Raw genomic sequence first — 72089 nt, forward strand, 5'->3', positions numbered from 1 at the left:
ATATGTAGCACTGTATGTAGAAACATCATTCAGATGTAGCACTGCTTGTAGAAATATCATTCAAATGTGGTATTGTATGTAGAAATATCATTCCAATGTAGCATTGTATGCAGAAACATCATTTAAATGTAGCATTGCTTTGTAGAAATATCATTCAGATGTAGCATTGTATGCAGAAACATCATTCAAATGTAGCATTTATGTAGAAATATCATTCAGATGTAGCATTGCTTGTAGAAACATCATTCAAATGTAGCATTGCTTATAGATACATCATTCATATGTAGCATTGCTTGTAGAAACATCATTCAAATGTAGCATTGCTTATAGATACATCATTCATATGTAGCACTGCTTGTAGAAACATCATTCAAATGTAGCACTGCTTGTAGAAGCATCGAAAACAAAGACACTATGGAAATATTGTAAAGTTGAACCCTCCTTGAAATGCCCATCCAGATGGTTCAAAATTAGGAAATTTTAACACATGTTAAAGTTAATATGCTCAGACACTCTTGTGGTCAGGTGACCTGAAAATGAATATTTATTTATGTGATCACAAATTATGCACAAGCTGTACCTGGGAACTGTTACCTTTATCTAATAGATGACAATGCCTAATTAGTAATTTTATTGTTACAAATCCTTTGATGTCCACATAATGTCAAAATATTGATTTCCTCCTTTCATTGAATTAAACCAGGAACTGTTCCCAGACAATACTGAGTCCCTTTGCTACTGCAGGGGAAGTTTGTCTTCTCCTTGAGGGAAGTAGATCAATCAGAGGGCAGCTTTTTAAAAGAAGGTCTCACTACACCTGTCCAAACACAGGAAGTATTATACCTTCTTAAAACCCCTCTGGGTCTTATTTAACTGTTTGATAGATTTGTCATGTATAGTTAATTGGCATTGATTTCAAACCTCTATAAAGAAGAGATTCTTTTTCTCAGGATAGGACTAATATATCTGCACATTTTGCATGCTTGATGCACATTTCCTTTTCATCATATTTCATTCATTTTGAGCTGAAGATGAATGAGTAAGGTTGCAATCTTCAATAGGACAGTTTTACATGTAGCTATTTTGAAGAGATCCCACATTTGATTGAAGTAAACATTTTGTCTTTCAAAGTAAATTCTGGCATTCAAGGTTGCTATATGTGCCACAGAGATGGGAATATAATGTAATTTTTGTGTTTATCGGTCTGTTCATCCTTCACTAGTCCCCCTGTTTCAAATGGATTGGCATGTAACTTGGTAAATATTATGGTCTTCATTGAAAGATACACTGTACTGTAAAATCACTTTGCTCCTACAGTTATTGTTAGAGTTATTGCGTTTTATATAGTGTAGCAGTGTATGACACAATCTTAGTGAGGTAGTGTCCTTATGTCTTGTAGCAGTATATAACACAATCTCATCGAGTTATTGTCCATATGTCTTGTAATAATTAAGATGTACTCTCACTGTGTTATTACCCTCTATGTCTTATAGCAGTGTATGACAAAATCTCATTAAGTTATTGCCCATTATGTCTTGTAGCAGTGTATCACAAAATCTCACTGAGTTATTGCCCTTTGTGTCTTGCAGCAGTGTATGACACAATCTCAGTGAGATAGTGTCCTTATGTCTTGTGGCAGTTAAGACATAATCTCAGTGAGTTATTGCCCTTCATTTCTTGTAGCAATGAATGACACAGTCTCACTGAGTCATTGTCCTTATGTCTTGTAGCAGTGTATGTCAAAATCTCATTAGTGCTACTATGCTTGCAGTTTTCAAAAAGTCAGTAATATTATGGTCATGAACCTGAAAAATGCACATCCCCACAATACACTTTACTCTTGCAATATCTTTAGAGTTATTGCCCTTTTTTTCTTGTAGCATTTTTTGACCCAATCTCATTAGAACTAGTCCCCAGTTTTTTATGGATTTCCATAAATTTTGCCAACCAATTAATGGACTTCTGAGTTGGAAAGGTTGGAAATTCAAGGCTGCTCTCTCCTAACTGCTAGTCATTTGTAATCAGATTTGACAGATGTAATAAATAAAGAGAACTATATCAAATACATACATAGATGCAGTACATTCTATCAAGTAAGCACCTGAATAAAGTGAATTCTATCAACTTAGTACATAAATAAAGTGAATTCTATTGACTGAGTACATAAATAAAGTAAATTCTGTTTAGTACATATATAAAGTGAACTCTATCAACTGATCACATGAATAAAGTGAATTATGTTGACTAAGTACATAGATAAAATGAATTCTATTGACTGAGTACATAAAGCTAATTCTATTGAGTACATAAATAAAGTTCTATTGAGTACATAAAGTGAATTCTATTGATTGAGTACACAGATGCAGTAAATTCTCTCAAATGAAACATGAAGTGAAGTCTGTTGATATAAGTACATGAAGTAAATTCTATAAAGTACATAATTAAAGTGAATTCTGTTGATAAAATACATAAAGTAAATTCTATTAAATATATAAAGTGAATTCTATTGATTGAGTACATAAAGTGAATTCTATTGATTGAGTACACAGATGCAGTAAATTCTGTCAAATGAAACATGAAGTGAAGTCTGTTGATTAAGTTCATGAAGTGAATTCAATTAAGCAATTAAGTACATAATTAAAGTGAATTCTGTTGATAAAGTACATAAAGTGAATTCTATTGTTTGAGTACATAATACAGTGATTTCTTTAAAATATATTAATAAATTGAATTCTATTGATCAAGTATGTAATAAAGTGAATTCTATTGATTGAGTACATAATAAAGTGAATTATCTTGATTGAGTACATAATAAAGTGAAATCTATTGATTGAGTACATAATAAAGGGGTTTCTTTAAAATATATTAATAAAGTTAATTCTACTGAGTACATTTTAAAGTGAATTTTTTTGATTGAGTACATAATAAAGTAACTTCATACATATTGTACCTTGAATGTCTCTTTAAGGAATGTTCTTAACATAGTATAAAAGGGTTTCTTTGCTATAAAAAATGAAATGAACTTAAGTGGACTATTTAAGTCCACAGACTTAAATTTTATTTTAAAACTCAAGTTGCCCCTTTGGAAAAGACCTGCATTTTATCCCATAAATGTAGTGATTATTATAAAGGAGACAAACAAACAATGGTTCATTACATAACAAAAACTTACCTAATACATGTATATTCTTGATTAATGTCTACAAAGACATTGTGTTGCCTACCCTGCTGTATGCTTGCAAAACCTGGATGATGTACAGTAGAGGTGACTGTTATTACCAGGTTTATTGTGGTATTTTTTCCCATGGTACTTTTCACCATACTGGTACTAAAGCCATTTTTATAAGTATGGACATTCCTGACTAATCTTGTTATGATAATATTTGTATGAACAGCATTGTACAATAATTGAATTATTATTATTATTATTATTATCTTTTTACAAATATAATTATATTTATGATGCTTTAATATTTGATACATGTCAGACATGGCAATGCTAAATGGGATGTTGCCAAAGATATATGGATCAAATCCAACTTTGGGAAAATTTTCAGATTAACACAAACAAAGCAAAATACAGTCTTTCTTTAGTTATTTACTGTTAATGTTTTATGTACATGTATTCATTTCTAAAAATGCCAGTCATAAGATTTTTAGGTGAGCAGTTGCCTTTTTGTTTGAATTTGACCTGATTTTTTAAATCCACTAAATATTTCCCCTTTTGTTTGGTAAGTGTGTTTTATGTTTACTGGCCCTCTCAGATAAAGAGCTTGCCCAGGTGTTGTCATCCCACTCAAAGTTTCCCTGTCTATTATATTAATAGAGTGGCTAATAAATTGAAGGCTTTGTTGTCAACTTTTCCTATAGAAATCAGAGTGAGGTATTTTTGGAAGCAATTGACAGACAGAAATTTTTAAAATAGACAAAGTGTCGGGTCCCTGCCAAAGAACATCAAATTGTTGGTCTCTAGTATACTGGTAATTGCATCAAATTGTTGGTCCCTAATATACTGGTAATTGCAATATGCCATGGTATAAAATGTGGTATGCTCAGAAATACTGTAGTACAAAATTATTTGTGGTACCTAGCTCTGGTATACTGATGCCTTGCTGAGATGCTGAACCATTTTCTCATGGTCTGCCTAAGGAAAACTTAGGAGGATAATATGGCAGGACAGGGTTCCAGAGACTGAGGGTCTCACATGAGCAGGCATTCCAAGCATGCACATGCTGCTAATGAAATGATAGTTGAGATGGGCAGACCATGTCACCAGGATGTCAGAAGAGTGCCTCCCAAAGAAAATCTTCTACAGGGAACTCAAGGATCTCAGTGTGGTCAGAAGACATGCTTCAAAGATTCCCTCATATCATCCTTGAAACACTTCAATATTGATGCTGATTGTTGAAATATTGGTGGAGTCTCATTCATACTGGAGTTACAAACTGTGAACTGAAGAGAATTGCAGAGGCAGTACAGAAGCACAAGTAGCAGAAATGCAATCAACCATGAACTACAGTATTCTTCTGATCAAGTACACCCAAGTGGCATCTTCTGTCAAGTGTACTACGGAGAGTTCAGAGCACAAATCAGTTTGAACAGACACTAATATACTCACATAAACCAAATATGTTAACGATGTCATGGTCATCTTTAAATTCAAAGGATGAACAACATAATCCTGCTGATAGAAAAACATCATTCAGTTGCCAGCCACATTTGTTGCCTGTCTAATATTTTCACTTCAGCTTTCACCATTTGTGACTACTCTAATGTTTTCACTTCAGCTTGCATTGTTTGTGACTGGTCTAATATTGTCAGTCTAATTTGCATTGTCTGTGACTGGTCTAATATTGTCAGTCTAATTTGCATTGTCTGTGACTGGTCTAATATTGTCAGTCTAATTTGCATTGTCTGTGACTGGTCTAATATTGTCAGTCTAATTTGCATCATTTGCCAAAGAATAGGTTTATATTAGAATATAATTCCTGGATTGCAAAAATGGTGACTAAAGATTTTCAGATCACAATGCATCAACTTAGTGAAAAAAAGACAGAGAGACAAACAATCAGATGGATAGACAAATATAGTTCATATAAGTTTTTTTATTCTCTGATCCTTTCTGAAATCATTACTGGGACATTGTGATACCCTGCATCTGTATATGTGTCCTTTCATCATGTACCACATCTTGTAAACAGCTCGATGGAAATTTAGAAATATTTTATTTTAAGTTGCCTTGGTGATAACCATCTGCAAGAGGGGCATCATTCTTGAATCCTGCCCCTGAGGTCAGTGGGGATGAGTTGAAGGTCAGTGGTGATTGATTTGGGGGTCAGTGAGGATCAATTGGAGGTCAGTGGTGTTGGGATGGGGTTCAGTGGGGTAGGTTAGAGATCAGTGGCAGTGGGTTGGAGAGCAATGGTGGAAGGATAGAGGACAGTGGGAATGAGTTGGGGTCATTGGGGGTAATTTCAAGGTCAAATGTACACCAATTTTGTAGAGTCTCATATTGTCAAATGTTTTCTAACCAGACTTCATACATTCATAGCAGGTAGATGCATGTGAATTCTCCATTTTGAACAGGAGTTGGGGTGGGGATCTGGTCGGATGGAGTAGGTTTTAAAATGTTTGAGTATGCTGTAAGAAGACAGTGGAATTTGCATGCATGAATCATTGCAGTCGCTTTAGTTGCATATAATGAAATAACCAGTGCATTGTTTAATTACTGTAGGTTGGTTTGTAATCTGGAAGCAATAATAACTGATGAATGAAACATAATTTTATTACTGTAGGTGTTTAAGGAGATTAAAGATCATATTCTGCTTTTTAATTCAAACACAATTGCCCTAGGTATGTTTTACATATGTGTATCTTGATCAGTAGATATTTCTTCTTATCACGGCATTAATGATAATTTAAAACAGTGCAAATCTTTGACACTTAAACAGTGTACAATCTCTGACACTTAAACAGTATACAGTCTCTACGAGACAGCCTGGCTATCAACGATATAGACTTCTTGTGAATTTGTGAGTAATCATCCCTGTTCAATTTGTAATGAAATTTTTATTTTTAATTTTCTTTACCTGTAAAATAAATAAAAACGAAAAGACATTAAATGTCTTTAGTTGGACAGCCCCCTTCCTTTAAACTGCTTAATTTTTTATCATTGGTGGTTATTTTCAGATTGATAGAAAGAAAAGGATTCCAGGGATAACTTAAGCAAAAAATGTTATTCTTGTAGATGAAAGTTCTCAGTTTGTTGTTGCTTGTTAAACCTGTATACAAAACATAGCCTAAATTGAACTTACGGCCTTAGTCACACACACCATGTGGTGAGAATGTGAAATCTTCACCACAGGACATGCTTGATACTGGATTAACCCGAGGTAGGTAGGCATGTTGTTTTCACTTTTTATTCAAATACCCCTAGCACTGTGGCGTTAAGGAGGTCAAACAAAGTATAATGTCCATTTACAGGCAATCAACAATGGCTAAGCTTTTTATTCTTTCCCAAATCCGAGTTGTCTGATACAAGGGCAGCTTCTGATTTAAATTTTAGATGAATTATTTGAAAGTAAAGAGGTCAATTTTGACTTGTCCATTTTTGACTTGTCCAATTTAGAGCATGACATGCTTCATCTTAGTCACCATGGGTTTTTTTGTCATGTCAAACATACATACTTGTTGAACTGCTTGGTGGCTTAATGAACATTTCAATTCAAATAATTAAATTGGAAGATTATTCCATTCAAGCCTTGATGGTATGAAATAAAGTACATCAGTAAACACTATTCTCTGGACATATTTGACGAAAATTTTAATTAAAGAGTTAAATTAGAATGTAATTCCATCACCAGTTTTGATTACTTTAATAACGGTTAAAGTAAATACTGAGTGTCATTTCTGTGTTTGGGGAACACTTTAATTTGAAAATTGCATGGGAAGATGATACTGTATTAAGTTGAATGGCTACAAAAAAAGGGTTTTCATAGCAAGAGTTCATTATCATAGTATTGGATTGTCTTATGCGTGCTTGACAAATTCCCCTCCCAGCTACACCTGGGCAGGTGGGACTTCAGTTGAAATGAACTCTCCTTATCATGCAGGTAAACAGTCACCAGCTATAACTGACCAGGTATGACTATCACTGAATACTCAGGACTCACCTTACCACTACAAACCCTGCAGCATTTTATCTGTTTCCAATGCACCGACAGTAAACAGAGATTCACAGATTTAAAGTTATGAACAGAACTTCACTGATACTACTACTGCTATTTTATTGGAGGGCGGAGCTTAAAACTGCAAGGTGTTGATTGGATGACAGAGCCACAAGAGGACCTTGATGTACTACTATAGATTGAATGTATAGATGATACAACAGGTCATTCTAACTGTTTAACACATTTGGTTCATTAGATTATAAGTAAAGGACATTTAATTCATTCACCTGGATGCGGTGCTCTGACAGGTAATGATTTTTATATTAATTAGTGTCATTCTGGTTACAACTCAAATTCATTAATTAGCAATGTAATTAGAGTTAATGTGTAAAAGATTTATTCCCATGTATGCTTTATGTATTCTGGTTATAAATATATATCTTGAAAATCAAGGTAAGACGTTAGAGAGACATTTTAAAACAGGTATCAGAGTCTTGTTCAAAATGTCAATATACCAACAACTTCAAGAATTCTTGGAAGGGTAGAAACTAAGAAATTTACTATATTTCTAATTTTTCCATTGATTTTAACAATTCAGAAATAAATATATCTTCCAAAAGAAAAGTGTTGGTTTTCATATTGACCCAGATGTTAAAGAAATAGTCTTTACTTGATGATTGAATTTGACTTGTAATATTCTGTTTTCTTGTATGTACATTTATGTAGGAATTTTGGAACATTAATAACTGTTTTCACTTTTGTTTTACTGTGTTAGCAAAATTAGCTTTGCAATGATCAAATCTACTTCTGTATTTTGATTATTTCTTCCACAATATATCCATATCACAATTATAAAATGTCATGCCAATAAATAAATAAAAGAAAACATTGATAAGAAATATACAAATCTGAGCTGCCATTATGAAATGTGCATGATCTATCCTTCAGTTCGGAGCCTTTTATGCACTTTGAAATTCATAGTAATTCAAACAGTAGTACTGTTATTACATTCATGGTAATTCAAATGGAAGTACTGTTATTACATTCATGGTAATTCAAATGGTATAACTGTCATTACATTCATAGTAATTCTAATGGACAGAGAGACAAACAAGCAATTCATAGCAATTCTAATGGAAGCACTGTTATTACATTCATAGTAAGTCTGATGGAAGTACTGTTATTTCAGTCTTGTAATCATTATAAGATTCGTGTGTGTAATTACAGGGCATTGGAGACCTGTAAGGTTAATGTGTGTAATTACAGGGCATTGGAGACCTGTAAGGTTAATGTGTGTAGTTACAGGGCATTGGAGACCCTGTAAGACTAATGTGTGTAATTACAGGGCAATGGAGACCCTGTAAGATTAATGTCTGTTATTACAGAGCAATGGAGACCCTGTAAGGTTAATGTGTGTTATTACAGGGCAATGGAGACCCTGTAAGATCAATGTGTCAGTAAAGTGTCTTGCTTGTGGACACACCACAGCAGTGTACCCAGGCAGATCCAAAGGTAGGATTTCAACTCACAGCATTTCAGCTGCTAGTCAACACTTTCCAGTAAAAATAGTTCACTTTTCAAATAAAACAGAAACTTGGTATTTTAGCAAAATAAACTAACTTTTCACAAAATCAAACCCGCATTGAAAACAATCCTAAAATAACTACAATTAATTGTAATTGACTGACCTATTTATATGCCATAATTAATTGTAATTGACTGACCTGTTTCTATGCCATAATTAATTGTAATTGACTGACCTATTTCTATGCCATTCTTCAGATTATGTCCCTTGGCATTTTACGATGAATCATTTTTGTTTTGTGTATTGGTACATGTTTTATTTACAACTTTGAAAGATTGTCCATAAGGATGGAAAATATAGAGAACAATCCTGTTAGTGTGTTTTGGATCAGCATGGTGTGTTGATGGTTCAGGGTATACAATGTAAATAGAGTGGCTCCTTTGTGAGCTTAGAATGAATCAGTGCCTGCAAAGTAGTATTATCAGTGTGTTAAATCTCATAATCCGCTATCATACCCCTCATAAAACTGTACCTTGGAACTTAGGCTTAATGTCCTTTTAAGAAAACAAAGTAACTGGGATTTAACTCTGTTAGAGAGCTTGACATCATTAGGACACAACCAGGACCATTTTATGATAGAAATACCATATATATTATCTCATAAGTGGAGTTCAAACTGCATACACCCATATAGGTTATCATATAATGTACCAGCAGATCTGGGTCTGTGCAGTTTGCTACATCTAATCATTATAACAAATTACATTGACTCTGATCTGCTAGCTCATTACAATATTGCATATCAGGGTCTAGGTCATTTGCAGTTGGTAGTTTTGCAGGTGTTTAGCTGCCTATACACAGAAATGCAGCTGCATACAAAACATTTGACATGGAAAATAATGCATTTGAAACAAATTATTTTAATAATTTGTTCATACTGCAATCAAGAGGTAACTCACCATTTGTTTTTTCTTCAGGTTACTGTAAATTATTTTAGGATCAAGTTGTTTTACATTTTATTTTTTCTATATATTATATATATGTCATTGGTATAAATATAAATAATCAGATGGTATATACATGTAGATAAATGCATTTATGACAGCACCAATAATTAGACTGTATATAGATTAAATACATCTATGACAGCATCAATAATCAGACTGTATAGAGATTAAATGCATTTATGACAGCATCAATAATTAGACTGTATTTAAATTAAATGCATCTATGACAGCATCAATAATTAGGCTGTATAAAGATTAAACGCATCTATGACAGCATCAATAATCAGACTGTATAAAGATTAAACGCATCTATGACAGCATCAATAATCAGATTGTATAAAGATTAAATGCATCTATGACAGCATCAATAATCAGACTGTATAGAGATTAAATGCATTTATGACAGCATCAATAATTAGACTGTATATAAATTAAATCATCTATGACAGCATCAATAATTAGACTATAGAGATTACTCAAAACTCAATGGCACAAGCAGTTTTTGATGTTAAGAGTCAAAATTGAGTATTTTGCCATGAGACAGATGTCATAAAATAGCCTATAATGACAGATCAAAATAGGGACTTTGATCTTGATGTTTGTAGTAATCCAATATTAAATTTTAATTATTTGATCAATGACTTTTTTACCTGTAACATTGAAGATTTTTAATTATTTGATTAATGAAATTTTTACCTGTAACATTGAAAATTTTAATTATTTGATCAATGACTTTTTTACCTGTAACATTGAAGATTTTGAATTCAACACCCAACTGTTTTTTATGGCAACCAGATTTATCAATCTTGTGTGGTGGGCAGTCGTGCTTTTTAAATGTTTCTACACCTGGTGTGATACTATTGGTTCTCATAATAGTGGAAGATATCTGATCACCTCATATCTCTGACCCTTAGGGGACACACACATGGTTCATATCCAATGTATTCCTTTGAACTGGGCCCTGGGGAATACATTCTGTAAAAATCTTTTCTTTTCAGATAGGATTTGATCATATCAGTAGAACTATAATTTCACCATTAGTGGTTACCTATCGCAAAATGTCCAACTAATTATTCTGAGTCATTGGATATAAAGACCAACACCTTTATAGTGGTCAACACCTTTAGAGTGGTCAAGTCAATTTGTTTCTTGTAGTATGATCAAAAATTCTGGAGAGCAATTTATAAACAAACCCACATATTGCCTGCATTACATACAAATTCTTTCTTTACACATAATATGTGTCATTGCATTACTTAATAAAATGAAACATATTACACATCACACTCCATCTCTTTATTATACATGTTGTATTTGTTTTGGACTTGATAATATTAAAAATATTACATAATGTCATTAGTCCGCCTCTCCTTTCTACTTACGTACAATAAAATCATTTTTATGTTGTCTTTTTGTGAAAACTCACAATTTTATTGTTACTTAAAATTGATGGATTGTGGCTGAAGTCCTGTTGTTTAAATGTGAGGATGAAAAATTGATGGGTTGTGGCTGAAGTCCTGTTGTTTTACATGAGGATCATTATTTGTCTGGTCATAAAACTAATGGATTTTAGCAACTATGACATCCATGAAATTCAAACCACATGAAAAAATGGGATTTGTCAACACTATAATCTGTCCTAACAAACCTTTCTTTAAAATATCTATCATGGTTTTATTTTTAGCATGTATAAATATGCTGATTTAACATACAAATCGTGTTTCTGTGTGATTTTAAAAAAATCTTTCTATTAAAGTACAGTATTAATTGCCTAAAAATTAATGTACAGAAATGACTCTTCCATTTAATATTTTACAAGACATTTGTATGCATCCTGTAAGTCCCAACTCTGTCCCCACCATCCCCTCCCCCAACATTTAATATTTTACAAGACATTTGTATGTATCCTGTAAGTCCCAACTCTGTCCCCACCTTCCCCTCCCCCCAAAACCCCAAGCAGGTAGAAACAAAAAAAAATAATTAAGAATCTAAAACACCAAATTATAATCCTCAATAATTTATTAACTTGCAATACATAATTTATACTTTTTCCAAAACTTTTATTGGGTTTCTCTCCAGCTTAAGATATGTTTAGACCATGGTTTTTGGAGCCTGGTTTTATTGTTATCATACAGTCTGTGTAATCCCCCCCCCCCAAAAAAAAAGCCAGATACTAGCAACTTGACTTTTGTGAGAACAAGAAAAGACCTTAAATGAATTTCCATAGACTGCATTTATTGCCATCTATCTCACAAGTGTGACAGTCTGATAAATAGAAGTATGGGCAGAACCAGGATAATTTTCTATGGCTCAGGGTGAATTTTTTTTCCCTAAAAATTGCAACTTTTTTTAATAAAAGTGTATATATGTACTTATATTGAAGAAAAGGGGGGTTTTGGTTTAATTCCCAGTCTCACCACCATTCCTTTGTGAAAACCCTTTAAATCTTCTATTAGAAAGTTTGTTGAAACTATACTGTGATTGACTAAGTGTAGTTTAGGTGAATTGCTGACCACCCTTCAAGCTTCAGGCTAAAAAAATTCTTTAGGGAATGAGGAAGTCCCATGGGGAGAGGATGTAAATCTGTTAAAAATATGGTCAGTCTGAAAATTGTATGCATTGTATCAAGTAATTTTATTGAAAATTGTATGCATTGTATCAAGTAATTTTATTGCAGTCTGTTGGAAACTTCTGTTTGCTTTGTTCTATTCTTTATTTTCTTTTTGTCAAGTAAAATGTTAACTTTAATTAGTATACTAAGTGAATAATGAAAATTGATTTATATTTTGGTATTGAAGAAAGAAATGAAATTAGTGTAAAAGTGTTTTTAAGTATTATTAGGGATTTGTCTCCTGTTGGGAATGTCCATGCAGGAAATATTGAGCTGTTAATTTTCCCAACCAAATTAAAAAAGAGACATCTACAGTGGACATTCACATATAAAGGACATTCACATATAAAGGACATCTGGTAAATAAATATAAAATGAACTAAGCAAAGACTAAATACAAAAACAAACACAAAACCCAGACTACAGTATTTAGAATGATACAGATTATCTTCAAGCAAGAGTCAAGTGATGAAAACAGAAACATAAAATTGAAAACAGGTCTTAAAATGACATGCCTATTTGGTGTTGTTGTCAGATTAACAATATTATATAAGAATATTCAGTGATGAGGTGATCGGTGTAATTACGTGTCTATATATAGAGTGTACATTTCTTGGTAATTTGTTTCCAGTATAGACAGGTTTGGATGCAGATGGTATTGTTGATCCAATTACTCGTGTGTTCTATATAGACAGGTTTGACTAGACATTATCTGTGGGGGCCCCGAGTGGCCGAGTGGTCTAAAGCGCTCTTTGTTATGGATCACTGCCATCTCACCTCTGTCTGCGGCGGTTCGAGTCTAGGATTTAGCCAATGTGGGTATGTGAGAAAGCTTGCCAGTAGCTTCTCGTGGGTCGGTGGTTCTTTCCTGGGTTTTCCCGGGTTCTTCCTCCACCATTAATACTGGCTGCCATGTATAGCCTATTGTGTGCTGAAAAATGGCGTTAAACCCCATAACAACAATAACAACAACAACAACATTATCTGTGATATCAATTGTGTGTCCTAGTTACACAGGTTCAGCTGTAGATAACATCCTTGATAGCAATTAATGGTGTGCCCTAAATAAACAGGTTCTACTATAGATAATTTTCTTTATAGCAATTAGTTGCATGTCCTGTATAGACAGGTTATGCTGTAGATGATATTCTTTATACCAGTTATTTGTGATTCTTATATAGACAGGTTCAGCATTAGATGATATCTTTAATACAAATTACATGTGTCCTATATAGACAGGTTCAGCATTAGATGATATCCTTGATACCAGTTACATGTGTCCTATATAGACAGATTCAGCATTAGATGATATCCTTGATACCAGTTACATGTGTCTTATATAGACAGGTTATGCTGTAGATGATATCCTTGATAATAATAACTGCTTCGCTCTTAAAAGGGCACATGACACATGTAGTATTTTATAATGTGAGGACAAAATTTGGGCTGAACGAACATCTAATGTAAGGACAATTACATCATACATCAAAGGAAATCTGTCCATTTTATTTCTGTATTTAGACCACAGCAACATGATTATACAATATGACTTTTCCTGCTTCATGTCTGCTTTGAAATATTTTGAATTAATATATTTTTACTATCCCTTGTTTTACTCATTACACTTCCATAAAAAAGCATGTTTTACTGCTCTTATATGTAATCAGTATTTTTGGCACTGTTACTCAGTTTTTATGCCTATTTTATGAAGAGAAAATAATCTTTTAATAAAATGTATTTAATAAGTATTTAGTTGAAACAAGTGTAAGCAATGCAATAATAATAATAATAATAATAATAATAATAATAATAATAATAATAATAACAATAATAACAATAATAACAATAATAATAGTATTAATAGTATTAATAATAACATTGTTGTTGGTGCTGATGCCCCCCCCCATCAAATCTAATAAATTATATCATAAAGGCAAGGTACTAAATGTATCTAAAAATTTACTATTTATATGCTGCTTTGAATTTTGACTAAATCCAAAAACCTTTTATTTTTTTGATAATTTCCAAATTTAATATTGACACCTTGACAGTATCCTCTTTGTTCATTTTCTCAATCCATTTCCATATAGACTAGTTTAATGGGAATAAATCTCAGCATGTTTCCACAAAGGCAGGTCTAATGGGAATTATCTCATTATGTTTTCACAGTGACATATAATAGGAACCTGTCTCATTATGTTTCCACAGAGACAGGTCTAATAGGAATGTATCTCATTATGTTTCCACAGAGATAGGTCTATTAGGAATATATTTCATTATGTTTCCACAGAGACAGGTCTAATAGGAATCTACCTCATTATGTTTCCACAGAGACAGGTCTAATAGAAATGTATCTCATTATGTTAGCAAAGAGACAGGTCTAATAGAAATATATTTCAATATGTTTCCACAGAGACAAGTCTAATAGGAATATATTTCAGTATTGTCCACAGAGACAGGTATAACAGGAATATATCTCATTATGTTTCCACAGAGACAGGTCTAATGGAAATGCATCTCAGATAGAGAAAGGTCAGTAAGTTTCCATAGAATCAGGTCTAATGAAAACATATCTGTGCTTAAATTAAGGATAAAATGGCAATAAGTGAAATAAAATATGTAACGTAATAAAAATCAGAAGAAAGGAAACAAACAAAAAAACACAACGAAAAATATAGCAATTGTCCACAAGGTTTTATCATTATCAATTATTAAATTTCTCCTTGTCCTATTTTTTTTCAAATACAATGGTCCACACTGTCAAGCCACTTAGTGTGCCACTGCCTTTTTTATAAAATGGATAGTCATGTGGTCCCTCACTGTTAAGTCCCTTAGTATGTTACTACACTTGTTATAAAATGAATACAGCCATGTATTTGGGGTTATAGAGTTTTCAGCTTGGCCTTGCTTCAGATGTTTACCTATCAAACAACAGCTACCTCTGCATGGACGTTTTCACTCCATGGACTTCAGAGGTAAATTGTGAAAAAAAGAGATGATAAAGTTTTTTTTTTTTACATTTTATGTATTTAATAAGTTGTTCATTGCACTTTCATTAATTAGTACCATCTAGACTGGCAAAATTCATTTTCCCGATTTTGTTAACAGTAATGGAAGAAATTTATACAGAAAGAATTCTGCTAACTTGGAAGACATTTCTACAGAAAGCATTGGGGCCCCAAGTGGCTGATTGGTCTAAAGCACTCACCATTACAGATCACTGCCATCTCATCTCTGTCTGCGTGGGTTCAAGTCTTATGTTTGGCCAATATGGATATGTGAGAAAGCTTTCCAGTAGCTTCTCATGGGTCGGGATTCTTTCTGGGGGGTTGTCCCTGGTTCTTCCTTGACTATTTATACTGGCCACCATGTATAGCCTATCTTGTGCTGAAAAAAGGTGTTAAACCCTACAACAACAACAACAACAACAACAGAAAGCATTCTACTGACCTAGATTTCTTTGCCAACTGCTCCTACATTTGGCTTTTTGCCAGATGTCAGCCTGGTGTGTGATCTTGGGTTCTTTTACTTTTATGCAGGAAACTAAGATTTTTCTAATTTGAAGATACATTTGAATTGAAAAGTCCTAAAATTCGAGACATCTGTGAAATTAATCCTACATGTGACTGTCTGACATGATCTGGAAGGTAAACATTTTTTTGTCTTCACTGGATATGAAACTCTGTGACATGAAAGAAACTGAAACTCTGCCTGTCCCTTTTAACGATGTGTCTACACCTGTAGGACAGGGCAACAAAGGAAGATATCAGCATATTAGCATTAATTTCACTAGTGACACTTTGTTACATTTTGGCAGGGGGTTCCAATGTCATCTTTCATCCTCCATTTAAAATGTATAAACCATAACCATGTTGATTATCAAATAAAGTGATGAAGACTTTGTGATCTACTTTTATGTACCTTGTCAGTATTTCTGTTTGGTACACAGCTGGTTTATTAATATGTCAGTGTTATATATTTAAACTGATCATTTATATTTTTATTTTCTGTGCACTATATTCATCCTGGTATTATTGATTTAATATATGTCTGTTTGCCTGTATATAGGTAGATAGGTGGGTAGGAGTGTGTGTGTGTGTGTGTGTGTGTGTGCGTGCGTGCGTGCGTGCATGCGTGCATGCGTGTGTGTGTGTTGGTATTTTTTTATTGATGGTTTTATTTTCCATGTTGATGTTATTTTCCAAATTTACCTTTAACTCATCACAACCTTAAAGTTCATTCCTTTAGTGGTTAAGATGGATGGTAATGAAGAGGAGGAACTTGATTAATTGATCATTTTAATGCAGGGTTTATCCCATATATCTCTCTGATAAGTGATTTGTTCACAGTCAAAATCATTTACAGATGTAATCAATTATTTTAATTTGGATGCATTGATTGCAGCTTCCAGAATTCAGCATATATGCCAGACATGTCTGATGGGACTAACTATTTGACTGATTATAAAATGTCCAAGTCAGACCTTGAATGGGACTATTTGACTGATTATAAAATACCAAAGTCAGACATTGGATGGGACTATCTGACTGATTATAACATACCAAAGTCAGACCTTGGATGGGACTATTTGACTGATTATAAAATACCAAAATCAGACATTGGATGGGACTATTTGACTGATTATAAAATACCAAAGTCAGACTTTGGATGGGACTATTTGACTGATTATAAAATACCAAAGTCAGACCTTGGATGGGACTATTTGACTGATTATAAAATGTCCAAGTCAGACATTGGATGGGACTATTTGAATGATTATAACATACCAGTCAGACACTGGATGGGACTATTTGACTGATTATAAAATACCAAAATCAGATATTGGATGGGACTATTTGACTGATTATAAAATACCCAAGTCAGATATTGGACAGGACTATTTGACTGAGTATAAAATACCCTAGTCAGACATTGGATGGGACTATCTGATTGATTAGAAAATGCCCAAATCAGACCTTGGATGTGACTATATGATAAAAAATACCCATGTCAGGCCTTGGATGTGACTATTTGATAAAAAAAATACCCATGTCAGACCTTGGATGGGACTGACTATTTGACTGAATATAGAATGCACAAGTCAGACTTTGGATGGGACTATTTGACTGATTATAAAATGACCCAGTCAGACCTTGGATGGGACTATTTTCCTGATAATAAAATGCCCAAATCAGACCTTGGATGGGACTACTTACTGATCATAAGATGCCCATGTCAGACTATGGATGGGACTGACTATTTGACTGATTATAAAATGCCCAGGTCAGACCTTGGATGGGACTATTTGACTGATGATAAAATGCCCATGTCAGACCTTGGATGGGACTGACTATTTGACTGATTATAAAATGCACAAGTCAGACCTTGGATGGGACTATTTGACTGATTATAAAATGACCCAGTCAAACCATGGATAGGACTATTTACTGATTATAAAATACCCAAGTCAGACCATGGGTGGGACTGACCCAAGTCAGACATTGGATGGGACTAACTATTTGACTGATTATTTAATGACCTAGTCAGACCATGGATGGGACTATTTGACTGAGTATAAAATGACCAAGTCAGCATTTGGATATGAATATTTGACTGATTATAAAATGACCAAGACAGACTATGGATGGGACTATTTGACTGATTACAAAATGATCAAGTCAAACCTTGGGAATTTCTTCTTGCTCATATGAAACTCACATTAAAATTTGATAAATAATTGTTTTATCTGAAACCCATGCACAGAAAGTGGCCTCATCTTATGGACTTACATTACAAAAGTTTAAAGTGGCCATGTGAATTCTGTAGACCGTGTATAGCTTACATGTCAGGGAATTTGTTCCCTACCACAAACAAGTTTGGGAATGGATTGATCATTTTGGTATGAAACCAACAATAATTAATTTTCAAAAAGGTACATGATAGAAAACATGAAAAAAATTCAAATCAAAATATACATTCTGATAGCTATGCTTTGAAAAAAAGAAATAGTAGCAAGCTTGATTTTAATAGTCAACTCCTCAAACTCAACAACTTCATTGTAACAGCCAACTCTTCAACCTCAACAACTTAATTGTAACAGCCAACTCCTCAGCCCCAACAACTTATGTGTAACAGCCATTTCCTCAACCCCAACAACCTATTTGTAACAGCCATCTCCTCAATCCCAACAACTTATGTGTAACAGCCATCTCCTCAACCCCAACAACCAATTTGTAACAGCAACTCCTCAACCCCAATAATTTAAATGTAACAGCCAACTCTTCAACCCAACAACTTACATGTAACAGCCAACTCCTCAACCCCAACAACTTAATTGTAACAGCCAACTCCTCAACGGCAGCGACTTAATTGTAACAACCAACTCCTCAACCCCAAAAACTTAATTGTAACAACCAACTCCTCAACCCCAACAACTTAATTGTAACAGCAACTCCTCATCCCCAACAACTTAATTGTAACAGCTGACTCCTCAACCCCAACAACTTAATTGTAACAGCTGACTCCTCATCCCCAACAACTTAATTGTAACAGCTGACTCCTCAACCCCAACAACTTAATTGTAACAACCAACTCCTCAGCCCCAACAACTTAATTGTAACAGTCAGCTCCTCAACCACAACAACTTACCATCTATACTTGTGACCAACTGCAAACTGGACAGACCCAGATCTGCGGTTGCATAATGCCCCAGCAGATTTGGGTCTGTGCAGTTTGTTAGGAGTAGTCAGTAAAACAAACAATAGACCCTAATCTGCAGGCACTTTATGCTATGGCACATCAGGATCTTTGTTGTTTGGACTTTACCTCAACTTATAAATGAGTACATACAGAAAGGTGGTTCTGTTCCAAAATTCTGTCAGCTGGCCTTTGTACATCTTAGTGAGAGGAAACATACATCTCTATTACAGACTTTTAAGAAAATAACAAAAAGGTAGTTTCAGATTTTAAGCTTTTTGGTAATTCTGTAGCTATGTAATGACAGCAAAATTTGAATTAAAAAAACAATCTGGAAAAATATTAGAGATAACTTTCTGATGTAGGATAATTTGGGCATGGGGATTCTAATGAAGTGTGGGATTGACAGTAACTGCACCTCACAGAACAAATGTCTGATAAAAATTCACGAATTGTTTGGATCTCTGGAACAAGACTGATATGTAAAAGTATTGTTGATTTTAATCCATTTTATGCCAATTATTTTATTAACTTACCATATTACCATATTACTTCTTAGCATTACAAGAATGACAGAATAACCATAGAAGGAGATGGTGATGATTTGAGCAGTGTGAATATTTCTTGAGAGTTTGAATTTCAGGTGATTTAGCAGGTTTTGAATTTCAGGTGATTTAGCAGGTTTTGAATTTCAGGTGATTTAGCAGGTTTTGAAGCTGTGTGTTCCCTTGTAAACTAACTCACTGTTGCTTTGGATTTCACTTTGTTTATGCTATAAAATAGTGCCAAACTCACTGGTTACAAAATCAGTATTTGAACACCAATTAAAATACTTCCATACTCACTTCCTAGAAACATTCAGTACCAGTACTTGAATATCAATGAAAAATACACCCACATTCAATAATTACAAAACTGAATAATTGAATACTGTTATGTATATTAATTTGCACTGTATTTTAGTTTTTATATTTTGTTTTTAATTTAATTAAATGCCATTGTATTGTAACATTGTATGTTGGACTTTACCTTGTCCAAATTCAAGTTTATTTTCTACTTGACCTGAATCATTAATGTTTGTTTTAAAATTTTTTATCTACGTCTTAACAAATAATACGGTGCAAAAATATTCTCTATGTGTATGGGTTTAATATCAGGATCATTATTAATTTAAGTAAGCATGTTTATTTGGGTCTGAGTCTAGGTTATTGGGATTCCTGTACAATTTACCTGGTGTGTCTGACATTGTCCAAGTTATATTTTATAACTTTACTAACAGACCGCTAATTATAGCTAACACTTTTTTGGTAAACATTAAGAAGATTCTAGAAGTTCTTCTACCACTAGGTAATATTTTATTTTAGTTTGAAAATGTTAATTGTGTTCTGAGGTTAAGTAGAGGACTATATAATGTTGTTACTGGAAAAAAATAGTCATTCATACATAAGATCTAGCAGAATCAATTTGTATTATTGTTGTGACCAGTAGATCATTTGGGCTGGAATTTATTTCTTCAAATTATTCAATTTAAGTTATTTTTATCTGGAAATAAAAAGTTTTTCTCATAACATTCTTGGACAGAGACATTCACTGGGATTTATAGTTAGTTCAAATCTGGAATTAAAATACTGTGTTTAAACAAAAGAATTTTGGCACCATTTCCAGCTTTGGCCTATTGAACCAATTGGGCCCCTCCTTCACAGGGACTCCATGCATTAGTCAATTTTAAAAAATATATCTATAGAAAGTAATTTTAAAGTGATGGAAGAAACGTTTCAGTTTAATATCTTTAAAACTTGTTTAAAAGTTTATTTCCAATGCCATGCTCACGGGGGGGCCTGCACATAAATCCAGGGGTCCCCACCAAAATGATTCAAATTGGGCCTTGCTTTTGCTAAGGTCGTTACTGGTTGGTACATCATCATATATACAGGTTATCACAGACACAGCAACACTTTAGCATTGGACTTACTTTGGATTTCTACTAAAATTTATTCAGAACATTGTTATTAGGAACTGTGTCTGTAATTCTAGGATTGTTTGGGGATTTAAGTTTTTCTTTCATTTTCACTTTATATTTTTGAGAAATAAATTATTTGTTGAATTTTACAAAGCTTGTTGATTTTCACTCTTTTCTGTTGCTTATTTTCATAGCATAGACTTGTAACAATATCAATTTAAATACTGCCATACTTACTAGTTAAAAATGAATATTTGAATACCAATTAAATACTGCCACACTTACTAATTACAAAAAGTAATAATTGAATATCAATTAAAATACTGCCAGTCACTAGTTAAAAATGAATATTCAAATACAAAATTTCTATAGGAGTATTTGCAAAAATTCCAGTTTGAATATTCAGTTATTCCTTATACCCTAGAATGTGTTCATGTTTGAATATTCATTTTTCCTTATAGCCCTAGAATGCATACATGTTAGCACTGATTGATTTGTGCAGCCCTATTGTTGTCTTGTTTTATCTGTCTATTTATTTATTTATTTATTTATTTATTTATTTATTTATGTACTTGATCATTCATTCATTAATTCTATTTTATTTATTTTAATTTTTTTCAGAAATAGGAGGGAAAGACAATGAATGTGACATTTCCAAGAGTGGCTTGACTGAAATACCAAAGATTATTTAGAAGTGAAAAAAATTAGATTTTTTTCGAAATCACCAGCAGTTGAAAATGGAGACTGCTGAAGGTCTGTCTTGCCTTCTTTGCTTATTTTCCTACATTGTGAACTACTCACGTGGATTACAGTACACAGTTCTGGAAGAAACACCAAACAACACTTTTGTTGGAAATGTGGCTGTTGATTACAACATCCGTATCGCAGTGGGTGTGGAGGAATTAAAAAATTTAGAATATAGTTTTTTGAATAATGAGGACAAATACGTGTCATTGTTCAGTATTGGTCCAATATCAAGCAATATTACGACTAATGGGCCCATTGATAGAGAAGCAATGTGTGAATTTCTGTCCGATTTGAACTGCAAAGTTGATATACAGGTGGCAGCCAAATCAACAAGAGGAACATTTTTTCGTAAAATTGATGTAACCGTATTAATTGCAGATGTAAATGATAACACACCTATATTTCCTTCCCCAACAGTCTCAATTTCTATTCCCGAATCAAACTTGGTTGGTACTGAGGTGCGATTAGATGGTGCTACTGACAGGGATAGTGTAAATAATTCCATCAAAAGTTATGAGCTCCTACCTGCAGGAATGCCCTTTTCCATAAATTTTACAATAAATCCCGACAGAAGCTCAACACTGAAAATTATTGTTGATAAACCATTAGACCGTGAGGTACAAGATAACTACAAAATACAGATTGTTGCAAAAGATGGTGGCACACCCTCTAGGAATGCAAGTGTACTGGTAAATATAACAATTACAGATGTCAATGACAACATTCCAATGTTCAGTAACTCTGTGTATGAGGTTCATGTAAAAGAAGACATTACTCTGAATTCCATCATCTTAGTTCTTACTGCAACTGATCTTGACCTTGGAGACAATGGCAAAGTGTCCTTCAGATTAAGTCCATACCAGCCTTTGACCATCCAAAGTTTATTTTCTGTTGATAGCAAAACTGGGGAACTCCGAGTGATAGGGAATTTGGAGTATATTCCAGGAGAACACTACAGTGTCCTGGTACAAGCTGTTGATGCAGGTGAGATATCACAGAGCAGTCAGGTTACCATTAGTGTCTACGTCGAGGATGTCGGTAATAATCCTCCGAAAATCAAGCTCAGTCTCTTGTCTTCATCCGGGGCAGCGGAGGTCTCAGAATATGCAACGCTTGGTGCAGTTGTGGCCTATGTGGAAGTAATTGATACTGACAGTGGAAGGAATGGAATGGTATTTTGCTCAATCATCAGCGATCATTTTGAGCTGCAGCGTTTGGAGGAGAAGGAATATAAGGTTATCGTGTATGCACCACTTGACAGAGAACTTCAAGAAAAGTATAATGTAACCATTATTTGTGAAGATGTTGGGACACCTCCACTTTCATCATCCACACATTTTATGGTTAATATTCTGGATGCCAATGACAATGCTCCAGTCTTTTCTTCATACAGATACACAGCAAAAGTTGCCGAAAATAACAAACTCGGAGACGTGCTGATTCAGGTTTTTGCATCTGATGATGACTTAGGCTTAAATGGAAAGGTCCAGTATCTGATTCCATCTGAATATCAAGACCGTTTTGTGGTTGAAGTGGAGACAGGTAGAGTACTTGCAAATACTGTTTTTGATCGCGAAACAACGGCATTTTACACAATTCGTGTTATTGCTCATGATCAGGGTTCTCCCCCATTGTCAGCAACAGCAATCATTGAATTGACCATTCTCGATGTGAATGATAATGCACCTGTATTTGATCGGAGTCAGTATGAGTTTTCAGTAGAGGAGAATAGAACAAAAGAAATGGATGTTGGTCAAGTCATTGCAACTGACAAGGACCTGGACATAAATGGAGTTGTTACTTACAGTATTTTAGATAACGATATTGTGCCTTTCAAAATTCTGCCTGATGGTTCCATCAAATCTACAAGCATTCTTGACCGGGAAAAGCAGAGTAGATATGATTTCATTGTTTTAGCTCGAGACAAAGGAACCAACATCAAACTGAATAGTACTGTTAGAGTGTCAGTTAGAGTTAGTGATATCAACGACTGCAATCCTGTAATTTTAGAACCCAAAGACTCCAGAACAGTCATACATGTTAGCTCCAATTTGGCACCCAGCACATTGATTTTCCAGATTATGGCATTCGACTGTGATGAAGGACAGAATGCAAATCTATCCTTTGTTATTGAAAAAAGAAATGACAGTGATATGTTTTGGCTTGAGGAATTTTCTGGGAAAATAACAAGTGTAAACAGCTTGCTAAATTCTGAATATGAATGGTATAGTTTAGAAGTGTTCGTATTTGACCATGGAATGCCACAACGTTCAGTTTGGACAGTGGTCAACATAGCAGTATTATCCAGTAATGTTACTGCTGTAGCATCAGTATCAAGTCCCCAGCCACCAAACTGGCTGATAGTGGTCATAGTTATCGTGGCAACAGTTGTTGTCGCAGCCTCCATCTTGGTAACCATCTTGGTCATCAGATGGCTTGATAAAAGGTCACAGAAGTATGCTGAGGAAGAACAGAATGATCCCAGGAGTGCTGACCTTGACCCCAAATACCATGAGGAAAATAAAAAGAACTTTGTAGCAACTGTCAGTGCAGAGTTACCTCCCCCAACTTCCAACAGGATGGAGAAATTAAATGTTATATCAGATTCTGATAATAACAACACTAAAATTCAGGTAAGGTTATTGCTTATTGGTTGATTTATTGATTTATTGATTGACTGATCAATGATTTAGTTACTTATTGTTTGATATATACTACTGTTTATTTGCAGTGTAGTTTAGTTATGACTGTAATGAATATATTGTATTGAGGTGTTTCGTTCAAACATCATTTGTTAATATATAGCTACTTTTAATCAACCTATTAGCTTTCTTGAAATATGTACTTCCAGCCTGATGCTGTTCATATTTTGTTTTTCACAATTTGTTCATATATTATATTGATAATTGGAAAGAAAGAGACTTAGGCTATGAATTTTAAAAAATGTTTTGCTTATTCCTTGAAATAGTTATCAAAGTAGATTTTAGTAATTTTCAACCCAGTTAGTATGATTGGTGCAACTGAGTATGATGACCCCTATAATGAACATAATTTAATATGATGACCATGATTCAATATGATGACCATGATTCAGTATGATGACCATAATTCAATATGATGACCATGATTAAGCATGATGACCATAATTCAATATGATGACCATAATTCAATATGATGACCATGATTCATTATGATGACCGTAATTCATTATAATGACCATGATTCAGTATGATAACCGTAATTTAATACGATAACCATAATTCAATATAATGACCATAATTCAATATGATAACCATAATTCAGTATGATGACCATGATTCAGTATGATGACCATAATTCAATATGATGACCATGATTCAATATGATGATCATGATTCAAAATGAGATAACATGAAATCTCTTTATTTGTACAGTTAGCCAACATTGTACATGTTATTTTGAAGCAGAAGTGAAAGTTTAGCAAACAGGCATGAATTGGGTTATTAAACAAGGTCGATTTTTTTAAACTGAATGGAAGTTTTGCACTTAAATTTCTTGCTATGGACACTTGTTTTAATTAAAAAGGGTTCTGGTATTAATTATAAAGGGCACTTGTTTTAATTATTGTGGGTACTAGTTTTAACTAAAGAGGGCACTTTTATTAATTACAAAGGGCACTGGTTTTGATGAAAAAGGGTTTTGTAATAATTAAAGAGGTTACTGGTATTAATTACAAAGGGTGCTTGTTTTAATTTCAAAGAAGACCTAAGGGAAGAGGAAACTTTCCTAAACTGGACTCTAGTTGGACAAAAATATAGATTTTTTTTATTGCCTGTAAGAAAAGATTTATTTGTGTCAAAAAATTAGACTGAAACATGTTGCCAGACTGCAGAGAAAGATCGCCTGGTTACAGTGATATAAGTCTGCAAAGTATGCTGGTTAAGTTACATCAGGGGCCAGACTGCATAGGAATATAGCCCAGTTACATTAGGGGCCAGACCACATAGGAATATAGCCCAGTTACATCAGGGGCCAGACTGCATAGGAATATAGCTCAGTTACATGAGGGACCAGTGTGCCAAGAAAGCAGGCCAAGTTATGTTAGGGGCCAGTCTGAAGAGAAAGCTGGCCCAGTTACATGAGGGGCCATTATGGAGAGGAAACCAGTCAGTTAAATGAAGGTCCAGACAGCAAACAAATCTGACCCCATTACATGAGGGGCCATTCTGCAGGGGAAGCTGGTCATTTACATGATGAAAGACAGCACAGGAAGCTGGCAAAACACATTTTGAACCAATCTTCAAAGGAGACTGGGCTGGCTACACATGATTGTCCAGTTTATGGAGGATTCACTGTGTATGATTATAAATATTTTATCAAATGGTAAACTAATAAACTCATAGACAGAATTAGCACACAAGCCAGATTTCCAAACCATCCTGCTGTGTTACTGAACATGTCTCAGAAAACTGCCCAGCTATAGTAGAACACTTTCACATTTTTAATACAAAATTGTCATGATTTATGTTGAAAGTATCAGTCATATTATTCAGAAAATCTCCAGGCAGCAAAATTGCTGTCTACTCAGTGTGAGCTGATTAAGTTTTTCTTTTCTTTGTGAATATAAATTTCACTGGGCTACAGTAAGTGCTTGACAAATTCTTGCACTCCAGTGTTACATGAGTGAGAAAAAAAAATTAAAGTTCTTGACTGACACAAGGTCAAGCTTGTTTGAATAAATAATTTTTATCAGATGAAAGAAAATTGTTAGGTTTTGATACAGTTTTCCAGGATTGACTCTTTATGTCATTTCACCTTGAAATGTACCTCAGTGTAGCTAGTAGTTGTCACATTAAAATTGGAAAAATAATTATCTCAGTGTTATGAAATGACTTAAAAGTGTTCTTGAAAGTTTGAAAGTGGTGTCAGAACTTTATCTTGCTTTAACAGCAAAGAAATTTCACTTAATTAAAATGCTGAATTGGTTTGATAGAATGTCAGGGACCCAGAGATAACATGTTTTTCTTAGTGCTTTGATCAGGTCAAGAGGTTTGCTCTTTGAAAACTTTAGATGTTGCTATGTGAAAGAGGTGTTACATACTAGGTATCCCCCCCCATGTCAGAATACCATATATACTCACTTGTAAGTCCAACTGCAAACTGCACAGACCCAGATCTGCCATCACATGATGCAATGATGGATCTGGCACCAGTTTATTAGGAGTAATCAGTAAAACAAGGAACATAGATCATTATCTGCTGGTGCATCATGTGATGGCAGATTATGGTCTGTGTTTGTTTTACTGAGTTATCCTGCCAACCTGCTGCCAGATCTGTCAGTGCATCATGTGATGGCAGATTAGGGTCTGTGTTTGTTTTACTGAGTTATCCTGCCAACCTGCTGCCAGATCTGTCAGTGCATCATTTATGGCAGATTAGGGTCTGTGTTTGTTTTAATGAATTATCCTGCCGACCTGCTGCCAGATCTGTCAGTGCATCAATGTGATGGCAGATCAGGGTCTGTGTTTGTTTTACTGAGTAATCCTGCCAACCTGCTGCCAGATCTGCCAGTGCATCATGTGATGGCAGATCAGGGTCTGTGTTATTTACAGTTACATTTACAAGCAAGCATATAGGACCCATTACATAAGAGGATTGAAGTTTGTAAAGAAGAATTATCCATGTTTTAATTAGATGAAATCTTCTTCAGTGCAGCTGTGGACAATTTTAATTGGGTCAAAATTTAATGATTTCTCTGTATGAAATTTAAAATAAGGAAATATTCAATCTTAGCCACATGAACATCATGGAAGATTAATTTTTTTAAATATTTGCAAAACTTAACAGTGAAAGTCAGTTTATTTTGAATAAGTAATGCTTTACATAATTGTAATAAGATAAGACTCAGATGACTGACAGTCATTCACAGCACTTAAAACACTTATTCTCTCAAATTCAAATAACTGTCATTCACAGCACTTAAAACACTTAGTCTCTCAAATGACTGACTGTCAGTCACAGCACTTAAAACACAGTCTCTCAAATGACTGACTGTCAGTCACAGCACTTAAAACACAGTCTCTCAAATGACTGACTGTCAGTCACAGCACTTAAAACACAGTCTCTCAAATGACTGTCAGTCACAGCACTTAAAACACAGTCTCTCAAATGACTGTCAGTCACAGCACTTAAAACACTTAGTCTCTCAAATGACTGTCAGTCACAGCACTTAAAAACACTTAGTCTTTTTGACAATATACCCATGACTACCATATGTACTTGCTTATATGATGAATCCAACTGCAAACTGCACAGACCCAAATCTTTCAGCACATAATGCTCTGGCAGATCTGGGTCTATGCAGTGTGTTACAAGTAGTCAGTAGAAAAAAAAACATGGAACCTGATCTGCAGGTGGATTATGCTAAAGCATATCACTGTCTTTAAATCTGACAGTGCATTATGCAACAGTAGATCTGGATCTATGCAGTTTGCAGTTGGACTCATCTTATTAGCAAGCATATGACAGACAGTTGGTTCAAGTTATTGTTTAAAACAAGCCATACTGGTGCAACAGTGTGGATCCCAGTCAAATGTCGAGTTTCTAAATAAGTCGATTGCATACAAATAGTACATTTCTTGTTTTCCAGTAAATCTCCATTTATTTTAAATACATCATTGCTTGGAGTTATATAACTGCCAGTTTACAATGGAAGATATCAAATATTCAAAAAAGAAATGAAGTGCAACAAAGAAATGTACATCTTTCTTTTACACATATGATGGCTGTTCACATTTATTTGATTCATTGTGTTTTTCCTGTATACATTCATTTCCAATATATTTGATTCATTGTGTTTTTCCTGTATACATTAATTTCAAATATATTTGATTCATTGTGTTTTTCCTGTATACATTAATTTCAAATATATTTGATTCATTGTGTTTTTCCTGTATACATTCATTCCAAATATATTTTTCAATCCATGGCTGAAGGCCTTGTGCAGAGAGGTTAAATGGTCACATTGGTTGATCAGTTCCAAGTTTAATTACCCCCTGATGGGGGCTTAAATTTGGAATGTTTACCATCACTCTTTTGAATTCAGTTTTCTAGTGTCTGTCAGAGAGCTGAGCTTGCTGAAGATGCTCCTGAGAGAGCTATCCCACTATTTCACATAAGACTTGGAGAGGGATTAAGGGATCTGAAATGTGTTGACAGAATGCAATAGAAAGATGACAAAAGGGATTTAATCTCACCTTTCCCAATTTCTTTTTGCATTGGCCATTTTTGGAAGTTCAAATGAAGTCTTTGTATTTAAACATTCTCAGATATTAGTCATGGGAAAAGTACTGGTGAAATTGAGAAGGGTGTACACTAAACATCAGAGTAAAAATAATGTATCTAATATGGCTGTCAAGATTCCTAATTGAAGATCTTTTTTATGTAAATGTACAGAGTTTATTTTGATTCAAGCTGTTCTTTTATTAGGTCTTTTATAATTTCCACTGAAATTTAAAGTTCAAAATAAAAAGTTAAAAACATGTTTGTAAGGCATGGAAGCTAAACTGGTAATGTAGGACTCTTCATTTCTGTCTGATACAGTCATCACGTGTTGCATAATTAATAGATGACTAACTCTTTTACTTCAGTCATGATATAATTAAACACTGAAATATTTAAGTTAATGAAATAGTTCATTTGATAGCCTTTACTTTGTCTCATTTAGATTTGGTAAGAATGGTAGGGTTAGGGTTAGGGATAGACCCGAATTGGCCCCTATGCATGCCATCTTCCAAGTTGTTTAAATGCATTTCTTATGGCAGAATGTATTATTTTATAATGTTGTCCATCAGTCTAAGCATTATTTAGTTTCAGCACAATAACTCTAGTTTTGCACAATCTGTCATTACCAGACATTACCAGTAGCTTGTATTTGAAGCAATGAGGGAATCTGCTGATTACAGGCTCAAAAGGTCAAAGTTGAAGGTGACAGGGACTGTAAAACAGAACCATTTTCATACAGTAACTTGACATGTATTCCAAATACCTTGATCAAACTTTGTAAATGACTTGCATTTGAAAAAAGAGACACCTTTTGATGTTGGGGTAAAAAGGTCATAGGTTAATGTCAAGTTGACACTAGAATAAAAATGTTTTCAGCATGATATCTTATCACCTACTTTAGCAAAACTTGTAAATGACATACATTTGAGAAAGTTAGACATATTTACATTTTGATGTTAAAAGGTGAAAGTTCAAGGTCCCGGGTACTGAAAGAAGGTAAAAGAGTTTTCACAAAACGACAAGTTCTATGCCACATACCTTGATTAAACTTCGTATGGGGATCAAATCTGAGACAAGGAAGGATATGGGGGTTAAAAGGTCAAATGTCAATATCAGAGGTACTCCAAGAAGGAAAATGGTTTCCACAAAATAGCTCAAGTCACATGCCACAAAACTACAACCAAACTTTGTAGGTGGCTTGCATTTAAGACACAAATGGAATCTGTTAGTTTTGTCAGCAATAAATCAAAAGTCAAAATCACTGAGGCTAAAAAAGAAACATATGTTCTGCAAAAATAACTTTACTTCTCTGTCTTTGACCATGACCATATTCTGTGGATGGCACGAATTTGTGTCAAGGAAGACACCTACTGAGTTCAGGGTCAAAAGGTCAAAATTAAGGTCATAATGACTCCAAGAAGATTCACTTCTCTGTCATATACCTTGTCCAACATTTAACTGTAGCTTGCATTTTTAGCAACCTTTTTAAATGACTAGCATATGGGGAAAGGAAGAAACCATTTTGAGTTTGGTCTCTTTTGGTACTTTATGATCCCACAATATCCATCGGTTATACAGTGCCAAGGCAAATGGAATCAATGCCTTGTTCATGAACTTGCCACGGCAGCCTATCCAGGCTGATTTATATTGATTTTGGTGTAAAGGGATCAAAGGTAAAGGTCTCAATGAAACTTTAACTTTGTCTTTTAATGCCTGAGTGCCTGACCAGTAATAGAGGGCTTTAACTTTCTAAGTTCTTGTGATCATATGAAGGGTCTTTCCTAGGGTACATGATGTGGGATTCACACTTATTTTTCAAAAACCAAACAAAGTATTCAACCACGTTATGCCTTTGTGTACTTCCATGTTGCTGATGTACTTATTCTCAAAGGCAAGATTGCCATAAATGAATTATTGAACAAGAGAGCAAGTTTGTGCCTTTATACATTGTGTACAGTGTTGATGTGTCCGACTTTGTCTTATCAAGCTCTCATAAATCAGTTTTAGAAATATTACACCAGCGTTTCTTGAATACTTGATTGTTTATTTGTTAGTTTGATTTATATTGTTGGGATATTAAAGTATAAATAAAATAGATAAGCTTAATTCCTCAATAAATCAATCTGTATCAGTACTTGCAATCAGCCTCAACTTATGGTGAATGGAATATTGGTTTCATTTAGTCAACAGTCCATGCTGAAAGTTTGCCTTCCACTTCAAGAAAGTGTCAACAGATTTGATTTTAAGTTTACAAAATTTCATGAGGGTTTTATTTTTTTACTACTGATTGGTCAATGGCTGTGAACAGGTCATCATTGCCCTTTTGCCCCATGATAGAGGAACACTGATAGTTTTGCTCAGTTCAGAAGGTATTCTATAAGGATAAATCTGTATAAAAAAATCACCATTAGAAATGACTACTTAAATTTTGCACTCTACATGGCAACATAGCTACAATTTGTCTGTCAGCATTTCATGTTGCCTGGATGTCCATCTGTCTGTATCTAAGGTTGACTTCTCTTTCATACATATCTTACTGTCAGCCTGAGTGTTTGTCTGTCTCTCTGCCAGCCTGTCTCTAAATGAACCATCCTGATTTCAGATTTCCATTATTCTGCCCAAGTCTCAATCTCATGACCATACAGTTTTCTAATGGAAAAATCATCTCAAAAGGGTTGTAATATTTTGTGACCAGAAAGTAAACACCACCCAGTAAATTATCTTTCATGAAATTTGTACATGTTCTGCTAAATAATTTTCCCATTAATTTTGACAGCATATAATGGCAACAATAAGACAAGAAAAATATAAGTAATATTTTGTTCCACATGTAAGACAGCATCGCTGAGAACAAAGCGATAATAGATGAACATGAAAAGGTTTAATACAAGTCTTACATATACATAGATCGTTGACCATTGTGTATACACACTGCATACGTAGATCTTACATATATATAGATCATTGACCATTGTGTATACACACTGCATATATATATCTTACATATATATAGATCATGACATTGTGTATACACACTGTATACATATATCATACATATACATATATCATACATATACATAAATCATGACCATTGTGTATACACACTGTATATATATATATATATATATATATATATATATATATATATATATATATCTTACATATACATAGATCATGACATTTGTGTACACACTGTAAACAAATACTTTCAATTTAAACATATTTTATACATTAAATTTCAGTTGGCCAGATATTATATTATATTATATTATATTATATTATATTATATTATATTATATTATATTATATTATATTATATTATATTATATTATATTATATAATATTATATTATATTTTTGGGGATCATTTAAAAAGATAGCTCTGATACATCAAGCTTAAAAATATAGAATCATTAAAAGACAACTCCATCAAGCTTAAAAGTATCATCTCTAGTCCATATAACTCCATTGTATCATCTCTTGTCCATACAACTCCATTGTATCATCTCTAGTCCATACTTTTTCCAAAAGTCCAAGACCTTGAAAATACTAAATACATGTTTTTATATCGGGTATTTTTCACTTAAGAATCAACATTTTTCTATATGCAAGGTTCAAAAGCTGCCATTGGATCATCCAGGTCTGTTACAGTTAGGGTGGCATGTCCTTGGGCAAGGCACTTTACTCCATTTGCTTGTATGCTAAATAATTTACTTGTGTTACTGTACCATAAAACACAAAACCAAACCAAGCTGAACCATTTGGCCTCTCCTACTCCTTTTTTCAAATTGAGTAAGGTTTACTTGATTTATCATTGAGTCTCAACAGTACAGTACTTGCCCACACAATGCATTATTTAGGAGTACCCTGTAGTCTGATGATGGGTGCACTTTGTATGGCTCATTCATCAACTTGTCTGGGCTTTTTCAAAACAAGTTGACAAGTTGATAATATCAAAGTATATTTTATTATATCAATTGAATTTATAAGATTTAGCTTGTTAAAGTTTGGTCATCTGTCTGACTCATTACAGGCAGATAATGAGATCTACTTACCATATTTATTCGTTGATAAGCCCATGCTTGATGATAAAACCACCCCAGTTTTACAAAAAACAAGGGGCCTAAAGTGTTCTCCTTTACCAATCACTGCCATCTCACTTCTGTCTGTGTGGATTTGAGTTTTGGGCATGGCCAATGTGGGAATGCTGGACAGTAGCTCCCATGGGTCAATTGTTCTAACCAGGGTTTTTCAGAGTTCTTCCTCCACCAGTTATACTGGCCACAGTAAATAGCCCATCTTGTGATGAAAAATGGCATTAAAGCCACAAAAACACCAACAATAACAACAAATAAAAACAAACTGACACATACTTTTTAATAATATCTTTGTTAAAGCCCACCCAAACATTTTGACAAATTTATTGGGCTGGTCACCTGCCATTGTATTCTCAAATGTTTTAACAGATTTATTAGGCTGTGCACCAGTGCCTTTATTTTCAAGCTTGTTAGGATGGCCACCAATGCCTCTATTCTAAAACATCCTGACAAATTTATTAGGATGGCCACCAATGCCTCTATTCTAAAACTTCCTGACAAATTTATTAGGATGGCCACCAGTGGCTCTATTCTCAAACTTCCTGACAAATTTATTAGGCTGGGCACCAGTGGCTCTATTCTTAAATGTCCTGACAAATTTATTAGGATGGCAACCAATGCCTCTATTCCCTGACAAATTTATTAGGGTGGCTACCAGTGGCTCTATTCTAAAACTTCCTATCAAATTTATTAGGATGGCCACGAGTGGCTCTATTCTAAAACTTCCTGAAAAATTTATTACCATGGCACACCAGTGGCTCTATTCTAAAACTTCTTGATATATTTACTATGCTGGCCACCAATCTCCATATTTTCCAAATGTTTAGAAGAGAAAACTTGAGCTGATGTTAAAATCCCACTTATTAGACATGGTACTGGTGTACAACTTTGTTGGAAATGGTGGCAGTCTTGTGTGATGTGCATGTTAAGACAAATCTGTATTGTATTAAATATAAAGTATTGTATTAAATATAAAGACTTTCAATGTGTAGGGACTTTGACCCTGACCTGGAGCTTGCAGTTTTGTGAATACAGGGTTATGTCCTATTAATGGGAGACAAATACTGTACACCTTACATCATTCCACTTACAAAGGCAACTTTGTGACTATCTGCTTCTGCATTTTGTATCCTAATGTTTGCCCTGTCCATTTTCTCTGATATCCCATATATAAGGATATTTGCACTGTTCATTTTTCCTAATCTCCCCTACCATAAGGATATTTTCCCTGTTCATTTTGTCTGATTTCCCCTACTATAAGGACATTATCCCTGTTTATTTTGTCTAATTTCCCCTACCTTAAGGATATTTTCCCTGTACATTTTGTCTAGTTTCCCCTATTCATAAGGATATTTTCCCTGTTCATTTTGTCTAATTTCCCCTACCATAAGGACATTATCCCTGTTCATATTGTCTAATTTCCCCTACCATAAGGATATTTTCCCTGTTCATTGTGTCTAATTTCCCCTATTCATAAGGATATTTTCCCTGTTCATTTTGTCTAATTTCCCCTACCATAAGGACATTATCCCTGTTTATTTTGTCTAATTTCCCCTATTCATAAGGATATTTTCCCCTATTCATAAGGATATTTTCCCTGTTCATTTTGTCTAATTTCCCCTACCATAAGGACATTATCCCTGTTCATTTTGTCTGATTTCCCCTACCATAAGGATATTTTCTGTGTTCATTTTGTCTAATTTCCCCTATTCATAAGGATATTTTCCTGTTCATTTTGTCTAATTTCCCCTATTCATAAGGATATTTTCCCTGTTTATTTTGTCTAATTTCCCTTATCATAAGGATATTTTCCCTGTTTATTTTGTCTAATTTCCCCTATTCATAAGGATATTTTCCCTGTTTATTTTGTCTAATTTCCCCTATTCATAAGGATATTTTCCCTGTTCATTTTGTCTAATTTCCCCTATTCATAAGGATATTTTCCCTGTTTATTTTGTCTAATTTCCCCTATCATAAGGATATTTTCCCTGTTCATTCTGTCTAATTTCCCTACTCATAAGGACATTATCCCTGTTCATTTTGTCTAATTTCCCCTACCATAAGGATATTTTCCCTGTACATTTTGTCTAATTTTCCTGCCCATAAGGACAGTATCCCTGTTCATTTTGTCTAATTTCCCCTACCATAAGGACATTATCCCTGTTCATTTTGTCTAATTTCCCCTACCATAAGGATATTTTCCCTGTTCATTTTGTCTAATTTCCCATACCCAGATGGAGCTGCCACAATTTAAATGTAATACAAAGAACAACTTGTTCTAATGTTTGTGTATGTTAAACACTTTATGCAGCTTTTGATGGTAAGATTATTTGCAAAATCAGTTTTAGTAATACTGAATAATATAATTAGCAATGTTATAGATTACCATGATATAAAATATGATACTCACTTTTCACAAATGTAATATTTATATCATTTCTTTAGGAATTTGATAAGGAAGAAATAATGGTACAAGTAGTAAAATATACATGTAGTATTTATTGGATAAGACAGACAACAAATCATTGTCAAGGTTATCAATTCTTGAATAAACACACACACACACACTCATACATTCACATGTGCACACACACTCATGCATGCACACACATACACAGACAGACATAGACAAACACACACACACACTCATGCATTCACATACACACACACACACACAGACACACACATACATACACACACACTGAAAAACATAATGCAAGTTTGTTTAAAGGGTAAATTACAACAATGCTGTTGGTAAATTTTTATACATTTGTGAGATTGAATTTACAGTTACAGTAATTAATAAGTCGCTTGAAGACGTCATAAATATTTGTTTGCTTATATTATTGTTCCAACACTGAATGTCTAATAATGTATTATATTATTATTTTACAATGTACATTTTATCATCACAATGAGCTTTCTTCAGTTTAGTCATCAATTAAATAGTTTTTAAATGTTGCCAAAAACATCATTCATCCAAGGCTTTTGAAATTCCTTAGACATAAGATGTGACTTAGTTTTGATTTTTGATGGCACAGCATTAGTCCTAATGGTGTTTAATGTTACAGTATTAGTCCTAATGGTGTTTAATGTTACAGTATCAGTCCTAATGGTGTTTAATGTTACAGCATTAGTCCTAATGGTGTTTAATGTTACAGTATTAGTCCTAATGGTGTTTAATGGCACAGCATTAGTCCTAATGGTGTTTAATGTTACAGTATTAGTCCTAATGGTGTTTAATGTTACAGTATTAGTCCTAATGGTGTTTAATGTTACAGTATTAGTCCTAATGGTGTTTAATGGCACATCATTAGTCCTAATGGTGTTTAATGTTACAGTATTAGTCCTAATGGTGTTTAATGTTACAGTATTAGTCCTAATGGTGTTTAATGTTACAGTATCAGTCCTAATGGTGTTTAATGTTACAGTATTAGTCCTAATGGTGTTTAATGTTTCAGTATTAGTCCTAATTGTGTTTAATGTTACAGCATCAGTCCTAATGGTGTTTAATGTTACAGTATTAGTCCTAATGGTGTTTAATGTTACAGTATCAGTCCTAATGGTGTTTAATGTTACAGTATTAGTCCTAATGGTGTTTAATGTTACAGCATTAGTCCTAATGGTGTTTAATGTTACAACATTAGGACTACTGGTGATTGTGGTACAACATTAGAACTATTGGTGTATAATGGTACAACATTTGGCCTATTGATGATTGATGGTTCAACAACATTAGGTCTCTTGCTGTCTAATTGTACAACATTAAAACTATTGGTGTTTGGAAGTACAACACCATTAGGCCTTTTTAAAATCCCTGGAACTGCAAAGGGTTTAGGAAAAATGAAAAATGAGCCCAAAACATTATGAAAGCAAACTCTCTGTGTCCTCATCAATTCTTTGCTCTTGGAAAATAATAAATGTCTGATTTTGACTCCCAGTGAAACATAATTAATCCAATTAATTCTCATGCTTTAAATTAATTTATGGAAAAAAATGAATAATGTCTTACTTGCTGAACCAAAAAGGGCAATTAATGTCTTAAAATTGACAGCTATTTTGGATGTGTAGCTAAAATCCAATAAACATTGAATAAAATGAATAATTTTTAACTGGATTTCCTTTCTTTATTGCATTATTCAGGGTTAGGTGTGCATAACTGCCAGTATTTTGTCAATTAATCCAAATATATAGACATTACATGATATTCCCAAGACACTGTAAAAAAACAGAATGGGATTTTATCAATTCTCTTTGAACTTTAGTTTTAGCACAACAAACCATAAAGCCAAGTAAACGTATTGTAATGGACTTCTTTTTATAGAGTATAATCCTCACAATTATTATTTACAAATTGTTCTTAAATAAATTCTTTACCAGTTTGTACATAATTTTACAGGGAGAATTCTTGCATCAATACAATTTATATTATTTCAATTAATGAATATCAGTCATGCAATGTGGCCACCATTGCCAAAAGTAAAAATATTTTTTTTTAAACTTCTCAGAGACCTCTGAAAAGAATTTTACAAAACCTCACAGGAAACATGCTGGCATTGTCTTTAAAAAATTTTTGAATGATGCCAACATTTCAACATAATATCCGCCATGATGATTTTTATTCGCAGACACTGACTAATCGCTGTTCGGGTTTAATTGAATGTGTACAAAGGGAGATAATTAAATTGTACCTATCATACTGAATAGCCCTTCAAAATGGTATCAACGACTTTGCACTAAAAATGTTAAGATACATTTATTATTTCATTGATTCTATTATATTTACAATGAATTAAAAATATAATGCTAAAAATGATAAGATATCTTTATTATTTCATTGATTCTATCATATTTACAGGGAATTATATATATACATGCTCACACTACTATGATATCTGTGTTTGTTTGATTCTTTTATATTCGTAAGTGTTACAATATCAAATGAACATCCTGTGGGAACATTGGAGTTATTGACATTTTGTAGAGTCATTAATATTGAATTACTTGATAAAGATGATAAGGTATTAATATCAATTAATAAGTCATGCCAACAATTGATTAGTGTCCAATTTCATAGACAGAAGTTGCCAATTTCATAAGTATATAATTATGTTTATGTACCAGGACGTTTTACTTGAGTGCATCATTATATAGATATGCATGTCAGTTAATTATCAATAGTCAAATTAATGTTTACCTTGATTCGTCTGCTTGATGCTTTTATTCCTGATTCACAGGTAAATCAGGTGTACATGTGTGAGTTAGAATTATCTCTTAACTCAATGAACCATTGATGACTTTGCATGATTGTGAATTTTGCAGTAGGTAGACTGGCACCCTATTCTTTCTATTTGGTTGCTGGCATAATTCCAAACATAGATTGGTTATCAGATATGTGTTGTTCATAAGAGGTCAACATTGTACCTTTTCAGAAGCTTTGGACTTCTATCAGATCTATCTCATTGATATGCATCATTCGGTTCATCCTGACATAGGCGTATAAACATCAGATATTATTGCCAGAATTTAATTGCTACAGGACTGTTAATGACCGTTTTTATGCCCAAGGAAGGTCATATGCTATAAAGTTTGAAACCTTTTCACATATTATATAAATAAATTGCAGATAAAAATTATTTTCTTCTTCTTAGCCTTTCTTCCCTGATTTATGATTGTAATATGATTAGGAATCTTCTGTAGATATACACCAAGGTTTTACAATTTTGAAGCAGCCCCTGGTGGTGGAACTAGGGGGTGTGGTGGGTCTGTTTCCAACATTACTCTTAGATCATGAGAATAACATGTTTGGGAAATGGTGTGTACTATGAGTGTCAACATATGTCAAATGGACATCTCAGTGGGATCCCTGGGACACTCTTCAGGGGAATACATTTGTGGCCCTTGGGTCAAAACTTCGAAGCTATTGAGATCCCCACCATATAATCATATACACACCCTCTGGGCATGATAATCTACATCTTATTCATATAAGTGACATTGACCCCGGGGTCCATCTCTACCCACAGTGGACTTAGCCCCTGGGTCATAACTTGGAAACTATGTTGATCCCCACCTTACAAGAGAAATGAATACATACAAAACACATTTTCCCCAGGGTCCAACTCTACCTTACTCCCCCAGGGACTTGACTCTAGAGTCATTTATACACTTACTGGGTATTAAACAACAAATTCAAAACTTGACCAACATATATATTCTTACCCCTGGGACAATTCCCTATGGTGACGGATTGAAAGGATCCATACACACATTACAGCACAGGTAATGTTGAAGTATAATTGGGTCCATAAACCACTTATAGCATAGATCATCTTGTGGTATAATTGGGTCCATAAACCACTTACAGCATGGATCATCTTGAAGTAATATTGGGTCCATAAACCACTTACAGCATGGATCATCTTGTAGTATAATTGGGTCCATAAACCATGTATAGCATAGATCATCTTGTAGTATACTTCGGTCCATAAACCACTTATAGCATAGATCATCTTGTAGTATAATTGGGTCCATAAACCACGTATAGCATAGATCATCTTGTAGTATAATTGGGTCCATAAACCATTTATAGCATAGATCATCTTGTGGTATAATTGGGTCATATGCATGTTCTAGTACATGTCATGTTGTACCATAATAGTTTACATATGCATGCTGTAGCATGGATCATCTTGTGGTATAATTAGGTCCATAAACCACTTATAGCGTAGATCATGTTGTAGTATAATTGGGTCCATAAACCACGTATAGCATAGATCATCTTGTAGTATAATTGGGTCCATAAACCACTTATAGCATGGATCATCTTGTAGTATAATTGGGTCCATAAACCACTTATAGCATAGATCATCTTGTGGTATAATTGGGTCCATAAACCACTTATAGCATGGATCATCTTGTAGTATAATTGGGTCCATAAACCACTTATAGCATAGATCATCTTGAAGTATAATTGGGTCCATAAAGCACTTATAGCATGGATTATCTTCTGGTATAATTGGGTCCATAAACCACTTATAGCATGGATCATCTTGTAGTATAATTGGGTCCATAAACCACTTATAGCATAGATCATCTTGTAGTATAATTGGGTCCATAAACCACTTATAGCATAGATCATCTTGTAGCATAATTGGGTCCATACACCACTTATAGCATAGATCATCTTGTAGTATAATTGGGTCCATAAACCACTTATAGCATAGATCATCTTGTAGTATACTTGGGTCCATAAACCACTTATAGCATGGATCATCTTGTAGTATAACTGGGTCCATAAACCACTTATAGCATAGATCATCTTGTGGTATAATTGGGTCATATGCATGTTCTAGTACATGTCATGTTGTACCATAATAGTTTACATATGCATGCTATAGCTAGGATCATCTTGTGGTATAATTGGGTCCATAAACCACTTATAGCAAAGATCATGTTGTAATATAACAAGGTCCATACATGTTATAACACAGATCATATTGTAGCATTATAGGGTCATTACATGTTATTGTATGGATCATGCTATAGTATAACAGGGTCCATACATGTTATAACACAGATCATATTGTAGCATTATAGGGTCATTACATGTTATTGTATGGATCATGTTATGGTATAACAGGGTCCATACATGTTATAGCAATGGGTCATGTTACAGTATGACAGGATCCATATGCATGTTGTATCTTGTCCTGAGTGGTTTTATAGATAGGGACCACTGTATACAGTCTGAATATATTCTTCAGGTGAAGAACATTGGGAATGGGGATGTATCAAGAATGAACATTGATGAAGGAGGACATTGCAGCCCTTTAGATAATACAGATCCATCCCGGAACAGGTTGACGGCACTTCGGGTGCAGCAGGCATTGCTGCAAAACAACCATAAAGACCCTTGGATATATCACATTGAGGTCAGTATTTATTCATATAGACCCTTGGATACATCACACTGAGGTCAAAAATATTTATTCATAAAGTCTCTTGGATGTATCAGACTGAGTCAGTAATTATTCATCAAGTCTCTTGGATGCATCATACTTAGTCATTATTTATTTATAAAGACCCTTGAATACATCACACTGAGGTTGATATTTATTCATAAAGACCCTTGAATACATCACACTGAGGTTGATATTTATTCATAAAGACCCTTGGATGCATCAAATTGAGGTCAATATTTATTTATAAAGACCCTTGGATACATCACACTGAGGTCATTATTTATTTATAAAGACCTTTGGATACATCACACTGAGGTCATTATTTATTTATAAAGACCCTTGGATACATCACACTGAGTCAATATTTATTCATAAAGACCCTTGGATACATCACATTGAGTCAATATTTATTCATAAAGACCCTTAGACACATCACACTGAGTCAATATTTATTCATAAAGACCCTTGGATACATCACACTGAGTCAGTATTTATTCATAAAGAATCTTGGATACATCACACTGAGTCAGTATTTATTCATAAAGACCCTTGGATACATCACACTGAGTCAGTATTTATTCATAAAGACCCATAGATACATCACACTGAGTCAATATTTATTCATAAAGACCCTTGGATACATCACACTGAGTCAATATTTATTCCTAAAGACCCTTGGATACATCACACTGAGTCAATATTTATTCATACAGACCCTTGGATACATCACACTGAGTCAATATTTATTAATAAAGACCCATGGATACATCACACTGAGTCAGTATTTATTCATAAAGACCCATGGATACATCACACTGAGTCAATATTTATTCATAAAGACCCTTGGATACATCACACTGAGTCAGTATTTATTCATATAGACCTTTTGATACATCACACTGAGTCAATATTTATATACTTTAATAGATTAGAGAATATTTGGAGTTTAGGAATAAAAATATTTTACATCAAATTTTACAATACATTTTACCTGCTATGAAGTGGCCATTGTGGTATTATAGAAGTAAGACAACCCTTCTTTGAGGGGTGCCCGACAGATATTATGAACTTCTGAGAGTAACAGGTGTAAGGCGAAGTTATTTGAATTAGCAATATGCACAGTGGAAACGATGCTGGCATACCTCTATGTACTTTCATGTATTTTGTCTGAAATTTCATTGGATATTGTACTTATGAAAATTATACATGATCTAAGCACACATCTAACCAAAATGACTGTTCCCATGTGCTCATGAAACCAGCCTAAGTTAGTTTCATATATATAATGTAATAATCTAACAAAAAAGTTTTTGGCTCTTCTTGTTTACAATTTACTTTTAAGTCCAGGAATGATCAAGTGGAGGTAGCAGTTTTTTTGTTTGTAGGTCCATGTCTGAAGACCAAGGTGTATGCTCTGTAACCCAAATTACACCCAAAATAAAGGCAATTAAAGTTCTTTTATGAGAGACTAAAAGCACGAATATATCTCTAATAGAATGAAAACTTGTATTAGAGACCAAAAGGATGAATTTAACTCAAATAGAACGAAAACTTGTATGAGAGACTTTTAATAAGGATGAATATAACTCTAATAGAATGAAAACTTGTATGAGAGACTACAAGGATGAATATAACTCTAATAGAATGAAAACTTTTATGAGAGACTAAAAGGATGAATATAGCTCTAATAGAATGAAAACTTGTATGAGAGACTTTTAATAAGGATGAATACAACTCTAATATAATGAAAACTTATATGAGAGACTAAAAGGATGAATATAGCTCACATATAATGAAAACTTGTATGAGAGACTATAAGGATGAATATAACTCTAATAGAATGAAAACTTTAATGAGAGACTATAAGGATGAATATAACTCTAATATAATGAAAACTTTTATGAGAGACTAAAAGGATGAATATAACTTTAATAGAATGAAAACTTGTATGAGAGACTATGAGGATGAATTTAACTCTAATAAAATGAAAACTTGTATGAGAGACTACAAGGATGAATATACCTCTAATAGAATGAAAACTTGTATGAGAGACTACAAGGATGAATATAACTCTAATAGAATGAAAACTTTAATGAGAGACTACAAGGATGAATATACCTCTAATAGAATGAAAACTTTAATGAGAGACTACAAGGATGAATATACCTCTAATAGAATGAAAATGTGTATGAGAGACTATGAGGATGAATATAACTCTAATAGAATGAAAACTTGTATGAGAGACTAAAAGGATGAATATAGCTCTAATATAATGAAAACTTGTATGAGAGACTATAAGAATGAATACAACTCTAATAGAATGAAAACTTTTGAGAGACTATAAGGATGAATATAACTCTAATAGAATGAAAACTTGTATGAGAGACTATAAGAATGAATATAACTCTAATAGAATGAAAACTTTTATGAGAGACTACAAGGATGAATATAACTCTAATAGAATGAAAACTTGTATGAGAGACTATGAGGATGAATTTAACTCTAATAGAATGAAAACTTTTATGTTTATTGTTCATCATTTATACTTCAGCATTTAACATATTATTGATGGTTCTGTGTTTGAAATGTTCTGTTTTTATTGTTCAGTCTTCATTCAATGATGGTTCTGTGTTTGAAATGTTCTGTTTTTATTGTTGTCTTCATTCAGTGATGGTTCTGTGTTTGAAATGTTCTGTTTTTATTGTTCAGTCTTCATTCAGTGATTGTTCAGTGTTTGAAATGTTGTTTTTATTGTTCGGTCTTCATTCAGTGATGGTTCAGTGTTTGAAATGCACTGTTTTTATTGTTCATTCCTCATTCACTCTGCATTTTCTTGGCATTTTTTTTTTTTATTGCATTGACGTTATGTTCATCATTCCAGATGCATTTAAAGTGGTATTTTAATGTTTCTGTTTCAAAGGGGTACTTGAATGTTTGCATTTCAAGGGGGTACTTGAATGTTTCCATTTCAAAGGTATACTTGAATATTTGCATTTCAAGGGGGTACTTGAATGTTTCCATTTCAAAGGGGTATTTGAATGTTTCCATTTCAAAGGTATACTTGAATATTTGCATTTCAAAGGTGTACTTGAATGTTTGCATTTCAAAGCTGTACTTGAATGTTTGCATTTCAAAGGTATACTTGAAATATTTGCATTTCAAAGGTATACTTGAATATTTGCATTTCAAAGGTGTACTTGAATATTTGCATTTCAAATGTGTACTTGAATGTTTGCATTTCAAAGGTGTACTTGAATGTTTGCATTTCAAAGGTATACTTGAACATTTGCATTTCAAAGGTATACTTGAATATTTGCATTTCAAAGGTGTACTTGAATATTTGCATTTCAAGGGTGTACTTGAATATTTGCATTTCAAAGGTATACTTGAATATTTGCATTTCAAAGGTGTACTTGAATGTTTGCATTTCAAAGGGGTATTTGAATGCTTGCACTTCAAGGGGGGTGCTTGAATGTTTCCATTTCAAAGGTATACTTGAATATTTGCATTTCAAGGGGGTACTTGAATATTTCCATTTCAAAGGGGTATTTGAATGTTTACATTTCAAAGGTGTACTTGAATATTTGCATTTCAAAGGTATACTTGAATATTTGCATTTCAAAGGTGTACTTGAATATTTGCATTTCAAAGGTGTACTTGAATATTTGCATTTCAAATGTGTACTTGAATGTTTGCATTTCAAAGGTATACTTGAATATTTGCATTTCAAAGGTATACTTGAATATTTGCATTTCAAAGGTGTACTTGAATATTTGCATTTCAAAGGTGTACTTGAATGTTTGCATTTCAAAGGTGTACTTGAACATTTGCATTTCAAAGGTGTACTTGAATGTTTGCATTTCAAAGGTGTACTTGAATGTTTGCATTTCAAAGGTATACTTGAATATTTGCATTTCAAAGGTGTACTTGAATATTTGCATTTCAAAGGTGTACTTGAATATTTGCATTTCAAATGTGTACTTGAATGTTTGCATTTCAAAGGTATACTTGAATATTTGCATTTCAAAGGTATACTTGAATGTTTGCATTTCAAAGGTATACTTGAATATTTGCATTTCAAATGTGTACTTGAATATTTGCATTTCAAAGGTATACTTGAATGTTTGCATTTCAAAGGTGTACTTGAATGTTGCATTTCAAAGGTGTACTTGAATGTTTGCATTTCAAAGGTGTACTTGAATATTTGCATTTCAAAGGTATACTTGAATATTTGCATTTCAAAGGTATACTTGAATATTTGCATTTCAAAGGTGTACTTGAATGTTTGCATTTCAAAGGTATACTTGAATGTTTGCATTTCAAAGGTATACTTGAATGTTTGCATTTCAAAGGTAGACTTGAATATTTGCATTTCAAAGGGGTACTTGAATGCTTCTGTTTCAAAGTTATACTTGAATATTTGCATTTCAAGGGGGTACTTGAATGTTTCCATTTCATAGGTATATTTGTAAGCTTGCATTTCAAAAGTGGTACTTGAATGTTTGCATTTCAGAGTGGTACTTGAATGCTTGCATTTCAAGGGGGGTACTTGAATGTTTCCATTCCAAAGGTATACTTGAATATTTGCATTTCAAGGGGGGTACTTGAATGTTTCCATTTCAAAGGTATACTTGAATATTTGCATTTCAAGGGGGTATTTGAATGTTTTCATTTCATAGGTATATTTGTATATTTGCATTTCAAAAGTGGTACTTGAATGTTTGCATTTTAGAATGGTACTTGAATGTTTGCATTTCAAGGGGGGTACTTGAATGTTTCCATTTCAAAGGTATACTTGAATATTTGCATTTCAAGGAGGTACTTGAATGTTTCCATTTCAATGAATATTTACATTTCAAGGGGATATTTGAATGTTTTCATTTCATAGGTATATTTGTATATTTGCATTTCAAAAGTGGTACTTGAATGTTTGCATTTCAGAATGGTACTTGAATGTTTGCATTTCAAGGAGGTACTTCAGTGTTTGCATTTCAAAGGTGATACTTGAATTATTGCATTTCAGAGGTATACTTGAATGTTTTCATTTCATAGGTATATTTGCATGCTTGCATTTTAAAGATGGTACTCTAATGTTTACATTTCAAAGGGGGTACTTCAGTGTTTGCATTTTAAAGGTGGTACTTGAATGAGTGCATTTCAGAGTGGTACTTGAATGTTTGCATTTTAAAGGTATGCTTGAATGTTTCATTTTGTGACTTGTAGTCCTACAAATTTTACCTTCAAACCATATCAACACCACTGTCATACTTAAAAATCCTCAAATACAAGATTGTGATTCATAAACGGATATAATTTTCAATGATTTTTAAAATCTATGACAGTTTATGAATTTATATTATCTAATATTGGTACCCTTCTTTCCATAGCAGTGTCATAGTTTTGTTCAAACATATTCAATCATTATATTGCCTTAAAATCGGCATCCTTCTTTCCATAGTAGTGTCATAGCATTTGTTCAAACATATTCAATCATTATACTGCCTTAATATCGGCATCCTTCTTTCCGTAGCAGTATCCCAGTGATCATTCAGATGTATTGAAGCAAGAAGAGGATAATCTGAGTCAGATTTCACTCGATACCGAAACTTTTGACAGTGGCCGAGGAGGCAGTGTTTCTGATGGAGGTAATAAAGTGTGGAACTTCAATTCAATTGGCTATATGCTAGTTCATACTTGAAAATTTTCATAATGTACTTTTTATTAATGACATTTTTTAAAATTGAATTTCATATGAAAAGCAATCACATGTCCTAGAATAGACACTCTGAGCAATCACATGTCCTAGAATAGACTCTATTAACAATCACATGTCCTAGAATAGACTCTCTGAGCAATCACATGTCCTAGAATAGACTCTCTGAGCAATCATGTCCTAGAATAGACACTCTAAGCTATCACATGTCCTAGAATAGACTCTCTGAGCAATCACATGTCCTAGAACAGACTCTCTGAGCAATCACTTGTCTTAGAATAGACACTCTGAGCAGTTACATGTACTATACTAGAATAGACACTCTAAGCTATCACATGTCCTAGAATAGACTCTCTAAGCTATCACATGTCCTAGAATAGACACTCTAAGCTATCACATGTCCTAGAATAGACTCTCTGAACAATCACTTGTCCTAGAATAGACACTCTGAGCAATCACATGTCCTAGAATAGACTCTCTGAGCAATCACATGTCCTAGAATAGACTCTCTGAGCAATCACATGTCCTATAATAGACTCTCTAAGCTATCACATGTCCTAGAATAGACTCTCTGAGCAATAACATCTCCTAGAATAGATTCTCTGAGCAATCACATGACCTAGAATAGACTCTCTGAGCAATCACATCTCATAGAATAGACTCTCTAAGCTATCACATGTCTTAGAATAGACTCTCTGAGCAATCACATGTCCTAGAATAGACTCTCTGAGCAATCACATGTCCTAGAATACACACTCTGAGCAATTACATGTCCTAGAATAGACTCTCTGAGCAATCACATGTCCTAGAATGGACACTCTGAGAAATCACATGTCCTAGAATAGATGCTCAAAGACTTTATGGTATTGAGAAATAATGTCAGATATCTTTTGTTGCTACTAAAATCTTGATATAAAGGTATGATCATTTTCTAATATAATTTCACTTGAATTTTGAGAGTTTGATAATATTTGAAGCAACTTTTATGATATTAACAATAATAAGAATAATTTCCAGGTGACTTGCGCATGATGCAGCTATTGAATGTTGTACGACAGACAGGTCGCCGAGGAACACAACCTCATAAAGCCTCCCAGCAACCAGGAAAACCGCACATCAGTCGTTCTGAGACTCCACCTCCTGCCTTGCCACCAAGGGGGAAAACTCATGAAGAAATTCAGAAGAGATTATTGCCTTTGTCAAATGGAGTCCTTAAACACCCATCAAGATATCAAGAAACTTCAGGCTATAGAAATTTTCCCCAAAGTGTCATGTCACCCAAGAGCTATCTAGATGAGACAACAGAGAGTACAATAATAGAAAATGATGAGGAAAGCTCAGTAGAAGGCAGTTATTATATAGATCCTACACAGGATCTGGAGCTGTCCAATTTTTCAAGACCAGCCGATATCTATGTTTGATGTGCCTTCAAGTCTGTGTCATACAAACTGAGCTGGCCAGTAGGTATGAAATTTCTATACTTAGGGATATATTTATCTTAAGCTGAGAGTCTTTTCTTATCAAGACCCTGCCTGAGTCATACCAAAGACTTATAAAAATGGTACTTACAGCTGTCTCTCTATGCACTCAGCATAAATAGGTTACTGTTAGGAATGGTCGCCGGTGTCAGGATAATTTGACTGGGTGGGACATGATGCTGCATATATGTGGCATGATGCCCCATTGCTAGACATCAGTATAAACTGCCACACTGCAGACATTGTAGTGATATGACTGAAAAATTGTTATTTTAAACTATGTTAAAAATCCAAATCACACACACACATTTCTTATCGTAAAATGTATTTACCAGACTTGTAAACACATACCATTAACTTAGTATCATATTAGCAACATTCCAATATTACTTAAAATCGGTGTTAGTAGGATTACTATAAGGACCTTCATTATAACACCCTTCTGGTTAAATACAAGTATGGTCTTGGATTTCATTAAGTTCTAGTAACATTTATATTTATAATGTACTTCATTACATAGGTGATATACCAGTATTCTTTGGCTTTCCTGAAAAGTATTATGATGAAGGAATACTGTACAATAACTTGTGAAGAATTACCCTCAATTATAATGAAAGAATACTGTACAGTAACTTGTGAAGAATTACCATCAATTATAATGAAAGAATACTGTACAGCAATTAGTGAAGTACTACTAGTGTTCTAATTCAAATCTCATGAGGGATATGGAAATACTGGAGTTTCTCAATTTTAGAATGTTAAAGGGAGCTTTACTAGTGTACATGCTACAAGTAAGATACCTTTATACTGGAGTCTCCCACTACAACACTGTTAAAGGGAGCCTTACTAGTATACATGTTACAAGTAAGATACCTTTATACTGGAGTCTCCCATTACAACACTGTTAAAGGGAGCTTTACTAGTATACATGCTACAAGTAAGATACCTTTATACTGGAGTCTCCCACTACAACACTGTTAAAGGGAGCCTTACCAGTATACATGTTACAAGTAAGATACCTTTATACTGGAGTCTCCCACCACAACACTGTTAAAGGGATCCTTATTAGTATACATGTTACAAGTAAGATACCTTTATACTGGAGTCTCCCACTACAACACTGTTAAAGGGAACCTTGCTAGTATACATGTTACAAGTAAAATACCTTTATACTGGAGTCTCCCACTACAACACTGTTAAAGGGAGCCTTACTAGTATACATGTTACAAGTAAGATACCTTTATACTGGAGTCTCCCACCACAACACTGTTAAAGGGAGCCATTACTAGTATACATGTTGCAAGTAAGATACCTTTATACTGGAGTCCCCCATTACAACACTGTTAAAGGGAGCCTTACTACTGCAACATGTTACAGGTAAAGTCACCTTACAAAGGAGTCCCAAACTGTAACACTGCTTGGCAGAGTCATACAAGTTTACCATATTACAGGTATGGTCAGTTAATAGTGGAGTCCCCAACTATAAGATTGTTTAGAGGATCTGTACAAGACTACCATGATAAAGATTACCTTATAAGAAGGACTTGTGATATAAAATCCCATTATGACAGGTATTTGAAATAATATTATAATGGGTTATGACAAGCTAATAATAAAGTGATATAAATGAAGTTGCAGTTTCAGAAATAAAACTGACCAAGTAATATTCTAACCATGACAATGCCAGTGCTCTCAGATGGGCTGCAATTGCCTACAATACTAGAGTGCTGTAATGAAAGACAGAAATGGGCTGCAATTGCCTACAATACTAGAGTGCTGTAATGAAAGACAGAAATGGGCTGCAATTGCCTACAATACTAGAGTGCTGTAATGAAAGACAGAAATGGGCTGCAATTGCCTACAATACTAGAGTGCTGTAATGAAAGACAGAAACGGGATGCAATTGCCTACAATACTAGACTGCTGTAATGAAAGACAGAAATTGTAGATAAGTATATTTTGTCTGTGGTTCTGAAATTTTACAATTAGGGTGGTTATTTGCATAGAATAATGATTTAAGAATGAGATGGGCTTATGATCAGATTAATATGGTTGTAATGTTAGCTAGTCAAAGTATTGTCACAAATTGACTTTACTGCCTCTCTTTTTGCAGGTGTAGATGGTTTTCAGCCGCAGGCTGCCAAACATATCAAATAACATTCTGGATCATACAGGCATCTCCATGGATACAGCATACATCTAGTGCTTAACAATGGTATGTCGCTTTGTAATTCTGCTATTTGTCAAATGCCTTTATTTCTTAAATGAAGATTTCTAAAAACTTAAATTTGTTTTCTTACCTTTCACATTAGACGGTTAATAACAAATATACATTTTTCCTTGGAAAAATTTGTGTATAATGATGTATGTCATCACAAGTGTATGAAAAAAGGGGCCACTAAGCACCAATATATGATATTACAACAATTGTATGAAAAAGGGACAAGTAATACCTGTATATGGCAATATGACAAGTGTATGAAAAAGGGGACATGCAGTACCTGTATATGATAATATGAAAAGTATATGAAAAAGGTGACACATAGCATCTATATAGGGTAATATAAGTATATGAAAAATGGGACATGTAACACTTGTATATGGTAATGTGACAAATGTATGAAAAAGGGGACACATTGCACCTGTATATGGTAATATAGGAAGAGATTTACAGAGATTTGTCATGCACATCAAAAGCAGCAAGTTTAAACATGGAAATGAATGTTAACATTACATCATTTATCTAATGGTAAGTTGATTCTTAAAGTTAGAAGACATATAAGGTCTGCATGTATTATTTTATATAATAAAATTATGGTTTTAAAGTAAAAAATAAATCATTCACCAAAACTTCATGATATTTAATGATGATGTTATCAATATCAATCTCTGTTGTCATTGTATTGTGACAATACCATCATTGTTGTCATAGTACAGTGACAATATCATCACTGTTGTTATTGTACAGTGACAATACCATCACTGTTGTTACTGTAACTGACAATAACATCACTCTTATCATTGTACAGTGACAATAACATCACTGTTGTCATTGTACAGTGACAATACCATCACTGTTTGTCATTATACAGTGACAATACCATCACTGTTGTCATTGTACAGTGACAATAATATCACTCTTATCACTGTATAGTGACAATAACATCACTGTTGTCATTGCACAGTGACAGTACCATCACTGTTGTTATCACACAGTGACAATACAATCACTGTTGTAAAGTGACAATACCATCACTGTTGTCATTGCACAGTGACAATACCATCATTGTTGTCATTGTACTGTAACAGTATCATTATTGTTGTCAATACACAGTGACAATACTATCACTGTTGTCACTGTACAGTGACAATACCATTACTATTGTCAATGTACAGTAACAATACCATCACTGTTGTCATTGTACAGTGAAAATACCATCACTATTTGTCATTATCCAGTGACAATACCATCACTGTTATCATTATACAGTGACAATACCATTACTCTTATCATTGTACAGTGACAACAACATCACTGTTGTCATTGCACAGTGGCAATACCATCACTGTTTTCAATGTACAGTGACAATGCCATCAGTTTTGTCATCAGTAATCTTTTAAAGTCATTAAAGATTGTAACACTCTTTCCAGGCATTATGTAATGTTAAAGATTGTAACACACTTTCTATGTAATGTTGTACAATTATATTTCATATTTATTATGTAAGATTTCTTGATATTAAAATGACAATATTTTTTACTTTTTGCAGCTGTGTTTTGTTCTTTGTGTTTGGAAACATTTCTGTGACTGTCCAGTGACTGTCTTCTGAGTCTACTCAGTGTTCAATGAGTGCCAAAGTGACCGACTTACCATAAAGTGACCAGTTTGTTGCCATGGAGATTTCTGTGTGACCACATGTATATATAGACATATCATCCAATGTATAAAAAAGCCTATCTGTGATATCAACATCATGTGCAATATATTCTAGAAACAGAGAGGAACATTTTATTTTGAAATCAGTTTTCTGAAATCTAATAATTTACAGATATTTTATGTGAAAACATATTGAATTTGTTTAATAATCGACTTATATCACGAAGAAAGTATACCATCTTCAGTTCCAGCTCTATTGTTTTCTTGGTAAAATATCTTGATGTGAATTGTATACAGACCTGATAGTTTTGTCTTAGGATTGTTTCATAATGAAGTAGTAAAAGTGTCAGTTGGCACACAAATATTGATAATGTTACTTGCATGAAAGCAGCAAATAAAATGACCAAATCTTCATAATGTTACAAGTTTGTTATGTGCCCTGTTTCACATGAAATAAATTATAAATCAATTCTGGCTCTGTTAATGATGTATCTAAGTAGATGTGGATGTCTCACATTTCTGTTTTTCATTGAGATATGCCACTTGGTTTATGTACTCATTTTCTCTGTACCTACCTTTCCATCCATCAATCTGTGTACATGTCTGTCTGCTCTTTTCTTTCTCTGCACCTACCTTTCCATCCATCAATCTGTATATATGTCTGTCTGCTTTTTTCTTTCTCTGTACCTACCTTTTTCCATCCATCAATCTGTATATATGTCTGATTTTTGCTTTCTCTGTACCTACCTTTCCATCCATCAATTTGTATATATGTCTGTCTGCTTTTTTCTTTCTTTCTTGCATTGCAGAGAACAGACTAACCGGATTATCACAAAGATTATAAGTTAGAATCAAATGCAGAGTTACTTCCCTTTGCCACTAGAATCATGTTAAAGCAATTGCAATAAATAAAAATTTAAAGTTTTACTCATTTTCTTTGACCTCTGTTTATACTGGATGAGGAAAAGAGAAAATATCTAAAAACGTCAGAACATGTTTTCTGGTTAGAAATTTTGGACAAAGCATATAATTTTTGGTAACATGCTGTGAAAACTGACACTTGAAAATATAAACAAAGGGAGGTAACTCATTATAAACTGATTTTCTCAACAGGAGATAAAATTTTCTGTATACTAGAAGGTAATGACAGAAAAGCAGCATTTAACATACAGCCCACTTATCAGCACAATAACTGTATATTTCAAGATTTTTAAACAACAAGATCCTGTCAGAAATTGCTTACTATAGGGTCTCCAGAACTTAATGATTCCCTTGCACTTCTGAAGGAGATAGAATGCTTACAGAAAATAATCTTGGTTTTATGCTGCAAAAAATTGTCTGTCATTGCTGATGCCATTTCATTAAAAATTATAGAACTGATCACTGACTGATTAGTTGACTGAATGGAATTTAATGGAATATCTAGACAATCTAATCGATATAGTGTCATAAATGATGATCATCGTAAAATGCACTAAGAACCAGACTAATGACCACTCTAACACTGAAACCACTGTACAATAATAAAATCTCTCTCTCTCTCTCTCTCTGGTTCAGCGAATGTAGGCATGCAAGAAAATTTAAGAAATCTTTCCAGTAGCTTCTTGTGGGTCGCTGGTTCTTTCCGGGGTATTCCCAGGTTCTTCCTCCACCATTTATACTGCATGCCATGTATAGCCTATATTCTGCTGACAAATGGTGTGAAACCCTACAACAACAACAACTCTCTCTCTCTCTCCATTCTCCTGCATAAATTGTGCACATAGTGTGTAAAGTTGTCAATATGCAAGTATGTATTGGAATGTGCTCACATAAGGCTTGTTATATGTCAGTCAGTTGTAAATATGCGAGTATGTATTGGAATGTGCTCACATAGGGCCTGTTATATGTCAGTTGTCAATATGCAAGTATGTATTGGAATGTGCTCACATAGGGCTTGTCATATCATATGTCAGTCAGTTGTTAATATGCAGGTATGTATTGGAATGTGCTCACATAGGGCTTTTCATATGTCAGTTGTCAATATGCAAGTATGTATTGGAATGTGCTCACATAGGACTTGGCATATGTCAGTCAGTTGTCAATATGCAAGTATGTATTGGAATGTACTCACATAGGGCTTGTCATATGTCAGTCAGTTGTCAATATGCAAGTATGTATTGGAATATGCTCGCATAGGTCTTGTCATATGTCAGTCAGTTGTTAATATGCAAGTATGTATTGGAATGTGCTCGCATAGGGCTTGTCATATGTCACTTGTCAATATGCAAGTATGTATTGGAATGTGCTCACATAGGGCTTGTCATACATCAGTCAGTTGTCAATATGCAAGTATGTATTGGAATGTGCTCACATCAGGCTTGTCATATGTCAGGTGTCAATATGCAAGTGTGTACTGGAATGTGCTCATATAGGGCTTGTCATATGTCAGTCAGTTGTCAATATGCAAGTATGTATTGGAATGTGCTCACATAGGACTTGTCATATGTCAGTTGTCAATATGCAAGTATGTATTGGAATATGCTCACATAGGTCTTGTCATATGTCAGTCAATTGTTAATATGCAAGTATGTATTGGAATGTGCTCGCATAGGGCTTGTCATATGTCATTTGTCAATATGCAAGTATGTATTGGAATGTGCTCACATAGGGCTTGTCATACATCAGTCAGTTGTCAATATGCAGGTATGTATTGGAATGTGCTCACATAGGGCTTGTCATATCATATGTCAGTCAGTTGTTAATATGCAAGTATGTATTGGAATGTGCTCACATAGGACTTGTCATATGTTAGTTGTCAATATGCAAGTGTGTACTGGAATGTGCTCATATAGGGCTTGTCATATGTCAGTCAGTTGTCAATATGCAAGTATGTATTGGAATGTGCTCACATAGGGCTTGTCATATGTCAGTCAGCTGTCAATATGCAAGTTATGTATTGGAATTTACTCACAAAGGGCTTGTCATATGTCAGTCAGCTGTCAATATGCAAGCATGTATTGGAATGTACTCACATAGGGCTTGTCATATGTCAGTTGTCAATATGCAAGTATGTATTGGAATGTGCTTACATAGGGCTTTTCATGTCAGATGTCAATATGCAAGTATGTATTGGAATGTGCTAACATAGGGCTTGTCATATGTCAGTCAGCTGTCAATATGCAAGTATGTATTGGAATGTACTCACATAGGGCTTGTCATATGTCAGTCAGCTGTCAATATGCAAGCATGTATTAGAATGTACTCACATAGGGCTTGTCATATGTCAGTTGTCAATATGCAAGTATGTATTAGAATGTGCTCACATAAGGCTTGTCATATGTCAGATGTCAATATGCAAGTATGTATTGGAATGTACGCACATTGTCATGTCAGTCAGCTTTTAGCAGGTTAAAAATTTTGATTTTCTTAAGGCTTGCATTCCTGAGTGAATATTAGCAAATGTTTACAACAACTTAACAATCCCAATGAAGACAAAAAAAGTCAAATAATAATAATAATAATAATAATAATAATAATAATAATAATAATAATGATAATAATAACAATAATAATAATAATAATAATAATAATAATAATAATAATAATTGTTGTTGTTGCTGTATGGTTTAACACCATTTTTCAGCACATGATAGGCTATACATGGCAGCCAGTATTAGTGGTGGAGGAAGAACCCTGGAAAACCCCAGAAAGAACCACCTACCCATGAGAAGCTACTGGCAAATAATAATAATAATAATAATAATAATAATAATAATAATAATAATAATAATAATAATAATAATAAAAAAGCAGTATTAATAAATATGATATCTTATTCCTAATGGTAATTTAAATTTGTAATGTAGACGAAGTGAAAACCTTTGTTATTTATAAAATATGTACCATAATGAGAATGTGGTACTTATGTATGGACTGATTTAAAACACAAGGATTCATACTTACCCACTTGTACAAACTGCCAAAGAAATTGTGTATTGAAAAGTATTGAAATTTCATACTTACCCACTTGTACAAACTGCCATAGAAATTGTGTACTGAAAAGTATTGAAATTTCATACATACCCACTTGTACAAACTGCCATAGAAATTGTGTATTGAAAGATATTGATATTTCATACACTTGTACAGACTGCATAGAAATTGTGTATTGAAAAGTATTGAAATTTCATACTTACCCACTTGTACAAACTGCCATAGAAATTGTGTACTGAAAAGTATTGAAATTTCATACATACCCACTTGTACAAACTGCCATAGAAATTGTGTATTGAAAGATATTGATATTTCATACACTTGTACACTTGTACAAACTGCCAAAGAAATTGTGTATTGAAAAGTATTGAAATTTCATACTTACCCACTTGTACAAACTGCCATAGAAATTGTGTACTGAAAAGTATTGAAATTTCATACATACCCACTTGTACAAACTGCCATAGAAATTGTGTATTGAAAGATATTGATATTTCATACACTTGTACACTTGTACAGACTGCATAGAAATTGTGTATTGAAAAGTATTGAAATTTCATACTTACCCACTTGTACAAACTGCCATAGAAATTGTGTACTGAAAAGTATTGAAATTTCATACATACCCACTTGTACAAACTGCCATAGAAATTGTGTATTGAAAGATATTGATATTTCATACACTTGTACACTTGTACAAACTGCCAAAGAAATTGTGTATTGAAAAGTATTGAAATTTCATACTTACCCACTTGTACAAACTGCCATAGAAATTGTGTACTGAAAAGTATTGAAATTTCATACATACCCACTTGTACAAACTGCCATAGAAATTGTGTATTGAAAGATATTGAAATTTCATAGACTTGTACACTTGTACAAACTGCCATAGAAATTGTGTAGTGAAAGGTATTGAAATCTCATACTTACCCACTTGTACAAACTGCCATAGAAATTGTGTATTGAAAGGTATTGACATTTCATACTTACCCCCTTGCACAAACTGCCCTAGAAATTGTGTGTTGAAAGGTATTGAAATTTCATACTTATCCACTTGTACATATTGCCATAGAAATTGTGTATTGAAAGATATTGAAATTTCACACTTACCCACTTGTACAGACTGCCATAGAAATTGTGTATTGAAAGATATTGAAAGTTCATACTTACCTACTTGAACACACTGCCATATAAATTGTGTATTGAAAAGTATTGAAAGTTCATACTTACCTACTTGAACACACTGCCATATAAATTGTGTATTGAAAGGTATTGATATTTCATACCTACTCACTTGTACACACTGCCATAGAAATTGTGTATGCAAAGATATGGACAATTAATACATACCAGTTTATTCACACTGCCATAGAAATTGCGTATGGGAAGGCATAGAAATGTCATGCCCATCTGCACACTCTGTCATGGAAATGCTGTATGGGAAGGTTTAGAAATTGCAGAATGAAAATATCATCTTTTTCCCAAAACATGTATTTCCATGAATCACAGAAACATCAAAACCATTAAATAGTAACATTATAAATATGGTGAATAACTATTAGCTCACTCTTAGAATACAAATTACTAGTTAGTGTCTTTTTGTATTCCCTATGCTGGCCCACTGAAGTTGAATAAAACGAATGTATGTACGTATGCATGCATACATGCATGCATGCATGCATGCATGTATGTATGTATGTATGTATGTATGTATGTATGCATGTATGTATGTATGTATGTATGTATGTATGTATGTATGTATGTATGTATGTATGTATGTATGTATGTAACAGAGAATGGGATTTTATATAACATCTTTGTGATAGAGAGCAGGGTTTTATTTAACGTCTTAAATCATTGTGGCAGAGAACAGAATTTATTTTCACAAAACAAATTTGATGAAAATATATATTTAGGCTCACGAGTGTTTTTGCAAACAAAGTTTGGTGCAAAATATAAAATACCTACTAAACTGTGTTGATTTTGTTAAATTTGTTTTGTTGTGGGGGTTTTGGGGGGGGTTTTGTTGTCATAAATGTCATATAAAATAAAGGATGTATGACATATATAAAGAAAGCAAAAACAGAAAACATCAGACTTTCAAACAAATATTTAGTTTGATTAGTTTTTCTGCTGGCTATAAAAATGTATTGATTGACTGCCAGATGTACGACAATAATAGTACACAAAGGTCACAACAAAACCATAAACTGTATTATCAGGTTGCGCGCTCGTGTGCGCGTGAGTCAGTGTGTGTGTGTGTGGAGAGAGAGAGAGAGAGAGAGAGAGAGAGAGAGAGAGACTTATGTGTTGATTCATGATACACGTATCAAGGACCACACAATGATATTTTTTTCTGGACAAAAACAATATTTATCAAGATGAAATCCAATATAGTATTATACAACAAGTTTCATGCTATTGTATTTATTACATGCATGAGCATATTGCGTTTCTCATGGACAGCATTTAGTTGTTTCTCCATTCGGAGCAACCTTAGCTGTTTCTGAGAGCCAAAATTATGTAGAGGATGTATGTCGGCGACAGAAAAATTATACAATTTAGTTTGCTCCAACTTTCTCAGCAAAAAAATATACCCACTATATTTGGACCGCATTTACTATTTCTGCTATTTGACTGAATGTGTGATCAATCGATATGTTAATGGTGTAAATAAATAAATAAATAAATAAATAAGAAGCAGTTCGATTGGTCGTAATTTCTCGGTCAAGCTGTGTTTTCGTAAATAACCAAAATGGTCCTAATATGGCTACCGACATTTTTTAGATCGGATCCGTAGGATTGACCTCAAAGTTGTGAATACGTGTTTGTCAAGGACATGTGGCCTACTTGCAACATTGTTGTTTTGTAACAATGAGCCATAATAGTTAGGTACTGATGCAGAGAATGTCATGTGATAAATTATCCTTTATCTAAAATAATTTATGAAATGTCAGATTCATCTCGGCTAATAATCTTCCTTATAATTTCACAATCTTTCAGTAATATTTAGATGGTATTTTTACACTGTAAATTGCTGATCATATATACTCGCTTACAAGTCGATTGATGTGTCTGTTTTGTTTGTTGTACTGATTACTGTTGACAATTGAATAGACACAGATCTGCCAACACGGAAGATCTTGGTCTGTGCACTTTAATAATAATAATAATGAGGACTTTGTATAGCGCCTAATCTTTAGAAGCTCTAAGCGCTTTACAACATTAGACAACACCTGTAAGATTAAAAAACATATAATGATATGATTACAAAAACAAACACCATGAAATTAGAAAACATAAAAAAGCATGCTGAGAATATTTAAGGTAGGAACCATTATTAAGTCTTTAAGTTTGTTCTTGCAGTCGAAATAAGTGAGTTTTGAGAGCACTCTTGAATGGGATCATTGTGTCTTTGTGTCTAAGTTTAGTGGGCAATTCATTCCACGTTGCTGGACCCTGGTATGCAAAAGAACGCTGTCCAATTAGACTTGACTTATAAGCTAGTAGATAGGGTACTTTTTTTTCTTCAAATTCACACTGAGTTTCCACGATCATTTTCATTCCGCCAGTATATTTTTTTTTTATAATATCTAAGTTCAAATTGCGCAGATTTTTAAAGTAGTATTCAGATAGAGAAATAAATTCTTCTAATATATGTTCCAAGTTATTATTTGTAGCGTTCTACTGGAAAGAACTGTTCCTTGTTTATTCTGTGACCCGGTTGACTTTCAGAACTTTATCCTGCGATTACGGTCTCCTTTGATCACACACAGAGTTGGACCAATATGTCAGTGTGGGATTTTCTTCATAGACAGCTACAATCGTCCCTGATAGGGGGCCTAGGTTATATTATAACTTTAAAAGTGTCAAGCCAATATCGAATTTCTTTAAATCACACAGTGCTCAATCATTTTTACAGCTTAATAAGGCTAATGGGTCATTATCTTGTCATAGGTGATGCATAGGTGATGCTTCAGAACAGTTTACTTGGGAAAAGGGGCATCGGTCGAATTCAGCAGGTCCTATGTCAAATAGCTTTAAGAAAATATAATTATCTGCCAGTTACAATGGCTATCTATTGCACCTTGGAAATACTGCGATATTGATTTTAAAAAAATAAATGAAAATACACTTTGTCTAAGAAGTTATCAAAGTAAACTCCATAAAATAAGCAAGAGACGGCTTGTTACTGATCTTTGACTAACTGGCAAACAGTTTGCTTTTTTCTGACTATGACACACAGTTTCACGAACATCAAATTTCAATTGCAAGGAAATTAAAGTCGTTACAATATTGTTGTTTTTTTCACAATAAAGATTAGGGCACGGTGTAGTTTATATAAAGTGATAAATTGATTTATTTAAAAATTAAGTTTGCAAATATGCGGTATTTACTATATTTTCGGGAAACCTGAACGTTGTAAATATGCCGCATTTACGATTTAATGTTTTAAATATGTAAAATTTACTAGATTTGGGAAAATTTAATGAGTTTGTAATTATTTGGTTTTGCATCATTGTAACTATGACAATATCAGAGTTAAGAAATGTTAATTACAGGACTATTGATATTGCTTGATAATTGCAATAAATACATAAGGCGTGACAAATAAATATACAAGGCATGACAACGCACGATAAAATACAAATGAAATATTAAGTTTACTAATTTATTTTTACAAACTTTCTTTAATGATGATAATGCGTTTAAGCAACTCTCATGCTTCCTGTCATTAACTTAGTTAATTTTTGTGTGATCGGTGATATAATCAAAATACATGAAAATCTGTTTAGAACGCGAAGACTTTTCCCATTTAAGCATTATATGAACAGCATTTGATTGGGTGATTGGGTGACAATACATGAAAAGCCTTTGATTGGCTCACAATAAATGAAGAGTATTTGATTGGCTGACAACATATGAAGAGCATTTGATTGGCTGATAATATATTAAGAGTATATGACTGGCTGTCAAATGAAACGAATCGTATTAATTACGTTTTGAAATCGATCAGGAATATAGCGGTACCTACCATTATTTAACAGCTGAGTGCATTCGCATGTCTGGCACATTTCAACATGGACGAATAGTCTTAAAAGAATTATGTTTATGTTATTCGTAACCAAGACTAAGTATATGAAATAAAACCTCGCACCCGTAATATTTTAGCTACAGCAAAATATTTTAAGATCAGTGACGGGTGCTGAGTTATCGTCCATTTTCAATTTTAGTAGGAGTTATGTCCCCTGATTATTGTGGTCATACAATTGTTATTTGTGTACGTAGTTGTACTTCACGGCACTTCAGCAGAAAGTGGCTATGTAGTACCAACTAAAGGTAATGTTTGAAAATTGTAAAATTGATTTGCCAAAAATCTGAAGATAACCCTTTTTCAATTAAGTACAACATTAAGGACAATAAGATAAAATGTAAAATTATTAAAATTTTGTCAAATGCATATAAAATACAGATGAAGGTAACACATGTATATAGAACTAAACAGAGTTGATGTGATGTGATTTTCATTTTTAACGTAGCTTTAACAATTTTTCAGTCATATCGCTACGATGTCTGCAATGTGGCAGTTTATAGTGATGTCTAGCACTGGGGCATCATGCCGCAGACATGTAGTATGATGTCCCACCCAGTCACATTATCCTGACACCAGGCCGACTAGTTCTAACACTAACCTCTTAATGCTGAACGCCAAGCGAGGCAGCTGTTAGTACCATTTTTTAAAGTCAGAGTTGATTAGTACTGGATATAATGAATACTGATTAATTACAAACGTTAAAAAACAAGTGTTTTCTGATTGCTTTGTGACGAAAACATTGAAATCATCTAAAAGATATTTGTGATTTGCACCTGAAATGAACTCAAGATGTACAATTCCATTGATCTCACTGCAAAGGATACGATTGTGTTACTTTGTCCTTGTACTACATTCAAAATATATTGGTTTTGTTCATTATTAAGTCAAGTCTTTTCTTCTTAAAACAATATGCAAATGTGCACATAATTGGTAATTATCAATTGAGATGTATTCTTCTAAATTTAGATTTATCTCTTATTCAAGTTGGGACTTATTTTATTTGAGTAGTTTTTGTTCGTGTGTTTTTTAAGCTTGTTTAGAAAAGGAAAAAGTTGTATTTTATGCGTGGTGTTCATGTCAAAATTGGATCACCTACTCATAGATTTTATGTTCGACTGATTGCATGACTTCCACACAAAAGAATCAATATCTATGTTGAAAGTTGACCTATTGAAGGGATTTTTGCCTAATTCTTTCTTAAAGAGACATTTACTCTTCATGAATCATCTTTTTATGTCAGTGGTGGAGTGCCGCACAAAATCAGCCAGTCTGTTAGTTTACCGTCATCGATTTTCATTTGTATTCATGTGTACTCGCGTTAAATTTAATAAAAGGGGAACAGTTACATTGATTCGAGTTGAAAAGCATGCCACATCAAGTGAGCTGAGTTAAAAGTTGATTTTAGAATAGGCTATTTGTCCCGCTTTGGATTAGAGGGATATATCTCATTAAATTCAAATTTAATCAGATTTTCATGAAAGTTTGATTGACAGCTTGTTCATATACAAATTTCCTAATCTCATGAATCCGAGTTTTTACAGGTATTTAAAATCAATATCAAACTCTGAGTGTAATTAATTAAAATTCCACTCTGAATAAATCCATCAACTTCCTATACATTTACTGAAGCATCTGTCAGGAATAAAAACTTAAAATTGAATGAGCATTTCTTCTCTCAGTCTTATTCTTTCCATCATAAAGTGTTACTTGATCTATGGATTCTTTCGGTTTTCTTTTTCGTTTTCTTCTCTCATCTGAGAGTGCCTGTGAATGACGAGATGTACGGGTATCATTTTGTCGGTGACGGTGGTATTGTTAACATTACGATTTTGTGTCCAAGTTTGGTATGCCTCTACAGGTTCTGTACATTGGCTGTGGTATTCGTCTAGTCCTATAATATTACTATGTTCCTCACCCTGATATATACATACTAATGTTTCCCGTCACGTCCCTTATCAGAGAGATAAGTCAGCATAACGCTGTTCAATGATAAAGGAACACTTACAACGTTCTGATCATAATGCTACATCAGCATAACGCCGTTTACAGGATAGACAACGCATTCAGGGGGACACTTACACTGTTCTGATTACGATGCTTAATTTTTTTGTCTCCTCAAATTGAGATTTTATTTTAAAAAAGTGCATAATCATGATATCAGTGTGTGTGCGTGTGCGTGCGTGTGTGTGCGTGTGCGTGCGTGTCTGTGCGTGTCTGTGTGTGTGTTATTACTGGGTAAGGGATGGACATTCAGATCTAATTGTCGAGCTTGACTAAATGCAAGATCAATCCAGAGATAAAGCGTCTGTGTGCGTGTCCTTCCTTTTTGTTCTACGGCTGTCCACGCCCTGGATCAGGGTAAATGTTCAAGTTTTGTTATATTACTCTCCATGTTAACTGTTAAATTTTTCTTCTTGCACTCGCTTGCTAAATATACAAAGTAAGCTCGACAGAAAAGGGGTTTCTTGTATTGCATTGTAGCAACGTGTTTTGGGACGGAGCATTTATAATTTGTTATTTTTCTTGGGTAGTGGTGGTGGACGGAGTCCGCATTTTCTTTTGAGGTGGTTACATATTTTCTTTTCTTGTGCCTCAGACTATTTTTTCAGCTAACATAAAGGACATACAAGTTGGGGGTTTTCTTGCTATAATTCAGAACAAAACGTTTATTTCAAGCCATATGAGCGCTGGATTTTTTAAAAAGAAAAGAAAGAAGTTTGAGCACCCCTCTTTCGCAATCTCCCAACCCCCACTCTTCTTCAAAGTAAATGGTTGGTTCATTACCTACAAATGCCATATGTGTTTTCTTGTACTTGGTATAAACACAGTCAGCGATGTATGTTTTATATATATATATATATATATATATATATATATATATATATATATATATATATATATATATATATATATATATATATATATATATATATATATATATATAAACATTTAATGCTGATTGGACAAATATGCTGGTGAATTTGCGTCACAATAAATGTCAGAGAAAATGTCATCATGAATGTTATCACAGAGGAACGGATTTGCTTTTAAAAGTAAAAACATATGTACTAACCCAACCCACCCCCATCACCGTCTACCTTGCTAATAAATGTTATTTTCTGAAATGGAAAATAAACATACAGAAAGGTGATTTAAATGAAATTTGTTTAGGAGCGTGATATAGAAAGTCATAGAAAGTGCTTTTTTAAGGTCAAAGGGCAAAACGGGGCAATCGGGGTGCCTAAAAGGGGAATTCATTATATGACGAATTTAGTTCCTAGTATCACTTGATTAAACCTGACCTCATGTTGATACTCGTAACCTTAAATTAATGCCCAAGGCCACCAGATGATGCTTGATGCCAAGGTGTATGTTCACTTACGTGTCAGATACTTGTGGCGAAAATCGTAATTTGTTATGTTCATTATAGTGTCAAGGGAAACTATACTTGTTACAGTGAAACTTCTTTGCAAGTGTTGCACAAGATACAAGTTAAATTCGTCCATTATTGATAAGTGTGTTGATGTCCTATACTTGTCCGTAATGGATAAGTGTGTTAATGTCCTATACTTGTCTATTATGGATAAGTGTGTTGATGTCCTATACTTGTCCTTTATGTATAAGTGTGTTGATGTCCTTTGCTTGTAAGTTATGGATAAGTATGTTGTAGTTCCTTACTTGTCCGTTATGGATAAGTGTGTTGATGTCCTTTGCTTGTCCGTTATGGATAAGTATGTTGTAGTTCTTTACTTGTCCGTTATGGATAAGTATAGTGTAGTTCTTTACTTGTCCGTTATGGATAAGTATGTTGTAGTTCTTTACTTGTCCGTTATGGATAAGTGTGTTGTAGTTCCTTACTTGTCCGTTATGGATAAGTATAGTGTAGTTCTTTACTTGTCCGTTATGGATAAGTATGCTGATGTCCTTTACTTGTCCGTTATAGATAAGTATGTTGTAGTTCCTTACTTGTCCGTTATGGATAAGTATAGTGTAGTTCTTTACTTGTCCGTTATGGATAAGTATGTTGATGTCCTTTACTTGTCCGTTATGGATAAGTGTGTTGTAGTTCCTTACTTGTCCGTTATGGATAAGTATAGTGTAGTTCTTTACTTGTCCGTTATGGATAAGTATGTTGATGTCCTTTACTTGTCCGTTATGGATAAGTGTGTTGTAGTTCCTTACTTGTCCGTTATGGATAAGTATAGTGTAGTTCTTTACTTGTCCGTTATAGATAAGTATGTTGATGTCCTTTACTTGTCCGTTATGGATAAGTATGTTGTAGTTCTTTACTTTTCCGTTATGGATAAGTATGCCGATGTCCTTTACTTGTCCGTTATGGATAAGTATAGTGTAGTTCTTTAGTTGTCCGTTATGGATAAGTGTGTTGATGTCCTCTACTTGTCCTTTATGTATAAGTGTGTTGATGTCCTTTGCTTGTCCGTTATGGATAAGTATATTGTAGTTCCTTACTTGTCCGTTATGGATAAGTGTGTTGATGTTCTTTACTTGTCCGTTACGGATATACATATTAATGTCCTTGTTTAAAAGTAGATTCCATTTTTCCTTGGAAAGAAAGACGCAACAGGCTTCTTAAAATGTTTGAGATATAACGGGCATTCTAGAAATAATTGTGGAACGCAAGTTACTTTTGTAGTTTATGTAAGTAAAACGATAACACACACACACACACACACACACACACATACACACACACACACATTCTTAAAGCTAAGTCTAAACTTGAAACATTAGTTATGTCAAATCTATCTCAAACTTAAATTTCAACTAATCAGATCGTCGAAAATTATGCCTAAGTTTGAGCAGGAATTTAAGTTGGTTTTTGTTGTTGTTGTAACTCGTATACTCGGAGAGGGGAAAAATTAATTCCAGGTACCTGCTTCTATGCAATAATATTCCATCATATTTCTTGTATGTTGTATTAGATGTTGTTAGGGTTAATGGACAAAGGAAATATCCTGCTGGTTTGCCGTGGAGAAAAGATATATTCATCGGCATGGTTCCTCAAGCCAATCTTCAGCTAGCAAGTTTTTTTTCTGTTTCAGTGACCATCATGAAAGCAGTACTTTGAAGTGTCTAGACTAAACTGGGATGTGTGTTTGAAAAATGATTTCCGTCAAACTTTGAATGCAAATACAATTCTTAGTACACTTTAAGATTCCTAAATCGCCCACAAGATAGAAAAACGTGGCATTATGCCTAACTGTAAGGTCATAACTGAGCTTAGCTCCAATGACTTAGCCTTTTGACATAACAATAACAGTCGTTGCTGAGTATTTACACTATCCTAATTTTAACCCACTGGATACCTCAAAGTTCTATCACTTCTACTGCATTTTGTATCATAACTATTATAAAACTAATTTAGTTGATCCCTACGCAAAAAGTAAGGAAGCAAATCATTTCGCATATCGACAATTTATAGACTTAAACGTTGTTGAGCAGTAAAAAAGTTAATCACAATCTCTCTCTCTCTCTCTGTTATTTTTACATGTGAACAGATTGCATAGATTCTACTCTCGTCAATTCGCGTAAACCAGTCTACACGATTTACATAACAGCATGATTCTGATATATCAAATTGCACGAATAAAGTTAACAGTATGAATTTTGTAAATCAAAGTACACGAGTTGCTTTAATAGCATGACTTGTGTATATTAAATTACAAGAGTAGAATTAACAGCATGACTTGTGTATATTCAAATTACACGAGGTACACCAATAGTACGTTAGGAATAGATTAACCATTTTAAATCTAATTATTATCAATTAATTAACCACACAAACAAAGGAATTTGCTTCAACACATATTCCACGTCTTCTCTTTACTTCAATGGTTTCAAAGGTGTAGATTACATTTTTGCTAGCGTTGTGAGTTCCTGTACGAATCTCCATGAGATGTACGTGCATTCCCAGCCTCATGAATTGCTGTGTGCTAGTCCGTGCGATGTACGTGCATTCCTAGCCTCGTGAATTGCTGTATTCTACTCCGTGAGATGTACATGCATTCCCAGCCTCATGAATTACTGTGTGCTACTCCGTGAGATGTGCATGCATTCCTAGCCTCGTGAATTGCTGTGTGCTACTCCGTGAGATGTACATGCATTCCTAGCTTCGTGAATTGCTGTGTGCTACTCCGTGAGATGTACATGCATTCCCAGCCTCGTGAATTGATGTGTGCTACTCCGTGAGATGTACATGCATTCCTAGACTCGTGAATTGCTGTGTGCTACTCCGTGAGGTGTACATGCATTCCTAGCCTCGTGAATTGCAGTGTGCTACTCCATGAGATGTACATGCATTCCTAACCTCATGAATTGCTGTGTGCTACTCCTTGATATGTGCATGCATTCCTAGCCTCGTGAATTGCTGTGTGCTACTCCGTGAGATGTGCATGCATTCCTAGCCTCATGAATTGCTGTGTGCTACTCCGTGAGATGTAGATGCATTCATATCCTCATCAATTGATGTACTAATCTCCTTGATATGTACATGCATTCCTAGCCTCATGAATTGCTGTGTGCTACTGAGTGAGATGTACATGCATGCGTAGCCTCGTGAATTGCTGTGTGCAAATCCGTGAGATGTACATGCATTCCTAGCCTCGTGAATAGTTTATGCTACTCCGCGAGATGTACATGCATTCCTAGCCTCGTGAATTGCTGTGTGCAAATTCGTGAGATGTACATGCATTCCTAGCCTCGTGAATTGCTGTATGCTACTCCGTGAGATCTACGTGCATTCCTAGCCTCGTGAATTGCTGTATGCTACTCCGTAAGATGTACATGCATTCCTAGCCTCGTGAATTGCTGTATGCTACTCCGTGAGATGTACATGCATTCCTAGCCTCGTCAATTGCTGTGTGCTACTCCGTGAGCTGTACATGCATTCATATCCTCATCAACTGATGTACTAATCTCCTTGATATGTACATGCATTCCCAGCCTCATGAATTGCTGTGTGCTAGTCCGTGCGATGTACGTGCATTCCTAGCCTCGTGAATTGCTGTATTCTACTCCGTGAGATGTACATGCATTCCCAGCCTCATGAATTACTGTGTGCTACTCCGTGAGATGTGCATGCATTCCTAGCCTCGTGAATTGCTGTGTGCTACTCCGTGAGATGTACATGCATTCCTAGCTTCGTGAATTGCTGTGTGCTACTCCGTGAGATGTACATGCATTCCCAGCCTCGTGAATTGATGTGTGCTACTCCGTGAGATGTACATGCATTCCTAGACTCGTGAATTGCTGTGTGCTACTCCGTGAGGTGTACATGCATTCCTAGCCTCGTGAATTGCAGTGTGCTACTCCATGAGATGTACATGCATTCCTAACCTCATGAATTGCTGTGTGCTACTCCTTGATATGTGCATGCATTCCTAGCCTCGTGAATTGCTGTGTGCTACTCCGTGAGATGTGCATGCATTCCTAGCCTCATGAATTGCTGTGTGCTACTCCGTGAGATGTAGATGCATTCATATCCTCATCAATTGATGTACTAATCTCCTTGATATGTACATGCATTCCTAGCCTCATGAATTGCTGTGTGCTACTGAGTGAGATGTACATGCATGCGTAGCCTCGTGAATTGCTGTGTGCAAATCCGTGAGATGTACATGCATTCCTAGCTTCGTGAATAGTTTATGCTACTCCGCGAGATGTACATGCATTCCTAGCCTCGTGAATTGCTGTGTGCAAATTCGTGAGATGTACATGCATTCCTAGCCTCGTGAATTGCTGTATGCTACTCCGTGAGATCTACGTGCATTCCTAGCCTCGTGAATTGCTGTATGCTACTCCGTAAGATGTACATGCATTCCTAGCCTCGTGAATTGCTGTATGCTACTCCGTGAGATGTACATGCATTCCTAGCCTCGTCAATTGCTGTGTGCTACTCCGTGAGCTGTACATGCATTCATATCCTCATCAACTGATGTACTAATCTCCTTGATATGTACATGCATTCCTAGCCTCATGAATTGCTGTGTGCTACTCCGTGAGATGTACATGCATTCCTAGCCTCGTGAATTGCAGTGTGCTACTCCGTGAGATGTACATGCATTCCTAGTCTCGTGAATTACTGTGTACTACTCCGTGAGATGTACATGCATTCCTAGCCTCGTGAATTGCTGTATGCTACTCCGTGAGATGTACATGCATTCCCAGCCTCATGAATTGTTGTGTGTTACTCCGTGAGATGTACATGCATTCCTAGCCTCGTGAATTGCTGTGTGCTACTCCGTAAGATGTACATGCATTCCTAGCCTCGTGAATAGCTGTATGCTACTCCGTGAGATGTACATGCATTCCTAACCTCGTGAATTGCTGTGTGCAAATCCGTGAGATGTACATGCATTCCTAGCCTCGTGAATTGCTGTGTGCAAGTCCGTGAGATGTACATGCATTCCCAGCCTCATGAATTGCTGTGTGCTACTCCGTGATATGTACATGCATTCCTAGCCTCGTGAATTGCTGTGTGCTACTCTGTGAGATGCAGAACAGAACAGAAGAAAACTTTTATTATTAAAAGTAAATCTCAGGCCAAAAATACGTGGAATACTAGAATATCACAACTGCTAGTTTGATAAGGCGACGTCAATGACAGTATTATAAGGCGACGTCAATGCCAGTATTTTAAGGCGACGTCACTGACATAAGAAATAAAAATCACGTGATAGATCAGCATTTACATTCAGAGCAAGAATAAGCACTCGGAGGTAATGTAAGATCATCTGGGTACATATACCTAACATGTGAAATCATCTGGGTACATACATATACGTAACATTGTTATGGTGGAGTACAGTGTCTCTCCTGGAGTGTACAAAAGTTGTAAGAGAGAAACAATATTATATCATTGTGATGTACGTAAAATTTCCGCTTCCACAGATAGCACAAAGTTTATGATATTGTCTTCATTATGACAGTAAAACACTTGGCAAGATTTTCTAGGATTTGCGATTTTTGGTGTCAAATAAGGTTTGTAACTTTCCAAAGGATGGTTTGCGGTAATACAACGGTTTTAGAAACATACCCCTTTCTTTGTGAAATTTGGGACAAACAAACAGTTAATGATATTCTTCCCCGATGTCATTTTTATCGTAATGATTACATTTTCATTCCTCAAACGGTATCTTGTCCCAACGACCGGTTTCAATGGGAAGCCTGTGATTGGAAGTCCTGAACTTTATCAATGGTAAATAGTGATTTCCTAGATAACAGTAATTAGTAGCTTTCCATATTCATATCGTCTTTTAAACAATGGTAACACTTTCCCTTGCATGATAAGGTTACCGACGACTGCTATTCCTGTACATAAAAAGTCTTTCAAAGTTTATGTTATTCTGCATTTTGTTCCTTTCGGATTATTAATAAATTCATAATAAAGGCGGTCAGGTTTCCCAACAGTTATCAGAGTGTTCTTTATGCTATTCATCCAATTATTAATGTCAACCTTGACCCTGTACAAAGAAGTATTTTGATAAAGCCGTCTTGATAATTTAGTCCGTTTACCATTGACAATAGATAACCAAAATTCTGTCATTCGTGATCTGATAATTATAACAATAGGTTTCCTTCCTAGTTCTGAATAAAGCATTAAGTTGGAGTATTTTTCTCAGCTTTTGATGTTTCTTAAAAATTAGATATGCAAATTTTCACTAATTAAATGGGAATTATAGTAGGATCAAACAGATGCAGTTGCAGGTCTATCGGAAGATTGAAGTATCTGATTTTACGGCAAAGTAGATGTAGGGTCGTTCTAGCTTGGTCAGTGTTGTATTTAATTGACTTGACAATTCTGTATTAATAAAATCCCAAGCCGCCGTCCATGCGGAAAAATTCCTTGCTTTCGATTTTTAAACTGTATCGACGCAATTCATTTGTATCAAAACTGTATAGCTTTGCTTCACAAAAATCAGGGAAACAAAGTTTGCGTTAAAGGCCTCAAACATTGGCTCATGCGCATTTAATATCTTTCTTTGACAGAATTTCTATACCTGAGGTTTGGAATTTTTTTACATCGATGTGTACGTGCATTCCTAGACTCATGAAATGCTGTATGATACACAGTTTAATGCACGTGCATTCCGATCCTTGCTCTATGATACTAAGTGACATGTACATGCAATCCTCTCCTTATGAATTACTGTATGATACTCACTGAGATGTGCATTCATTCCTAGCCTTATGAATTACTGTATGATACTCAATGAGATGTGCACGCATTCCTAGCCTCATGAATTACTGTATAATACTCACTGAGATGTGGTCTAAGGTTGACATTGCCCGGGGTGGGAGTTAGAGACAAGCGCCCCAATCCTCCAAAAATGCCCCATATGGCTTACGTCTCTGATTGCCTCTGTCAACTAAAATCCAGCTCCTGGCCTTCGCGAGTGGCTTAGATTTGAAGTCCGGCAGACCACGTTTTCCACTAACAGGAGAAGGGGTGAAGGCGGCCCACTGGCGCCTTAAAACCAGTTTCTTCGGGTAGATGGGACTCGTAAACCTTGGATGGTAGCTCACCTAGGAGAAGGAAAACTCCGATTCCAAACCTCTGCTGCCTTGTGGCTATACCCACTCATGGGAAATGCTAAGGGAGTAAACCCCGACAGAAAATCCGGAGATGGAGTCCCTAAGGAGGTCTGACATTGACTTCAACGTCATTCCGGCAACTCCTGCGACGCCGTTGGTGCCAAACTGTATCGGCATTCGTCGTTCCCTTGGGCCCACCAGCTGCGTGGAGGGGGGGGGGGGGATCTGCTGCATGCACAACAGCTGATTTTCCATACCACCCTGCCAAGGCTTCATAACTCCAATGGAGAGGACACTCCAGCATCGTCGTACGGCGTCGGCACAACACGAGAAGTAGCAGTTTACCGGTTCTAAGTCAA

The 72089-nt window shown here is 34.4% G+C and overlaps 1 protein-coding gene across 4 annotated transcripts; it reads left to right on the plus strand.

Moving 5' to 3' along the window:
* Positions 1-6124: 6124 nt before the first annotated feature.
* Positions 6125-52575, plus strand: LOC149796408 (protocadherin-11 X-linked-like). Of its 4 annotated transcripts, none has more exons than XM_089961073.1 (8): positions 6125-6392; positions 7113-7477; positions 21590-24348; positions 40841-41008; positions 46572-46683; positions 47769-48215; positions 50343-50444; positions 52000-52575. In XM_089961073.1, exons 3-6 carry the CDS (start codon positions 21706-21708, stop codon positions 48170-48172), a joined length of 3327 nt encoding a protein of 1108 aa, XP_089817199.1. In that variant the 5' UTR covers positions 6125-6392; positions 7113-7477; positions 21590-21705; the 3' UTR covers positions 48173-48215; positions 50343-50444; positions 52000-52575. The 4 variants fall into 4 exon arrangements, with proteins under 4 accessions (XP_089817199.1, XP_089817196.1, XP_089817198.1 ...); XM_089961070.1 differs by having other exon boundaries at positions 6126-6392; positions 46569-46683; XM_089961072.1 differs by having other exon boundaries at positions 6126-6392; positions 46569-46683; positions 47769-48211.
* The last annotated feature ends 19514 nt before the right edge of the window (positions 52576-72089 follow it).

This window comes from Sinohyriopsis cumingii, chromosome 6 (genome assembly GCF_028554795.1).
Source record: "Sinohyriopsis cumingii isolate HCF-2022 chromosome 6, ASM2855479v2, whole genome shotgun sequence".
Classification (NCBI taxonomy): Eukaryota; Metazoa; Mollusca; class Bivalvia; order Unionida; family Unionidae; genus Sinohyriopsis; species Sinohyriopsis cumingii.

Excerpts from the sequence above, each read along its gene's own strand:
- LOC149796408 (XM_089961070.1), top strand. The coding sequence starts at position 21,706 with ATGGAGACTGCTGAAGGTCTGTCTTGCCTTCTTTGCTTATTTTCCTAC. Across the intron at positions 24,349-40,840 it reads ATAACAACACTAAAATTCAG|GTGAAGAACATTGGGAATGG; the intron begins GTAAGGTTATTG and ends TATATTCTTCAG. Across the intron at positions 46,684-47,768 it reads AGGCAGTGTTTCTGATGGAG|GTGACTTGCGCATGATGCAG; the intron begins GTAATAAAGTGT and ends AATAATTTCCAG.